Source organism: Gorilla gorilla, chromosome 13 (assembly GCF_029281585.2).
Source record: "Gorilla gorilla gorilla isolate KB3781 chromosome 13, NHGRI_mGorGor1-v2.1_pri, whole genome shotgun sequence".
Taxonomy (NCBI): domain Eukaryota; kingdom Metazoa; phylum Chordata; class Mammalia; order Primates; family Hominidae; genus Gorilla; species Gorilla gorilla.
The window spans coordinates 14,251,898-14,323,986 of record NC_073237.2 but is presented as its reverse complement, the minus strand read 5'-3'; the positions used below and the strand labels follow the sequence as shown (position 1 = coordinate 14,323,986).

At 38.8% G+C, this 72,089-nt stretch overlaps 1 protein-coding gene and 1 pseudogene across 1 annotated transcript; both read left to right on the top strand.

The window, feature by feature from the left end:
- Positions 1-14,768: 14,768 nt before the first annotated feature.
- Positions 14,769-53,956, top strand: LOC129524661 (phosphatidylinositol 3,4,5-trisphosphate 3-phosphatase TPTE2-like). The gene is made up of 13 exons (XM_055350938.1): positions 14,769-14,911; positions 17,289-17,345; positions 18,575-18,628; positions 19,163-19,216; positions 28,671-28,730; positions 35,545-35,595; positions 37,089-37,250; positions 43,724-43,843; positions 45,492-45,591; positions 45,738-45,801; positions 46,532-46,596; positions 53,478-53,536; positions 53,842-53,956. Exons 1-13 carry the CDS (start codon positions 14,769-14,771, stop codon positions 53,954-53,956), a joined length of 1,104 nt encoding a protein of 367 aa, XP_055206913.1.
- Positions 44,161-44,272, top strand: LOC115933432 (uncharacterized; annotated as a pseudogene).
- Positions 53,957-72,089: the final 18,133 nt, after the last annotated feature.

Here is a 72,089-nt window from a genome sequence, read left to right as displayed (position 1 = left end):
CTTTGGGTATATACCCAGTAATGGGATGGCTGGGTCAAATGGTATTTCTAGTTCTAGATCTCTGAGGAATCGCCACACTGACTTCCACCGTGGTTGAACTAGTTTACAGTCCCACCAACAGTGTAAAAGTGTTCCTATTTCTCCACATCCTCTCCAGCACCTGTTGTTTCCTGACTTTTTAATGATTGCCATTCTCAAAGAACAGTATGTTTTTAAGTGTCTGCAGTCTTGGGCCAAGCTCGTTCTATTCCCCACTCTACAAGAATCACAAGAGCGCTAGGATTCTGTTTGGGGTTGCTGTGGACACAGAGTTCTTATTACAGAACTGACTTATTCTCAATAGGAGGTAAAGACCTAGAGGTGAGGTCTCTGAGCAAGGGAGTCCCATCCCATCCTCTGCCCTCTCTGTTGGCTGTTGTCCTCTCATCTTCATCAGGAGAATTAAAATCATGTAAAGTTTTGGCGGGGGGACTAGATGGTGGTCTCTGCGGCCCATAGACAGGAAAGTTTGCTTATACCCAGCGGGGGGGACCACTAATTGACATTCCTTTCCCCTCCCAGGGACCTTACAGAGTCCCCTTACCCTCACGGTACTGGGGGACAACCCGTGGGTGTAAGGCCAAATAGCAATAACCTTGTTACTTGCCAGGAATTGGGTCAAGATTTGATTTAACAAGCTTGGTTTTGGGAACTAAAAAATGAAAAAAGGAAAAGCCATAATCTTGAAAGGCAACAAGAGAGAAAACTGCTAACAGGATCTTGATTAAATTTCTCCCTCTTAGAGAATGTTGGACCGACGACACAAGACCTCAGACTTGTGTTATTCTAGCAGCTGAACACACCCCAGGCTCTTCTGACCGGCAGTGGCTCTGGAAGCAGTCTGGTCTATAGGTAAGCATGTCCAGGGCTTACAGGGAGAAGCTCCCAGAAATCCAGCTCTGCCTTGGGTTGCCCCGGTTCACGTCCAAAGATGTGCTTGGGCCACATCTCTGGAGCACAAGGTGGTAGACTGAGAGCTTTGATATTTCTACTCCTACGGCAGATGAGCTGGTATAACTCCAAAGGTATGGAATTTGCTGTTGTCTGTGACCCAGCAAATAAAAATAGAAAAATAATTCGATAGAAAAATAATAGAAATAGAAAAAATTTAAAAAACAAACCAAGCCTCATTCTATGACATTTTAGGCAGTGTGATAATATGCATATACTGGTCACTTTAATCTTTCCTACAGGGGCAGCTGGTTGCCCTAATGTTGGATGCTCTGTTCAAGGATGGTGAGCTAGTGTTCAGCTCAGGAAGCCACTCCACAGAGATGGCCACCAAAAGGGCTTCAGTGGTCCCATCTCAATTAACACCTGAAACACTGTTAATAATTACAGTAAAGGTCACAAATGGGTTTTTATTAGTGAAATTCATGGCTTACAAAGCAGCATGATGGATGTTACAATTATATGACATTTTAAGATCTGTTAATCAACTAACGTGTTTTGGAGACAGCCCATCCTTGCATAAACAGGATAAAGGTGTATGAGGGTGGCCTGTAGTGTATATTTAGAGACGATACCCAAGGCTTGATCCTCATATGGTCCTATCTCCAGGAAGGTTTAGGAAGATTTTGGCCTCTGAAACATTAGGAATCTGTTGAGAATGAAGCTTTCATGCTTGGAGCACCTAAAGTGCGGAAAGCTTACAGAAGCTTGTGTACTGTGTCTGCTTGCTACTGAATGTTTTGTTAAATGAATATCTGTATGTGTGGCAGATTTGGTCGGAGACCTACTTTTCATTATAACCTGGTAGCATGATTATAAAGGTGTAGCTAACCTTCAGCTAACTCAAACTTCTGTGGTTGCTCCTATCTACCAAAAAGCATTTAAGAATTCTGCATGACCACTTCAGTTTAGGACAGTTTGCAATTCTCACCTTCCTTAGAGGGCAATTTAGCTAGTTACTTATTCATGTCCCATGAGGGAAGTCATTCTGTGCCCCAAAGCAGCTTATCAAAGTATTATTTCAGACTTCATGCAGTACTCTCCCTGAAAGGAATTCAGGTAACATCTATGGATGTCTCATGCCCTTTTTGGAGATTAGTTTCCCAAGGAACTTGCTTAGCAATCCTGGCTTGTCACCTGAATCTGGAGTAATTTGAGTGTCTTCCAGTTCTCTTGCTCAGTAGAGGATGTCTGAAAAATCCAGTAATCATTTAATAAGGCTGCTTATGTCAGAAACTCAAATTCTTACCTTTTTGGTGTTTTGAACATTTTCCCCTGTTATGATTTATTAGTGTATTCTGCATAGACAATCCAATTATTCTTCCTGCTGAAAAGTAGCGGATGCCTATAGATGCCTTTCTTTTTGTAAAAGGTATTGTTTTTCCTGAGACCTGGATGAATTTCCAGGAGCCATTCAAGGACATGAGAACACCCACTTAGAACTTGAAAGGTTCACCTCATGGCCCTCAGACCAGGCTAATGAGATGCGATAATTTGAACTCTGGCACTCCTTTCCTCACAGGCTGAAAGACTAGCACAATATTAGTGTCTATCTGTGCTTAAAGGCTGGAGCTATTGATCAGAGTCCAAAATTAGTTTGTGTAGGGGAACTTTTCTTAAAGACATAAAAAGATACCATTTAATATATTGTTTCCAAAATGTGTTTCTCACACATTTCCACTGTGAGAAAGAGGTTCTGTGGTCAAATAGGTTAAGAAACCTCAGCACACTCTTAGAGAATCCCAGTTGTTATCAGCAGCAAAAAAATGTATGTGATCAGTTTCTTAAACTTATTTAAATGTTTGAAAAGTTAGAAAATTGTGGCAAAGAGCATTAATTCTTGAGTCTTGGGAGTGTATTACCTTGATGAGAATGTTTGTGTATTTGAAACTAAAAATGTGTATCAGTTTATATTGCCACATACTGATTTTTATGGCATAATATATGGTGTAGAGAGCAGGTTGTCTAAAAACCAATATTGGCAAAATGCTGAATATTCAGCATGGTTTTATGAAGTTGACAGATGTGGAGTGTATTTTGCATGTGTCTTAACTTACAGATGAGGAAATGAAGTAGCAGAGAGATTAAATTAGCCAAGCCAGGGGTTTCGGTGCTAGGAAGTCTTGATATTGTAAAACATAGCCATATAACTTTAAGAAAATGAATCCAGACAAAAAGAAAACAAAATCATTGTAAACACATAGTCCACTTTAAGTTCACAAAATGTTTTAAACATAATTAAGGCTATGCTTGACTTATCTACTTGTTTATTTCCTACCAAGGATGACCGGGAACTAGCCATTGATATAGAAACATTCATTATTCTTACGTTTTCTTTCTTTTTTCTGTGTCCTCTCTCTCTCTCACACACACACACACACAGTCTCAGAAGTACTAGTGCTGTATCCTGAAATTGTTTCTTTAGTTCTTGTCAAAATTCCTCCGATTTCATTTTTTGTGTCCTGAAATACTGTTGACATTAACATCCTCATTGCCTTCCAAAATATCTGACTTTATTTTTTGTATGTGCTTTTTACTCTTTGGTAGAGTTATGGATTCACTACCAGATTCTACTGTATGCTCTGACAACTATGACCACAATGGGTGAGTTGACTGATCTAAGTGGTGAAAAACACTGGGAGCATCAATGGCAATAACAGCTTTCTATCAGAGACTTTAAGCATCTTTGGTAACATTGTTTTTGAACCAGAGTGGAAAAAATAAGATCAGGTCAGAAGAGGGATGCTTGGTACTCAAAGATTGTTTGTGACTCTAAGTAATTAGCAAACAAAACCTTAGGAAACTATCAGAATGCCTGTGTATGAGACTCTCTCAAGAGTGATGCAAGAGAGTAGAGAATCCTACTTGGAGAAAGAAGGTGGTAGCGTTGGACAGGCAGCAGAGGAGCCCTCAGCATAAAGAAAGGAGCTAAGAGACCCTGTATCTGTCCCTCACCCTTCAGAGCTGGTGCCCCAAACTCAAAGCCATCATCACATTGGATGGAGCCCCTGCCTCAGGTTTAGTCACTTGATCCTATTTGAGGAGAAGCAAAGATATCTGTGACTCATGAAGAGCATGAAGGTGGTGGAGGAACTTGATAATTAGGAAATCAAAATGGGCAAGAATAATGTGTGACTACAAATGGGACATAAATTTGAAGGAAATTTAAGTTAAATTTGCTGCCACACATGATGATCAGGTTCAGTAATAAAGAATTGTATTTAAATCTTGATTCATTAAACTTTTTTGAGAGTCCTAAACAATTTTTATTACCAACACATAGAGACTTGTTTCTAGAGAAAAATCAAGTACCAGGTGCCAAATAACAGATTTACATGAGAATTTTTAGGGACAACACATTGTAATTTGTAGCGCAATCATAGCCAATTTGAACCAAAAAAAAAAAAGTCGTGTATGCATTTATGTTGTTTCTTACTATTTACCTTTCAATCCTTTGAACTGACTCCAATGAATTGACATCAGAAATCTGTGCTGGAGTCAACAATGAAAGGTGATGTCATAATATATATTGGAGATGGGAGGAATTCAGGTTTGTGAAATTCAGTCTCAGAATTATTCATGGGAAAATAGTTTTCTGGACACTGATTCTAAAATTCTTTCTAAAAAGTTGGGTCTTAAGTAAGCTAAGTCATATTTATCATATCTTTTAGATTCAAGGAATTTTGTTGTTCAAATAAATTGGTCATATCACCGCTCCATGTGGCAAATCTCTAATAGATTTTTGCATTTGATGTTTGAAGTAAAATGCAGCAACCTTACATAGAGCTTTATAATAAGCTTCATGTGTTCAAATATAATTGGTACTTTTATAACCGATGCTGTTTGTTATACTCAGAAAGTTATTTCTTATCGTAAGATTACCAATATTGTCACCAAAATATTCTTTTATATTTTGAATTAATTTTCCACATTTAAATGAAACAAGCACTGCTGCTGTTGTTACTATTCCCTTTTAACGTCTCCCCAAATTAGTGTTTTATTCTGTACACTTTATGAGATGGCAGCTTAACATTACCCTTAATATGGCCCAAGGATTCTACAAAAGGAAATGCTGGTGTGTTTGTCAAAAGTGTTTTCTGGCCGGGCATGGTGGCTCAAGCCTGTAATCCCAGCACTTTGGGAGGCTGAGGCAGGTGGACCACGAGGTCAGGAGTTCAAGACCAGCCTGGCCAATATGGTAGAACCGCGTCTCTACTAAAAATACAAAAATTAGCTGGGCATGGTGGTGCATGCCTGTAGTCCCAGCTACTCAGGAGGCTGAGGCAGAAGGATCACTTGAATCCGGGAAGCAGAGGTTGCAGTGAGCTGAGACAGCACCGCTGAACTGCAGCCTCGATGACAGAGCAAAACTCTGTCTCAAAAAAAACAAAGTGTTTCCTGTGCAGATTATCTATTCACCACTTGCAGATTTGAAGTTTACTAAGCATGTGTGATATCTGAAAGTTCATTTGAAGAATAAGTTTCAATGCCAAAAATGTTTAAAAGTGGGATATAGGAAGATGATGCAAAGATCGAATATCCAAACATTTCCATTTTCACCAGGAGGACTTAATAGAATGTCTAACAGCTACTTTTAGATATTTTTGAAATGTGAGAGGGGTGAGTTAACACAAAGTAGACTGTGAGATTAAAATGTCTGTTCACTCTAAAATCTCAGCATTCACTTTCTTATTGTCAAGTTATTCATCAGACTCTTTTCAGAGACAACCTAAATGCAAGCTCTTAGAATATTACAACATCTTTTATATGAGATGACAGGAAATAATTTCATGGCCTTTTAAAGGATAGATGAGGGATTTGAATACCACTTTCAGATTAAGTAACTCCTCTATTGAATATTACACTGTTTTATGGTTCATATCTCTATTGTGGTTGAGAGGTATTGCCAGATTTATTCTCTGACAAGTAAATATTATTCAGTTTATAATTAATATCCACGTTGGGGGGAGATACTTTAGTCTATGTTAAAACTATCTTCAATGTTCAGTATCCTGTTCCACATAAAACTTTCATGCCCTAGTTTTAGCATTCATTGATTTTTATGTGAATCAGTTGTAACTGTGATCATTACAAAATGGTGATTTCTTTTTTAAAAAAGTAGTTTTTCTGTGTTTAATAAGTATCATTCTATTATAAGGAGAGCTATTCCTACCCCTATTTGTTCACTATTACTATGAACTTATAAATTCTTACATTATTTCAATGAATTACAATCCTTTCTGTCATTATTTATTTTGATCTTTAAATGGTCCCATATTTGGCCAGTGGGACTCCCTAAAAGCTAGCCCCTGTGTCCTTTTGACTTGACATGTTCCCATCACTTTTTGAGCATTTCCCCAGCCCTGGAATCAGCCATTTACCCAAAGAACCTCATGCCCTTTAGAAACCAATCAATATTTTGCATTTGGTATGCTGATTGCCATTGGCTCATTGCTACTTGTAGGCCTTTTTAATATATAGATGAGAGTACAGTTATACATATTGACATATACAGATATATGCACATATGCAACAATTTTAATGTTTAATACACAGTATATACATTTATATGTGTTCTGTAAACTACGTATTATTGTTTTGCCTATATGTTTTTAAATTTACTTAAATGGTATTAAGTTGTATCTCATTTTGTTAGTTTTCTGCTTAGTAACATAAGATTATTCTTCTTGTGCATACCTTTTGTTGTTGCTTTTAACTGGTATGAAAAATTGCACAGCATGCATGCATCCCCTAGTGAGGAACACATATATTGCTTCCTACCATTTGCCTTCACAAAGAGTGCCGCTAAATGATTATCCTTATGCCAGACCCCTATAGACCTGTTTGAGTATTTCTGTAGGAATATGAAACAGGACTTGATGGGCCATGGGATTGCATATTTTGAATTTTACTGAATACTGCCTATTGCTCTCACAATGGTTATACCAGTCTGCATCTCATGAACAGTGCATGATGGTTCCTACACATACACATTCACAACAACACTTGACATTATCAAACTTTCTAATTTATATAATCAATCTAATAGGTCATAACATATTGCATTATGTTTTACTTTGAATTTATGTGATAACTTATGAATTTGAGCATCATTTTATGTTCTTATAGCATTTGGGATTTCTTCTGTAATGGTCCATTCATGAACTTAGCCCGTTTTTCCACTAGTGTTCGTATCTTTGTCTTGTTAATTTACGTGTGCTGTTTTTGAATATTTTATATTTTAGAATAAGTTAATCAAATTTCTTTTAAAATTATGTTTAATTTTCAAAGTGATTATGTTACATTTGTAAACAATATAGCAATGATTCACTCTTTTTAGTAACATTAAAAACATGGTGCTATTGTTTGGAGGTTTGTACCCCCAAACTGCATGTTGAAATTTGATCCCCAATGTCGGAGGTGGGGCCTAATGGAAGGTGTTTGGAAGATGAATAGATTAATTCCCTCCCTTGGAGTGAGGGTGAGTGAGTACTCACTCTATTAGTTCCTGCAAGAGCTGGTGGTTTAAAAAGAGACCAGCGGCTTCCCGCACCTTGATTCCCATCTTGCCATTTGATCTCTGCACGTGTCAGTTCCCCTTCATCTTCCACCATAAATGGGAGCAGCCTCAGAAGCAGATGTTGGCATCAGGCTTCTTGTGCAGCACACAACTGTGAGCCAAATAAACCTCTTTTCTTTATAAATTACCCAGCCTCAGGTATCCCTTATTAAACAGACTCAGATGTATGGAATCCCATTCAAAAGTTTGGACTATCGCTTTATGTATTCAAATCATCCTTCATGTCAGTTTGAGACATTGAAGTTATGTTCTCTAATCCGTCATCTGCCTGTTAGCTTTGGCATTGTTGTTCTTCATTCTCTTCATGACAGAACTTTTTGCCTTATTATTTTACTTTTGAAGTTTGAAATTTTCCCACTTTCAGTCTACAAAGGTAATTTCTAATCCTCATAGTTTTAATTTACACATTTAATGCTTTAATCTACTTAGAGTCTGCCCTTCAATATGGTGTTAGGTAGGGATTTGGTTTCATTTTTCTCCCAATGGTAGGCTGATTTTCCAAATACCATCTATGAAACAATTCATCCTTTTTCCTTGTTTATGTAATCATCGTCAGTGACATATATCTACATAGGTTTATCTCTGAGCTCAATATTTTGCTCCATTGATACTTATGGCATCCCTACACCTTTTTTTATTAGCATGATTAGTTAAGTTATTAATGGAGCCTTTATATGTTGACATAGATTTTGTAGTAAGTATGTCAATATTCTAAAAAATTTTGAAAAATACCTATGTGGGCCCTGTGGTGTTTGGGAGAGGGAAGGGCTTTAAATACTAGGTTGATTTCTTTGTTACTTGAGTATTCTATTTCTATATAAATATATTTTCTTGCACTAATGTTAGTGTTTTATATTCGTCTAGGAATTTTTCCATTCCATCTAAGTTTTCACATTTATTAGCATATAATTGAATAATCTTATTTTAAAAAAATTTAGTTGTGTTCTAGTTATGCTCCCTTCTTGTACATTTTATTTGGATATTCACTCTGTTTGTTCTTGATTATTATTGCCACAGGTCTATTGTAGTAATCTTTTCAAAGAGACACACTTTTGTTTTGTTAATCTTCTCCACGGTTTTTTCTTCTCCAGTTCAGTGACTTATGCTTACCTCCTTATGTTTTGCTTCCTTATTACTCCATAGACTTTGCCTTGTGCTCCTTTTCCAACCTCTCTACTTAAATGTGTACTCTTTGCTTTTAACCATCTTGACTTCTTATTAATGCTTATATATTGGTAAATTTTCTTCTAAATATTGCTTCATTGTATCCTACAAACTTTGTCATGTTATTATCAATCAGTTCTTAGTATTTAAAATATTTCATGATTTCCCTTTTAACATAAGAGGCATTCAGTAATGTGTAATTTAGTTTCAAATGTGGGTTTTTTTAAAAAAGCGAATCATATTACAATATATTCAGAGAACAGCAATATGATATTGATCCTGTGGACTTTATCCTGTGGAAGCTTTCTTTATGGTACAGAGAGCTATGATGTTGGTCTGTCCTTGTGCCCTCATAGGTCTTTTGCTGTTTCTAGAAGGTGTTAGAATTTTCTCTTTGTCTCCATTAGATACTTAAAGCTGATATGTTTCTTCTTTCTTGAATTTTGGGAAATTTATCATCATAAATTTTCACATTTTATTTTGCATTTTTAGTTTTCATTTCTTCTTAGATTTTCATATTCTAGATGTTAGATAGCTGTTTTTATCCTCCATAACGTTCTTCTTTAGTATGTTCTCTTTATTCTTTTCTACTATTTTCTGGGTAAGTTTCTCAATCTAATCTTCTAACTCTAAATTAATTAGCTTTTCACATGTATCCAAACTACTATTTATCCCTCAACAAGTTATATTTTTTTTGACAGTCATACTTTTACAGTTAAGGCTTTCTCTTTTATTTTTTCTTACGACTCCGATTCTCATTTCATGTTTCAACATCTTCCTTTGTGTCCTCTTATCCTTAAGAATATTTGTCATGCTTACTTTAAAATCTTGGTCAGTGTGTTCCAGTAGTTTTGCTACAGTCGGTATGCTGTTGTTCAGCTTGTTGTATTTCTTTTTCAGTAGTTGTATTCCTCAGATATCTAATCATGTTGGTTTGTGAACTCAGATTTTTTGTGGCTGTTGGCTACTCTGGTCATTTGTATTGGGGAAGGACTGAAGGACAATCTCAGTCTGCTGCTGTTCTTGCAACATAATTATTAATAGCACCCACTTTTTCCTTTCAAAAGTGTCCTGGTTTGGGCAGGAATTATATAGTCAGTCTCACTGAAATCTAGGACGTAAGCTGTGTCATTGTCAGTAAGTTTAAAATGAAGAGAAGTGATGTGCCCCAGGGTAGAGAGTCTCAGGAAGCATGAAACACTGACCAGGCAACTCCTCTGGGTTGTGAAAAGGAAAAACTTTAGACAAGGTAAATTTAAGAGTTTAATAGTGCAAGAATGATTCTTGAGTTGGGAAGCTTTTAGAACGAGAACAAGTTCTGAGAACTGCAAGCTGGCAACGTGGCCAGACAGCATTATGGACAGAAAATGGAAGTGAGGTCCAGAAACAGCTTTGTTGTTTACAACTGGTTACAGCTGGATGTTTTGTCTTATTTGAATCAGTCAGCCACCCGCAATTGACTGAAGCTCAGCTGCTGCAATTGACTGAGACACAGCTATCTGTTACAAGTGTATATTCTATTCATAATTATGCTGTTAGTTTACACACTAGGTTAGCTTGCAGTTTGTTGCATAAGGACTCAAGTACAGAGGCAACCACAGGGAAAATTTTGTTTAATTAAACAACTATATCACCTTGAAGCTCCTGAACAAAGCAGCATTGGAGGAGACAATCTCTCTGGTGTGTAACCTGGGCTTTGGAGATGGAGGCAGGTGGAGGAGTGAAGGCCCAAGGATGGCTCTTCAGCCCTTCCCTGTTTTCATCAGCCAGCCTAATGCTCTCCTAATTTTACTGTAACTACTCCTGGGTAGTTGCTGTTGTTGTCTATGGAGACAGGCAGGGATGGTCACTATTGTTTCCAAATGGCTAAATTGCATGTGTTTTGTTTTGTTTTGTGTTTTTAGAACAGCTAGTTTATTAGTTGTAGGGTTATTGTAGCTAATTTGAATAAAAATTAAGCCTACAAATTCACATGGTATTTGATTATGTACAATTTAGTTTAATTCTTTAGCCCTGACCCAAATGAAGTGATATCACTAACCCATGATGGAGTCCTCAGTGAAAGTGAAACGATATCACTAGCCTATAATGGAGCCATCAGTGAAAGGTGTTATGCGTGTGTACGTTCATAAAGATACACACAAATGTTAACTATAGAGTTTCTTGGACACTGTTTCTAAAGTACTGGTAGTTTCAGCTTCTGTATGTAACATCCTTTTCTTTTTTGGGTCTAGTTGGATACAAGATAAGTAGATCACAAGAAGTCTACTTCTTCTTCCTAGCTGAATTGACTAGTAGCTAAAACTTTTAGAAAACTGTTGGATTGCCTGTGTATGAGATTCTACCAGGTTAGGGTATATTAGTTTCTAGGGCTGCTTTAACAAAGTATCACAAACCAAGTGGCTTAAACAAAAATTAATGATCTCATAGTCCTAGGGACTAGAAATCTGAAATTGAGGTTGTCAGTAGGGTTGGCTTTTTATGAAGGCTATAAGGAAGAATCTGTTTGATACCTCTTTGCTAGCTTTTTCTGGTTGCTGGCAATCTTTGGCATTCCTTGGCAGGTAGACTCTTGTCTAGAGTAACTGCAGCTATTTGACCAAAAGTGTAAGTCCAAATTGTGTTTGTATCTGAGTAATATGCTTTTATAATTCCCCAGCCCACAGCCAATTGAGTTGATGGTAGTAACCTATGATAGAGCCACCCATGAAATGTGAATGAGAAACAAAGATTTATATACAAGTAAGTGTATATATACATATATACACATAACATACACGCATGCATACACATACACACACAGAAACATAAAACAATGAAAGAGAAAGAGAAGTTGATATTTGTAAAATTCACTGTCAGGCATATCCTTGGAAATACAGAGTATCTTTGACACTATGTCTAAATCTTCTCACTGTAGGATCTATAGATAACCTTCTATTTTTTTTTTTCAGACCAAATTGGATAAAAGAGGATGAAGTCATGAAAGGGATGCTTCTTCCTCTTAGTATATTTGTCACTCTAAGTTAGTAGTATCCAATCCCTTAGGAACCTCTGAGGTTTTCCATTTATGAGACTCTCCTACTACTAGAGTGGGCCAAAGGGAGAGAGAATCCTATATGGAGCAATGGGGAGGTAACAGGTGACAGGGAGGAGTGAAGCACTCAGCAAAAAGAACAGAGTTCATGAAACCGTAATAGGTTCCTCACCTTCTAGAGTTCTACCACCATGTGAGGCTGGTGCTCCAAACCCAAACCCACAATCATTTTGTAGGGAGTTCCTGACTCAGGCCTACAGCTACATGGTCATATCTTCTGGGCAGGAAAGACAGCCATGATGGGTGAAAGTAAAGAAGTGACAGAAGGACTTAGGAATCAAGAATTTAGATGGGGTAAGAGGCATGTTTCCTTACAGACTGCAGTTACATTAGAAATAAATGCCACTGGCCAGGCATGGTGGCTCATATCTGTAATCCCAGCACTTTGGGAGGCCAAGACAGCTAGATCACTGGAGGCCAGGAATTTGAGACAAGCCTGACCAACATGGCAAAACCCTGTCTCTACTAAAAATACAAAAATTAGCCAGGTGTGGTGGTGCATGCCTGTAATCCCATCTACTCAGGAGGCTGAGGAAGGAGAATTGCTTGAACCTGGGAGGCGGAGGTTGCAGTGAGCCAAGATGGTACAACTGCACTCCAGCCTCAGTGAGAGTGAGACTCCACCTAAAAAAAAGGATACACCTAGTTCGAATTAGTGATATACACATGAATATTTAAATGTCAACCAGATAGTACATCGTAGAGTAACTGTAGCTGTTTGATTCAAAAAGTAAGTTTAGAATTACATGTGTGTCCAACTATCTACTTTTATATTCCTTTAGCCTGCATGCAGAATTGACATCAATGACCTATGATAGAACCACCAATGAAATGTGAATTATAAAATATATATACACAAATATTTAAAGAAATATATATGCAGATATACATACTTCTGTCTATCTAGACACACAGGGAGAGAGAGAAAGGGAGAGAAAGAGAAAAGAGAGAGAGAATCGACAGAGAGAAAGATGAAGATTATATGCTTACACTCAGGATCATCTATGGCCATACAGAATGTCTTTTACACTGTTTATAAACCTCCTCACTATAAGCCCTGCAGGCCCCTTATCCAACTTTTTGATTAAATTGGATAAAAAAGGAACAGGGCAAAAAAGGGAAACTTCTTGTTATTGTCTTGTCACCCTTAGTAGCAGGCACATACTTAGGAAAGTCAGATTTTCTGTGTATGAGACATACTAGAGTGGACCAAGGGAAGAAAATCCTATGCAGAGCAACAAGCGAGTAACAGTGGACAGGGAGCAGTGGAGCCCTTAGGGAAAAAAAAACAGAGCTAATGGCCCTGGCAGGGTTCCTCACACCCAGAGCTCTACCACCATGTGAGGCTAACACTGCAAGCCCACACCCATCATCACATTGTATGGGGCAGTTTCTTGACCCTGTGTGAGAGCAGAGAAGACACCTATAATGGCAAAAACAAGGCACTCATGAAGGGATTTTAGTGTCAGGAAATGAGATGGGGTCAAGGGGATTTGTATATAGAAACTGCAGCTGAATTTGAAATAAAGTAAACCACCAAATTCTTAGTTTGTGCTGTATTCAATTGTAAAGAACTAAACATCGCTTGTGAGTAATTCAAACCAGAAAGTGAAGTCCAGGATGTCATATTGGTGTTGGACGATACATATATATATTTAAATTCTGTAGCACTGCCAAGTCTAAATTCAAATCAGTACCCTGGAGTGGAGCTGTCAGTGAACTGTGAGACAGAAATAATATAGAGGCTGGGCGCGGTGGCTCACGCCTGTAATCCCAGCACTTTGGGAGGCCGAGGTGGGTGGATCACGAGGTCAGGAGATCGAGACCATCCTGGCTAACACAGTGAAACCCCATCTCTACTAAAAATACAAAAAATTAGCTGGGTGTGGTGGCGGGTGCCTGTAGTCCCAGCTACTCAGGAGGCTGAGGCAGGAGAATGGCATGAACCCAGGAGGCGGAGCTTGCAGTGAGCCGAGATCCTGCCACTGCACTCCAGCCTGGGCAACAGAGGGAGACTCCCCCTCAAAAAAAGAAAAAAAAGAAAAAGAAAAAGAAATAAATCAATATAGATATAAGGATGTATGAACAAGGGAGGAAACGATTATATACCATTTATATATACCTATATGCATTCATATTAAATCAAGGCATGCACCCACAGGTACTGCAGAGAAATATAAAGGTTGAGATTAGGGAAGTTCCCATTCAAGGGCATTAATGGAAAAACAAAAAACTTTTGACACATGTGTCTGCGTGATCTCACTATAGGATATGAAGGTGACTTTATGTCTTGAATGAATTTAGATAAAAGATGGCCACATAAAAAGAAGAATGATTTTTCTTACTAGTCTGTTTGATACTCTTGAGTAAAAATAAAAAATAATTTTCAGACTGCCTGTATGTGAGACCTTACTATAATGGCTGAGGACAGCAGAGAATCCTCTTTGGAAACAGGAAAGCACAGCAGGGACGGAGAGTAGTGAAGACCTCAGGAGAAGAGAAAAAAGCTAACAACCCTAGAAATGTTTTCGACCCTGCAGAACTCTTCCACAATACAGGGTGGTACTCAAAACCCCAAATACCATCATATTGGATTGTGTCCTTGACTCAGACCTGCAGTTACTTTACCGTACTTGTGGACCAAGAGAGACAATCAAGTGAAGAAGTAATGGAGGGCTTTCGAGGCAGCACATTTAGTGGAATAAGAGGGCTGACTACCTCCACGCAAAAGTTTAGTTTGAAATAACTGCCACCACAAAGGCTGTCATGCATTGGGACTGAGGTCATAATAAAGAGGTTTATTTAAATCTGAAAGCATTACTATTTTCCCCAGCCTAAGATGTTGGTTGCCATCATATAAATCCTCCTTTTTAATAAAAAAAATGACATTTTAGAACCAAATAGTGCTATACACATGAATAGTCAGAACTTAACTGGTTTATGTGCAGAGTAATGAAAGTTAGTTTTACCAGAAAAGTAAATTTTGAATTGTGTCTCCTGTCTGACTGTATTCTTTTGTCATCCTCTAGTCCACCCACAAATGAATTATCAGGAGTGAACCCAGAGGCACGTATAAATGAAAGGTGAGTTATGCATATGTGTGTCTTTATTTATCGAATTATAACTGAGCATAGAAGTATTCACACACACAGGCACATAAACAAATATATCCATCCATCCATCCATGCATCCATCCATACACACTTCTCTCAAACACATCCACTAACAAATCCATGCATACAGTGGAAACATACAACAAGGAGACAGACGGCCGGACATTTGTGGAGTTTATTCTGGGAAGCCTGCGTGGCCATAGAGAGTGGTTTTTAACAGGATTTCCAATTCTTCTCCTCGTAGCCTTTGTAGGTAACATTGCTTCCTTTTCTAACGGAGTGTTATAAAAAGGAGCAGGTCATAGGAGAGCTGCTGCTTCGTATGTTAGTGTATTTGTCACTGTTAGTTCCTAGTAAGCAGCTTCTTAAAGGACTCAGATTTCCTGAGTTTGAGAGCCCACCAGATTGACAGAAAGGAGGAGAAAATCCTGTTTGCAACATGGAGGAGATAGCAGCTGACAAGGAGCAGTGAAGCCCTGGGCAGAAAAGAACAGAGCTAATGGAACATGGACTTGTCCCTCACACTCCAGAGCTCTGTCAACATATGAGGTTGGTGCTAAAACACAAACACAAGCACACCACCTCATTGGATGCAGCCCTTCCTTAGGCCCACAGCTACTTGCCTGTGTCCCATGGACAGGAAAGACTAGCATGATGGGTGAAAGGAAAGACGTGATGGAGAGATCCAGGAAGTGGGCCATAGATGGGATTAGGAGGAGGAATGCCTACACAGTGGAGTCGAATTTAAAAGAAATTCACCCACAAAAGGCTGTCTGTCGTGCATTGGCCAGCTCCAGTGGTACAGAGTTTTGGTGAACTCTTGAGTCAGTGAGTCTTAGATAGATGTGCTGCAATCATATAAAGTATGATGTGTAGGGTAAATGGCATGGTAGATTCCAAAGAACCAAATACACACATGACTTCTGTAAGGGTAAGGCAATTTACAGGTTGAAAAGTAGTTGGAAGGTCGGGTGCGGTGGCTCAGGCCTGTAGTCCTAGCACTTTGGGAGGCCAGGGCGGGTGGATAACGAGATCAGTAGTTCAAGGCCAGCCTGGCCAACATGGTGAAACCCCATCTCTACTAAAAATACAAAATTAGCCGGGTGTGGTGGCGGGCACCTGTAGTCCCTGCTACTCGGGAGGCTGAGGCAGGAGAATTGCTTGAACCCGGGAGGCAGATGTTGCAGTGAGCCGAGATCATGCCACTGCACTCCAGCTTGGGTGACTGAGTGAGACTCTGTCTCAAAAAAACCAAAAACAACAACAAAAAACAAAAACAAAAAACCAAAACAAAAGCAGTTGGAATTATTTTGAACTGAAAACCTTAAGTCTAGGAAGTTACATGTTGTCTTAGTATGTACATGTTAACTTCTTTGGCATGGCCCTGTGTGTGAATTGAGAGTACCTTCTAGTAGGCTGGCCAATGCACCATGTGATATCAAGGAATACAGTTATACATGTATCTATGCATATACAAACACATACATACATGCATTCATACACACAAGAGAGACTGAGTAGGGCTATTGAGTGTGACAGGCATCCATGGGAACAAGGAGTTCCCTTGAAACTATTTCTAGAGTCCTCTCAGAATGAGCTTTGTATGCAATATTGTTTTCTTTTTGGATGGAGGTAGGAAAATGGGGAGGAACTCATAGAGGGAGACTTTTTATGTTAGTGTTTGTCACATTACCTTTCTGTGAGAATGAGACTTTCCTAGTAGCATGAACCAAGGGAGAAGCGAATCCTGCTTGCAGGGAGAAGGAGATAGGAGTGGACAAAGATCAGAGAAATCCCAGCCAAAACAAAGAACAGAGCTAATAACCCTGGAATTATTTCACCCCCTCCAGAGCTCTACCGTTATGTGAGGCTGACTGCCTTTGCCCATACCCACTCTCACATGGGATGGAGCCCTTGCTTGAGGCCTCCAGCTACTTGGCCGCAACTCTTGGGCAGCAAAGAAAACTAGGATGGGTGGAAAGTGAGGAGGTGATTGGAGGTGATAGAGAATGAGGAACTCAAATGGGATTATAAGAAGGGAGACTCAGGAACTAAATTTGAACTAGAATTAAATGCTCTCCAAAAATGCTGTTACACCTTGAGGTGTAGATACCCTTACTTAATCTGCATGCATCGCTATGGTCACAGCCTAAAATGCTCACTGTTGGCATATGAAACCTCATTTCTAATAAAAAGACAAATGCCATCCCAGGTCAATTTAGTGATATACATACATGCGAATAATAAAAGTGTAACTGGGGAATGACACATAGACTAACTGTAGCTATTTGTTGCAAAACATTAGAATTACGCATTGTGTCTGACTCTGACCATATTTGTCCTTTAGTCCCGATCCGACTGACCTGGTGGGAGTCATCATTGGCTCAGCCCCAATGACAGGTGAGTTATAAAAGATGTACACATGACCAGGTGCAATGGTTCACACCTGTAATCTGAGCACTTTGGGAAGCTGAAGCAGGCAGATACCCTGAGGTCGGGTGTTTGAGACCAGGCTGGCAAACATCGTGAAACCCTGTCTCTACTAAAACTACAAGAACTAGCCAGGTGTGGTGGCAGGTGCCTCTAATCCCAGCTACTCAGGAGGCTGAGGCAGGAGAATAGATTGAACCTGGGGAAGTGGAGTTTGCAGTGAGCTGAGAACATGCCGCTGCATTCCACCCTGGGCAGCAGGAGCGAAACTGTTGCAAAAAAGAAAAAAAGAAAAAAAAAAAGATGTACACACACACACAAAACAGTGACAGAGAAAGAGACCGAGATTAGTGGGATTAACTCTCAGATGTGTTCATGATAATACAGTGTTTCTTTCACACAGGTTCTTTATCATCTCACTGTATCATGTATAGATAACTTCCACATTTTTACATTGTTTAGAAAAAAAGAAACTGACTATAGATAGAGGCTTCCATCTGTTACTGTCTTGTCACCCTCAGTAAGTAGCGGGCAAATGCTTTGGAAAAGCAGATTTTTTGTGTACCAGACATACCAGAGTAGGCCCAGGGAAGAGAGAATCCTGTTTGGAGTGAGGAGGAGGTAGGAGTACTTGGGGAACTGTGAAGCCTTCAGCAGAAAGCAACAGAGGTATGAGCCTTAGAGGTGTTCTCCACCCTCCAGAACCCTGCCACCACAGAGGCTGGTGCTCCAAACCTCAAATCACCATCCTATTGGATTGTGCCCCTGTGTCAGACCTCTAGTTACCTGACCCTTTTTGTGGGACATGAGAAACCACCATGCTGGGTGAACATAAGGAGCTAATGGAGGGCCTTTTAAGCAGGACATTGAATGGAATAAGAGGGCTGACTACCTACAAATTGGAGTTGAGTTTGAAATAACTGCCACCACAAAGCTGTCACACATTGGGACTGAGGTCATAATAAAGAGGTTTACTTAAATCGGGAAGCATTACTATTTTCCCCCGCCTAAGATTTTGGTTGTCGCCATATAAATCCTCATTTCTAATAAAGAGGAAAAGACATTCCAGGTTCCAGTAGTGCTATACACATGAATAGTCAGAAATTAATTGGTTTCTGTCTAGAGTAATGAAAGGTAATTTTTCCAAAATATAAATTCAAAATTATGTCTCCTCTCTGACTGTTTTCTCTTATCATCCACTAGTCCACAGACAAGTGAATTTAAAGGAGCAACCGAGGAGGCACCTGCGAAAGAAAGGTGAGTAATAAATAGTTAAAGTCACCTGTCAGCATAAGTGTGCATAGAACTATACACACACCAGGCACATGAGCAAGTATACCCCATCCATCCATCCATCCATCCATTCATCCATCCATCCACACGTCTCTTCAACACACTTACACAAACTAATCCATGCACATGATGGAAACATAGACCAAAGAGAAAGGAGACTGGTGGACATTTGTGGAATTTACTCTCAGGAGCCTGCATGGCCATAGAGATTTTTTTTTTTTTTTAACAGAGTTTCCAATTCGTCTCATTGTAGCATTTGTTAGTAACTTTGCATCCTTCTTTGGTGGAGTTCTATAAAAAGGAGCAGGTCATAGGAGATTTGCTTCTTCCTGTGGTGTATTTGCCACCCTTAGTTCCTACTAAGCAGTTTTTTTATGGGACTCAGATTTCTGACAGGAATTCATTGGTTTCTGTCTAGAGTAATAAAAGCTAATTTTCCAAAAAAGCAAATTTAGAATTGCATCTCCTATCTGACTGTATTCTTTTATCATCCTCTAGCCCACACACAAGTGAATTTAAAGGAGCAGCCCTGGTGTCACCTATCAGTGAAAGGTGAGTTATAAATACATGAAGACACACGTATGCATAAGAGTGCATAGAGCTATACACACACGAAGCACATACACAAATATATCCATCCATCTTCATCCATACACACTTTTGTCAACACATTTACACAAACAAACCCATGCAAAAAATGGAAACACAAAACACGGAGACAGATGGACATTTGTGGAATTTACTCTCAGGAGCCTGCATGGCCATACAGAGTGTTTTTTAACAGGGTTTCCAATTCTTCTCATTGTAGCATTTGTAGATAACTTTGCACCTTTTTTTGATGGAGTTGTATAAGGAGGTCAGTTCGTAGGAGAGCTGCTTCTTCCTGTTAGTGTCTTTGTCACCCTCAATTTCTGGTAGGCAATTTTTTAAGGGATTCAGGTTTCCTGAGTTTGAGACCCTACCACAGTGTTCCAAGAAAGGAGAGAATCCTATTTGCAACATGGAGGAGATAGCAGCCAATAAGGAGTAGTGAAGCCCTGGGAAAAAAAGAACGGAGCTAATGGAACGTGGACTTGTCCCACACACTCGAGAGCTCTGTCCACATGTGAGGTTGGTGCCTAGACCCAACCCAAACCCACCACCTCATTGGATGCCGCTTTCCTCAAGTGTGCGGGTACTTCACTGTGTCTTATGGGCAGGAGAGACTAGCATGATCAGTGAAAGGAAGGAGGTGGTGGAGGGTTTTCCCAATCATGTGAAAACCTCTCCTGGAAATAAATCATAAAGGTGTAAGTAATATGGAAAACCTGATTCAAGTTAATTATAGTGTAATGCTCAAGAAACCTTGCAAAATGAATGAGATTTTACAGAAGGAATAAAAGGATTGTGTTTAATCAGTGGCTGATTAAGGAAACATCTAGGTGAGAATTCTTAGCTGCTCATTAAGCAATAGCATGTGAGTTTTGTATGTAGTATTGATTTTTAAGCCAATAAATAAATTTTTAAAAGAATTTATTTTATAGGACGTTGGAGGCATGGGCAAATTAAAACGTATTTCTATTATTATTATTATTTTTTGAGATGAAGTCTCGCTGTTTCCCAAGCTGGCATGCAGCGGCGTGATCTCGGCTCACTGTAACCTCCTTCTCCTGGGTTCAAGCGATTTTCCTGCCTCAGCCTCCTGAGTAGCTGGAACTGCAGTCATGTGCTACCATGCCAGACAAATTTTTTGTATTTTTGGTAGGGACAGGTTTTCACTATATTGGCCAGGCTGGTCTTGAACTCCTGCCCTCGTGATCTACCCGCCTCAGCCTCCCAAACTGCTGGGTTTACAGTCATGAGCCATCAGATTGTATGGAGGCCCTGCCTTGGGTCTGTAGTTACTTAACCCTATCTGAGGGGCAGGAAAGACATCCATGATTGGTGAAGAGTTACTGGTGGTATTTGAACGTGAGAAGGCAGAAAATTACAAGGGCGAGCAAGGTGGGTGTTTACAAACTAAAGTTGATTTTATGTAAATTTTGCCAGAAACAGTAACTTGGGGATTAGGTTTAGGAGTAAAGAAATGTATATAAACTTGATTCATTAAGTTTTTTTCACAGGCTGAAAAATTTCATTACAAACATCTAAAACCTCATTTCCAGAGAAAAATTAAATACCATGTTTCAAATAAATAACTGATTAATGTCCATTTTTCAGGGGAACTAGATTATAAATTGGAGAATAATTATTACTAATTTGTATCAGAAAATTAAGTCTAGGATAACATGTGGAGTCTTGCTATGTTCATTTTTAATCCTTTAGCTATTACCTCATTGAATTAAAAAGAGTAATGTGTGGTAGAGTCATCAATGATGGGTGAGATTTCAAAATACGGAGAGAAAGAAGAGAGGCATATATTAAGATTGGTAAAATTCACTCACAAATGAAGTAATAAAGAACTGCACTTAAATTGTGATTCATTAGTTTGTTTTTTAAGGCCCAAGAGCACCTTTACATAATATAAGGTTTTCTTCTAGGAAAAAATGATATACGCATTGACATATACATTTTCAGAGTTCAGCCAGTTTATAAATGTAGAGCAATTGTACATAATTTCAGCCAGAAAAGTATGTCTCTGAAGTCACTTGACCTGCAGTGTACATTTTTAATCGTTAGCACTGGCCCGGATAAAATGACATCAGTAGTCTTTCACTAATTTGATATATATTTGATATAACTCACCTTTCAATGGTGGTGTCATTGAAAACTACTGACATTATTAATTTGGGTCAGTGCTAAAGGATCTATCTACACACACACACACACAACACACATGTATGTGTGTGTGTGTATATATACAGATATATCTTTTAGCTATATATGTAATATATATAGATATATAAATATGTATTTGTGTGTATATAGATATACATATATCTATATACATATGTCTACATATGTATATAGATACACATATCTATATACATGTCTACATATGTGCATATTTAAATGTGTGTATATATATCTATATATACATATCTATATGTAGATATATTCTTTAGCACTGACCCAAATTAATAACATCAGTAGTCATATATATCGTTTAATATATATATGAGCATGTGTGTGTATATATATGTAAACATATATGTATATATCCTTTAGCATATATATGTATATATACACATATATAGTTTATATATACATATATGTGTGTGTATATGCAGGTATATCTTGTTTTATTGTGCTTTATTTTATTGCCCCTCAGATATTACTTTTTTGTAAACTGAAGGTTTGTAGCAACCCTACATTGAGCAAGTCTCCTGGTTTCATTTTTCCAACAGCGTGTTCTCACTTTGTGTCTCTTGTCACATTTTAATAATTCTTGCAATATTCCAAACTTTTTATTATCATATCTGTTATGGTGATCTGTGATCAGTGATCTTTGATGTTACTATTGTAATTGTTTTGGGGCAACACGAACCATGTCCATATTAAGATGACAAGCCTAATCAATGACATGTTTGTTGTGACTGCTCCACTGACTAGCCATTCCCCCATCTTTCTCCTTCTCCTTGGGCCTCCCTATTCCCTGAGACACAACAATATTGAAAGTAGGCCATTTAATAAGCCTATGATGGTCTCTGAGTGTCCTAGTGAAGGGAAGAGTCACATGTCTCTCACTTTAAACCAAAAGCTAGAAATGATTGTGAGGAAGGCTAGACTTCTTGCACCATTTCAGCCAAGTTGTGAATGTAAAACAAAAACAAAAACAAAACAAAACAGAAAAGCCAAAAAACTTCTTGAAGAAAATTAAGACTGCTACTCCAGTGAACATACAAATGTTGAGAAAGAAAAACAGTCTGATTGCTAATATGGAGAATGTTGTAGTGGTCTGGATAAAGGATCAAACCAGCCACAGCATTCCCTTAAGCCAAAGTGTAATCCAGGACAAGGCCCTCACTCTCTTTGATTCAGTGAAGCCTGGGAGAGGTAAGGAAGCTGCAGAAGAAAAGCTTGACGCTAAAAGGTTTGTTCATGAGGTTTAAGGAAAGAAGCCATCTCTATCACATAGAAGTGCAAAGTAAACAGCCAGTGCCGATGCAGAAGCAGCAGCAAGTTATCCAGAAGATCTAGGTGAGATAACTGATGAATGTGGCCAAACTAAACAACACATTTTCAATGTAGACAAGATAGCCTTTTATTGGAAGAAGATGCCATCTAGGACTTTTATATTTAGAGAGGAGAAGTCAATGCATGGTTTCAAATCTTCAAAGCACAGGCCAATTCTCTTGTTAGGGGCTAATGAAGCTGGTGACTTTAAGTTGAAGCCAACAATCATTGACTATTCTGAAAATCCTGGGGCCCTTACGAATTATGCTAAATCAAGCAAGATGGGTGACTAGAGATGTCTGGTGCTCATCTCCCCTACAAGAAAGAACCGAGGCAAGAAATAAACATCTAAGATTTGATTAGAGTATCAAAGGGATAGTCCTGGAGTGCAGCAAAGGAGTGGAGACACATCTGTGGTGACTGAAAGTTGCCATAGTACGGAAGCACTCAGCCTGTGCAGCCCCTTCTGTCCCATCTGGATTGAATTGGCCCAGAGACAGGAGGGACTTCTCATTGCAGGGTGAAGGTAGGCAGAAGATCCCCACCAGCCCCACTGCCATCACAAACACAAAGTCTTTACAACAAGAGAATCTCACAGTCTTTGCAAGCCCTCAGGCCAGTTTGGAGTATTGCCAAGGATTCACACAGCTGCATGTCCTGGACTAGGAGTACAAGGTGAAGACTTCCCACCCCCAGAGACTTAAGCTGCAGCAACACAGCACCATCTTGAGAACAGAGTCATCTCTTGAGTGTGCCCTCCTCTGGGGGCCAGTAGTCACTGTGCCTCTCCAGCACTGGAGCTTTATCTTCAGTACACCAAGCCCACATGGGTGGGTTAAAGCCACAATCCCAGCTGTGTGGAGGTTGGTCCCAGGACTGGCTGTAACTCAAGTAATGCAGAGTAGGGAAATCAACCGCCACCACCACACTTCCAGACAGAGGAATAATCTGCAGTCCCATCCAGGGTAAATTCACTCTTAAGACAGCCAAACCACTACATGCCCTCTCCCAAGTGGGAGAGGCCCCTAAGCCTCTGAGCAGCTGATACACCCGCAGGTCAACAAAGTGACTATGAGCCCATGCTCAGGACCTGAGAAACAGCCTTGCGGGCCCCATCAACCACAGACATGCTGCTGGCGTGCCCAGTAGCCCTCTGCTTTTAATAAGGGCCTGAGAAACAGTCCCACAGGCTGCCCCCAGCAGGCACACCACCAAGTGGGCCTTGCACCTGTGTCTCAGACCTGAGAGACAAGCAACTGTGTATGCCCAAGTCTCAGGGCTGAGAAGCAACCCTGGGAGCTTACTCAGGCCAACTAAGCAGCCACATACCTATGTCCCAGCTTGAGGAACAGCCCTTTAGGCCACCCCCCACAGAAACACTCCCAGGCCAACTAAGCAGCTGTGCAACCTTGGATGAGCCTGAGAAATACTCCTGTATCCATTCCCGGCAGATGCACCTCCAGACCAGCCAATCAGCCATGAATGCCCATGTCCTGGACCTAAGAAAGAGCTCCATGGGCTACTCCCAGAAGACATGCCCTTACGCCAGCTGAGCAGCCTCCTGTCCACATCCTGGCTCATAGAAGCAGTCCCCAGGGCTTCCCCTGGCAGGCGCCACCCAGGCCAGCTGAGCAGCAGTGTGCCCACATCCTGAGCTAGAATAGCTCTATGGACTACCCCCAGCAGACACACATCTAGGACAGCTGAGAAGTCATTTGACTGTATCCCAGGCCTGAGAAACACCCCTCTTGGCCAGCCCTGGCAAAGATACCTTCAGTCCATCTTAGCAGCTATGCACCTATATATTTGGCCCATGAGTTTCCCCCAGCAGACTGCCCCCAGGCCAGATGAGCAGCTGTGTACCCACATACCAGTTATGGGAAACAGCCCTTCAGGCCACTCCTGGAGTGCATGCTTCCAGGCCAGGCAAACAGCTGTGTGCCTGCATCCTGGGCCTGAGACACTGTCCTGCAAAGCACATCTGGAAGTCATGCCCTGGTTGAGCAACTGCATCCCCATGCTCCTGGCTAGAGTGATGGCACCATGGCCAGCGGCATAAAGCCATACTCCAAGTTTTCTGACCCACTGTATGCCTGCACACACCCTTACCCTGAGAAACAGCCCAGTGAGCCCACCCCTGGCAAGGCTGCACCACCATCACTACAAACTTCCTTAACCTAGGCCACTGAGTAACTTGCAAATGTTACTAGTGTGGATCACAGCTGAATAAACTACATGGAGACTACACTTACTGCATCCATGTAGAACCAAGGCCGGTATACCCCAGTGAACTGACATCCAAGACCCATTCATACAAATTAATTCATACAAGTAAACCTACTCCATAAAATTGGAAAAGGTGACTTTTTCACCAGATGCATAGAAATCAATTTAGAAACACAGCAACCATGAAAATGCAAGAAAACATGTCACCTACAAAGGGAAATAATAATTATCCAGTAATAGAACCCGATCATAAACATATGATGTGACAGAAAAAAGAATAATCTTAAGGAAACTCAGTGAGATGTAAGGTAATACAGATGGACAAGTCAATGAAATCAGGTGAAAGAGAAATTCAGTAAAGATACAGATATCATAAAAATAACCAAACAGAAGCCCTAAAAGCTAAACAGTTCAATGGATGAAATGAAAAAATACAATCAATGGCTTTACAGACAAGAACAAGCAGAAGAAATAATTTCTGAACTTGAAGACAAGTCTTTTGAAATAACACAGACAGGCAAAAAAGGATAAAAAAGAATGAAAAAAGCCTACAGGATTTATGGGACACCATTAATTTGATCAAATATTCATATTATGGGCATTCCAGAAGGAAAAGTGTAGAGAAAATATGAGGAAAACATATTTAATAAAATAGCATAAAACTTCCTAACTCTTGAGAGAGAGCTAGACATCTAGTTCCAGGAAGATCAAAGAACCCCAAATACATTCAACCCAGACATTATAGTCAAATTGTGAAAAATCAAAAGACAAAGATTTTTTAAAATAGCAAAAGAAAAGTAACACACTTATAATGGAATCCCCATTAGACTAACAGCTGATTTCCCAGTGGAAACCTTAGGCTAGAAGAGAATGGGATGATACATTCAAAGTTCTGAAAGAAAAAAATCTTTCAGCCAAGAATATTATAGCCAGCACAGCTATCCTTTACAAATGAAGAAGACATAAAATCTGTCATAGATAAACAAAAACCAAGATAATTCATCACCACTAGACCAACATTACAAGAAATGCCCAAGGGAGTCTTACATCTGGAAGTAAAAAGATGATAACCACCATCATGAAAACATGCAAAACTTTAAAAGTCACTGTTAGAGTCAATACATAAAGGAGAAAGAGAAAGGAATGAAACCTTATCACTACAGAAAACTACCCAACTTCAAAAGTAAACAGGAAGAAAGGAATAAAACATATACAAAACAACCAGAAAACAATAAAACGTTGGAAGTAACTCCTCACCTACCAATAATAACTTTGAATGTTAATAGATTAAATACCCCATGAAGGATATAGACTTACTGAGTGGATTAAAAAATAAGACCCAACTATATTTTATCTAAAAGAAACTCACTTTACCGGTATAGAAACACATAGACTGATAATAAAGGGATGGAAAAAGATATCCTATGCAAATGGGAGCCCAAAGTGAGCAGGGATAGCTATACTTGTATCAGACAAAACAGAGTTCAAGTTAAAAACCATAAAAATTGACAAACAAGAGTATTATGTAATAATAAAGGGTTCAATTCAGCAAGAAATATAATTGTAATATGTGTATAATTGTAAATATGTATGCACTCAAACACCAGAGCACCTAGATATATAAAGCGAATATTACTAGATCTAAAGAGGGAGATAGACCCCATTACAATAAGAGTTGGGCACTTCCGTATCCCACTCTCAGCATTGGACAAATCATCTAGACAGAAAATCAACAAAGAAACATCAGACTTAAACTCCACCATAGACCAAATGGACATAAATAACAAACATATACAGAACATCTCACCTAACAGCTCCAGAATACACATTCTTTTCATCAGCACATGAAACATTATCCAAGATAGACTGTATGTTAGGCTACAAAACAAGTCTCAAGAAATTTTTAAAAATTGAAATTCTATCAGGTATCTTATCTTACCACAATGGAATAAAACTAGACATTCATAACAAGAGGAACATTCAAAACTATACAGACATATGGAAATTAAACAACATGCCCTTGAGTTACAGTGAGTGAAGAAAGAAATTAAGAATGAAATTTAAGAATTCCTTGAAACAAATGTAACTAGAAACACAGTATACCAAAACAGGGGACGCAGCAAAAGCAGTTATTAAGAAATATGTTTTTAGCTTCATCCGTGTCCCTACAAAGGACATGAACTCATCATTTTTTCAGCAAACTGTCGCAAGGACAAAACACCAAACATCACATGTTCTCACTCATAGGTGGGAATTGAACAATGAGAACACTCGGACACAGGAAGGGGGACATCACACACTGGGGCCTGTTGTTGGGTAGGGGGAGGGGGGAGGGATAGCATTAGGAGATATACCTAATGTAAATGACGAGTTAATGGGCGCAGCACACCAACATGGCACATGTATACATGTGTAACAAACCTGCACATTGTGCACATGTACCCTAGAACTTAAAGTATAAAAAAAAAAAGTATATTTTTAGCAATAAATGCCTGGATCAAAAAAACTAGAAAACTTTCAAATAAACCACTGAAAAATTCTACCTCAAGAAACTAGAATAGTAAGAACAAACCAAACCCCAAATTATTAAAAGGAAATAAATAATGAAGACCAAACAGAAATAAACAAATTTGAGGCAAAAATTACAAAAGGTTAACAACGAAAAGGTTTAAAAAATATCAACAAACCATTATCTAGACTAATTAAGAAAAAGGGAAGACCCAAATAAGTAAAATCAGAAACAAAAAAAGAGACCGCATAACAGATAATGACAGAAATAAAAATAATTATTAGAGACTATTATGAGCAACTCTACAATAAATTTGAAAACCTAGAGGAGGTGGACAAAATCCTTGACCCATACGACCTACCAAGACTAAACCAAGAAGAAATAGAAAACCTGAACAGACCAAAAACAAGTAATGAGATTAAATCAGTAATAAAAAGGCTTTCAACAAAGTCCAGGACCTGATGGCTTCACCACTTAATCCTCACTTGTGAAAGGAAGAGCCATTTGCTACAGCTAACTTCATTGTTGTCCTATTTTAAGAAATTGTCTCAGCCACTCCGACCATTGGCAACCACCACTCTGATCAGTCAGCAGCCATGAACATGGAGGCAACGCCCTCCACCAGCAAAAGGTGATCATTAGCATTTTTTAACCAATAAAGTAGTTTTTAATTAAGGTATACACATAAGTTTTTTGAACATAATGCCATTGTAAACTTAACAGGCTACAGTGTAGGGTAAACATAACTTTCATATGCACAGGGAACCCAAAACATTTGTGTGAGTTGCTTAATGCAGTTTTTGCTTCATTGCAGTGGTCTGGAATGAAACCCACAATGTCTTTGAGATATGTCTATACACATATTATTTATATATTATATATCCATATACATATTCTTTTATATATCTTTATATACATATATATAGAAAGAGACAGAGAGAGAAAAGAAGATAAAAATATGCAAAATTCAGTGTTGAGAGTATCCATGAGGAAAGAGTTTCTGGTTAATGATTGTAATTTTCTTTCTTAAATATTAGGTCTTCCAGTGAGCTAAGTCATGTTTACTATATCCTTTAGATTCATGGGATTCTTGTTATTCAAATATATTTTTATCACTATTTTGTGTAGCAAATATCTAATGATATATTTTTGCTTTTTTTTTTTTGGTGGCTAAAGTGTGTTAGCACGACTTTCCAAGTTTGAAGTTGAAGATGCTGAAAATGTTGCTTCATATGAGTAAGTCAGTTTGAAGTTTGAAAGGAGGGAGCCATTGATGGATCTCTTACCTTTAGTTAAACAGGGCTTCCGCTGAGGCAAGAAGGAAAAAGGGAAACTATGGAAAGATATCAAAATGTATGGGTGGGAGGGTACACCGTATTTACTCCAGTTGAATTCTTAGACAAGTATTATTTTGAAAAAAAAATTCCATCCATTCAGAAATAAATGTTCTTCTAGCTTGAAAATGTAAAAAGTATTCTTAGAGGAAATTAATTCCATTAAAAGTTTTTTTAAAAAAAAACAGGAATGCAGAATGCTACTTAACTCATCAATAGTGAACGTTTCTCATTTTTACTGGATATGGTGTGATTCCCAATTTTGTACATTTTGCCTATGAGCAAATAGTATTGATAGCAAAAGCAAACATATTTTGCTGACTAAGACCTCTTTATGCTCATTGGGATTTTATTCTTATTTGTTTCTAATCTCACTAGAGTACTTCCTGTTGCACTGACCTGAAGGCATTTTATCATGTACTCACTGTAATGAAACAATACATTCTTAAACTGGCCTGTGTCTGAACTGCAGACATATTCAGGAGATTTTTCTTCTGCTTCTTTCTTGCCCAGTTGTATAACCATTCACCAGCTTGTGTCAATGCTGGAGAGGAAGTACTGCCATAGAGGAAGTTAACTCACCATGGTTGTAAGCTGTTGGTGACTAAACAAAGATTGGAAACAAAGAGGGCAAATAAAAATAGTTCTTCAAATTACCCTGAATTTGCCACTGAATTAAACTGTGTGTCTGCAGATTAGCTATACGTTTTCTGTAATGGAGCTGCCCAGGGCTGAAACAAAATTAGACCAATTAAGCAAGGCAAGCATTTCCTTCTTTCCCCACTCCAAACAAAATAAAGCAGGTTTTCATTTTATTTTATTTTTAAATTACAAAGTCTCATTACATAGATATAGGAGGAATTTGCAGTAGTCCCTGTGAGAAATGCTGGTGTTTCATAACAGGGGAATGATATTGGATTTATAGTAAAAGCTGGAATCAGTGCTTGGCTTTGCCATCATATATTCATTCACCTGATACTCAGCAAGTCACTAACCCTCTTTAACTTTCAGATTATTCAAATGTAAACTGGCTATTATGCAATCCATGTATTGGATATTGTATTTAAAAAATTAGTAATAAAATGAAAATAACATGCAAAAATACTTTGAAAACTCTGTAGTTCTGTAAATAGGTTTTATTCTAAAAGCTAAAAATAACGTAAGAGTTCATTAAGGAAAATCTGAAAATACAATCAACAAATCTACCCACATTTAGTCATTCTTAAACTTTGATGCATGCACTTCTAAGTTCTTTAAGCATACACTTTTTTTGTTTACAGATATGAGACCATACTTATTCTTTTGCAAATAACCTTATTAATGACATCATGGCTATATTTTTTGTTAATATATATTCATGTGCACTTACAACATTATTTGTAACAGTTGTGTGATATTTCATGGTGTAGATGTGCTATAATTCATTTAATAGTGAGATATTGCTGAACAATTCAGTTTTTTACAAGTTTTTAACTTACAAAAATGAATATATTTGAGGCTAAATCTCCGTATATTGTTGGTTATTTGCTTGTCATAAATTCTCAGAAGTGGAAATTCTGTGTCAAAGGGAATGATTGTGACGCTATTGATATTGATATATGCTTTAACATCAAGATGCAAAGTGTACATTTCTCCCCTCCCACACTTAACACTAGCCATCATTGATTTCTCTGATATTAGTAAATATATTTGTTCTAATGCACGTTCTTTGACACACCTTCATTTATCCTTTTCTGTCTTTGGACTGAAAAGTTAAATCTATTGATCCTTTTTCTATTTTATGTAATATAAGCAATTTCTCCCAGGTTGTCTTGCTTTTCACTACATAAAAGCATTTAATCCTCATGTAATCAAATGTATCTGTACTTTTCTTTGTGATTTTGCCTTTAATGTTATTCTCAGAAAGTCCTTCTCACCCCAAGATTTTAAATATATCCACCAAAATTTCTGTTTTGAATTTATTTTCTTCATTTAAATAAAATATCTGCCCTGAATTTACTTTGTCTTAAGGTATAAAGTGTAGAAATTTACTTTTCTCCTAAGTGACTCATAATTTTTTCAGCATGAACATGTCATCCCTCTGTATTGTCCTTACCCTGTTTTAGTGATCTAGAGTGAGCAGGAAGACCAGAGTCACTACAGTGTTTCTCGTGCTTTGCATCATGGCCACCTCCCTACCCCCAGAGTCTGCACAAGAGAAAAATGTGTCCAGTGGGGGAGATAGCACCTGCCTTCAATACAAATCCCATTTCATTAAACACGGTCTTGTTAGTGTCATGTAGCTTCCACCTTCTATTGATAAAAAATGAGTCATGTTCATAGTTAATATTTGTGCTTTTAATTCAACTTTGATATTATTGGAACTTTCAGTGTATTAAGGTTTAGTATCTCATATCTTTTTTTCTCTCTTTTTTTTTTTTTTTTGAGCCGGAGTCTTGCTCTGTCACCAGGCTGGAGTGCAGTGGCTCCACTCAGCTCACTGCAACCTCCGCTTCCCAGGTTCAAGCGATTCTCCTGCTTCAGCCTCCTGAGTAGCTGGGACTACAGGCATGCACCACCACGCCCAGCTAATTTTTTGTATTTTTAGTAGAGATGGAGTTTCACCATGTTGGCCAGGTTGGTCTCGATCTCTTGACCTCATGATCCACCCACTTTGGCCACCCAAAGTGCTGGGATTACAGGCATGAGCCACCGCGCCTGGCCTCTATCTCTTTATTTTTGAATTGCCATTTAAATTTAGTTTTTGTCTTTCGTGTATAGCATGTAATGCCTTTAATTTCAAAGTTATCTGAGAGTATTTCTCAATATGCAATATGAGAGTAATATGTTTGTATTTATGATTTCTGGTACGTTTGGTTTTATTTATCATCTTTTTCTTTATTAAAAATACTTTGATATTTTCTTTGTAAATTTGTCTATGTTTTGCTATTAATTGATTTGTTTTTATCCCTTGCATTTTTTGTTGATATGCAAGTCAGAAGCCCATTTCTAGTCTATCAATGTTTATATTTAAATGTTTAGAAAACATAATTATACCATTTTTCCATCAATATCGAGAATAAAACTGGACTTGTACCTGTGAAAGATAAGAAATGCAACCTGCCTTTACTTCTATCTTCTTCCACACCTTGAATCCTAGTGTAAGAATGCCTAAAAATTCAAATCAATACTATTATTCATGATTTTATATCATTTATCTTTACTTTTAGAATCATTTATTTACATTTTCACCTGCTACATTTTTTTTTATTATTATACTGTAAGTTCTAGGGTACATGTGCACAATGTGCAGGTTTGTTACATATTCACGCATGTGCCATGTTGGTGTGCTGTACCCATTAATTCATCATTTACATTAGGTGTATCTCCTAATGCTATCCCTCCCCCATCCCCCCACCCCATGACAGGCCCTGGTGTGTGATGTTCCCCTTCCTGTGTCCAAGGGTTCTCATTCTTCAATTCCCACCTATGAGTGATAACATGCAGTGTTTGGTTTTCTGACCTTGCGATAGTTTGCTGAGAATGATGGTTTCCAGCTTCATCCATGTCCCTACAAGGGACATGAACTCATCCTTTTTTATGGCTGCTTAATATTCCATGGTGTATATGTGCCACATTTTCTTAATCCAGTCTATCATTGTTGGACATTTGGGTTGGTTCCAAGTCTTTGCTATTGTGAATAGTGTCGCAATAAACATACGTGTGCATGTGTCTTTATAGCAGCATGATTTATAATCCTTTGGGTATATACCCAGTAATGGGATGGCTGGGTCAAATGGTATTTCTAGTTATAGATTCTTGAGGAATCGCCACACTGTCTTCCACAATGGTTGAACTAGTTTACAGTCCCACCAACAGTGTAAAAGTGTTCAGTTTCTCCACATCCTCTCCAGCACCTGTTGTTTCTTGACTTTTTAATAATCACCATTCTAACTGGTGTGAGATGGTATGTCATTGTGGTTTTGATTTGCATTTCTCTGATGGCCAGTGATGATGAGCATTTTTTCATGTGTCTGTTGGCCGCATAAATGTCTTCTTTTGAGAAGTGTCTGTTCATATCCTTTGCCCACTTTTTGATGGGGTTGTTTGATTTTTTTTTTTGTAAATTTGTTTGAGTTCTTTGTAGATTCTGGATATTAGCCCTTTGTCAGATGAGTAGATTCCAAAAATTTTCTCCCATTCCGTAGGTTGCCTGTTCACTCTGATGGTAGTTTCTTTTGCTGTGCAGAAGCTCTTTAGTTTAATTAGATCCTGTTTGTCAATTTTGGCTTTTGTCGCCATTGCTTTTGGTCACCTGCTACATTTTTGTTCTTCATTTTGATTCATTGCTCAGCTGACTCAAGCACTTTGAGTAATTGTTTTTAGGAAAGGTACATGGAGGCTATGCTTCGTGTTGCTTCATGTTGGAGTGTCTGTCTGTTGCTCCCGTGTGTGAACAGTACTTTTCCTGGATATGGATTTACTGAGTCATAGTTATTTCCCTGCAAACTCTGCACATAACTGCTTGAAGCTTCATTTACATAGTACTCTTTTTTTAAGCAAAAAAGTCTCAATTGTGTATTTACTTGGTATAGTTTCAGGGTACACTGAAACAGATTAAGGGGCTAAAGCCACCCAAGCCACTTCTTCATGCCTTCGTAATCTGTCAGACTTGGTTCTGTATGGTGACATTGTCAAGTGAGTTCAGATTTATGACATTTCCTTGATACCCAGAGATCTAGTAGACTGTGTGGGATCAGAGGTTCTTGTAGTAAGGGAATGGCAACTTGAGGAGAGAATTCACCTCTTTTGGCCAATTGATCCTCCATCTACATCAGCCTTAACTCTCCAAGCCTGGGTGGAGGTGGTGGGTCCAGGTGGAGAGGGGAAGATTAGAAGGATTGGGGATTTCCTTTATCTCAGGTTAACCTAACATCATTCATCAAAGACCAATGTTTTTTTTTTTTTTAACTTTTATTTTAGGTTTGGAGGTACACGTGAGATTTGCTACATAGGTAAACTTGTGTCAGGGAGGATTTTTTTTTATTTTTTACATATTATTTCATCATCCAGGTATTAAGCTCAGTACCCAAATAGTTATCTTTTCTGCTCCTCTCTCTCCTCCTGCCCTCCCCACTTAAGTAGACCCCAGTGTCTATTTCCTTCTTTGTGTTCATAAGTCCTTATGATTTAGCTACCACTGATAGGTGAGAACATTCAGTATTTTGTTTTCTGTTTCTGCACTAGTTTTCTAAGGATAAGAGCCTCCAGCTCCATCGATGTTCCCACAAAATACATGATCTCATTCTTTTTTATGGCTGCATAGTATTCCATGGTATATATGTACCACATTTTCTTTATCCAATCTGTCATTGATGGGTACCTAGGTTGATTCCATGTCTTTGCTATTGTAAATAGTGCTGCAGTGAACATTCATATGCATGTATCTTTATAGTAGAATGATTTATATTCCTCTGGGTATCTACTCAGTATTGGGATTGCTCAGTCAAATAGTTCTGCTTTTAGATCTTCAAGGTATTGCCATAGTGCTTTTTACAGTGATTGAACTAATTTACACTCCCACCAACAATGTATATGTGTTCCTTTTTCTCTGCAACCTTGCCCGCATCTGTTATTTTTTGACTTTTTAGTAATAGCCATTCTGACTGGTGTGAAATGGTATTTCATTGTGGTTTTGATTTGCCTTTCTCTAATCTGTGATATTGAGCTTTTCTTCATATGTTTGTTGGCCACATGCATGTCTTCTTTTGAGAAATGTCTGTTCATGTCAAAGGCCAATTGTCAGTGCCCCAGTTCTGCTCAGTATCTGCCCTCTTTGTTCTCCCATCTTAGGCACAGGCTGTGAGCATTGTCTTAGGATTCATGGCTCTTGGGGTGGAATTTGAGTCCTGTGTTGGAGGCTTCAGTATGACAGAAACTTCCTGAAGTCTTCTCCTACTGAAGCTTCCTGTGTTGGAGGCTTCTCCTCCTGAAGAGCCTCCAACACAGGAGGCTTCAGTAGGACAAAAAAAAATTGTTCCTCATGAGCTACCTTGTCTCCAGCCATAAGGTAAAATGAGGCATTATTGGAGGCTCCATCAAACAGGTTCTCCTTCCTTTGATTAATGGAAGGAGCCCAGTCTTTCAGGTGTTTCTCCTTTGAAATATATCTTACTAAAACGTCTTACCTCTGAAGTTCGTTTGCAACCTCATATGCGACTCTTGCTAATGTGTATCTGTTCACTAGGTGTCTAGTTTGAGGAGATGACAAGAGCACCATTTACTCCTTATGCTCATTCCTGAAACACCTTATTTTATTGCAGTGGAAACTGAGATCTGGCCAAAGTTTGATGATTTGCCCAGGCTGGCATTAAAATACAGTTCTCTTCTACCACCCTTTTCTGTCTTCATGCTATACTCCTTGAGATGATGACCACAAGTTTAAGTTTAGTATTGCCATAAAGTTGGGGTTGGAGCTTTGCATGCAATGGAAATGTTACTAAACATCCAAAGTTTACTGTCTTATTTGCATATATTCTGGATAGCATAGTAAACAAGTAAAATACTCATGGAGCAGGAAGAATAAAATTTTAGCTATTAGTAAAAAGCATTTTGTTATACAACTTCTGAATAATTTTCTTTTGAAATTATATTTATAAGGCCCTTTGTTTTTTGGTTAAATTTACAATATATGTTAGAAGAAACCTGATTAATTTTATTTTTACTTCTTTTTGCAGCAGCAAGATTAAGAAAATTGTGCATTCAATTGTATCATCCTTTGCATTTGGGTATGTGAGACATAGAAAACACCATGTATTAAATATATCTGAGACTTGGCTGGGCACGGTGGCTCACGCCTGTAATCCCAGCACTCTGAGAGGCCGAGGCGGGTGGATCACATGAAGTCAGGAGTTCAAGACCAGCCTGGCTAACATGGTGAAACCCCATCTCTACTAAAAATACAAAAGTTAGCCAAGCATAATGGTGGGTGCCTATAATCCCAGCTACTCAGGAGGCTGAGGCAGAAGAATCGCTTGAACCGAGGAGGCATAGGTTGCAATGAGCTGAAATTGCACCATTGCACCACAGCCTTGGTGACACAGCAAGACTCCATGTAAAAAAAAAAAAAAAAAAGAAAAGAAAATATATGAGTCTCATATATATCTATACATACATATATATATATATGAGACTTAATACTTCAATGAGAAACACTGAAATAAAATAACAAAAAAGCATTTCCACTGTCCATCAGTTGCTAAGTAGCCATGTGCCCCATTTAACGTAATCTAATTTATCATGGAATTTTGGTTTAAGCTGGACATTAAGAATTGCAAATAAATGGCTTTTGCATAAGATTAATAGTAATATATTAATATTGTATTTCTTCCATCTGCAAAAGTAACATTAATGAAAATCAAATGTTAAAATTCTATAATTATTAGTAAAGTGTTTTATTAGTACCTTATACATCAGGAATTACTCTTTAATTCTGGAAACAATTTACTTAGACTCTTCTCTACATAAGAGTAAGATTTCATACTATGATATAGATTTATGCAATATAATTGTTTCCTTTTGAATTAATAATATTTGAATTTGAGCTGCAAGTTTTTAAAAAAGTACTTCAAAGATGAATTCACCTTCATAGACTAGGCAAATAGTCTAATCAATTTATGGAGAATGTATTTAGAATATGTAACAGCAAGTGGCAGGAGGTACTTTAGAGTTCAAGACTCATGTGCCCATCACTCTGCTAGAAGCACCCATAAATATGAAATCATGTGCTTGTTGAAAATGTCACTGATGAAAAATCTTGGTCTTTTAAGAGCTTATGTTACTCATGCTTTCATTTGGTTTTTATTAATAAATTCTTTAGAATTATCCAGATTAATGAGGGTTTATTTTTTATGAGAAATTGGTATAAACTTCTTATGAAATTCGCAAATTTTAAGAAGAGTTTGTAAACACACAGGTGATTTTAATTCAGTTTTACTTTTCTCTCTTGAGGTGTTGGCCTGGTGTGTTTACTGTAAAAGGCCACAATAATATCTTGTGAAGTGGTTTGGTGAGAATTTTGTTTATTAAGAACTGCTTCTATTGGGTGAAAACAGTGATTTTTCTGAGATTCTAAGGCATTACAGTTTTTCCTGCCACTGGGCAGCTTAATACTAAATAATAACATTTTGGTACCTGATCAGTGGCTTAAATATAGTATAGCTACAGGGACAAATGCCCCTTTATCTTTGCATTTATTTATTTATTTATTTGTTTATTTTAGACTATTTGGAGTTTTCCTGGTCTTACTGGATGTCACTCTCGTCCTTGCTGACCTAATTTTCACTGACAGCAAACTTTATATTCCTTTGGAGTATCGTTCTATTTCTCTAGCTATTGCCTTATTTTTTCTCATGGATGTTCTTCTTCGAGTACTTGTAGAAGGGTAAGTTTGATTATTTTTATAATGCATTAAGCTACTTTGTAGTTTTATAAGAAGCACTTTCGGAGGCTGAGGTGGGAGGATCCCAAGGTCAGGAGTTCGAGACAATCCTGGCCAACATGGTGAAACCCCATCTCTACTAAAAGTACAAAAATTAGCTGGATGTGGTGGTGGTTGCCTGTAATCCCAGCTGCTTGGGAGGCTGAGGCAGGAGAATCGTTTGAACCTGGGAGGCAGAAGTTGCACTGAGCTGAGATCATGCCATTGCACTCTAGCCTGGGTGACAGGGTGACTCCATCTCAAAAAAAAAAAAAAACATTTTAAAATAATTAACAGGAGCATTCACTACAAACTGACTTAAGAGCCTTTGGGCCTTATGAGAACATTGGTGGTAGTCTGGCAGTACCCCCCCATGTCCTGTGTTTGAGGTGGCCATGGATTGATGTTCCTCTGCCTTTGGACAGGGGTGGAAAGAGTGGGAGGGGCTGCATCTTGTGGTTTGAGTGACAGCTCAGCCATAGCACAATAAAACACTAGGTAGACTTTTACAGTTTTTGATCTAGGCCCTGATTCCCAGACAGCACCTGTGGATCCACCTGGAGGCTAGGAGAACTTGCCATCCTGAAGGCAAGGACACAGGCCTGGCTGTTTTTACCATGTGATGACTGTAGAGCCCCAGGGCCTTCAGTAAACTCCTGCAATACCTAAGGAGTGGTTACAGCAGGTCTTGGGCAAGACCCCGTGCTGTGCTGGCCTCAGGTCTGACCCAATGCTGTCACAGTAGTGGTGGCCACAGATATGCTTATGTCACTCAACCCCAAGCTTTAGGTGCCTCAGAACAGAGAGAGAGACTCTGTTTGTTTGGGAGAAAGTAAGGGAAGAAAACAAGAGTCTCTTTTTGGTAATGCAGAGAATTATCCTGGATCTTGTCCAAGACCATTAAGGCAGTACCACTATGAGTCTGCAAGAACCAGAGTTTAGGAGGCTTGGGGTGCCCCCTAAAGCAGATAGAGATTAGATCACAGTATCCAAGTTCTTTCAAATATCTGGAAAGCCTTCCCAAGAAAGATGGGTACAAACAAGCCCTGACAGTGAAAACTACAATAAATACAGTGAAAACTACAATCAATACCTAACTCTTCAATGCCCAGACACCAAAGAATATCTGCTAGCATCAACACTATCCAGGAAAACATGACCTCACCAAATGAACTAAATAAGACACCAGGGGCCAATCCTGTAGAAACAGAGATATGTGACCTTTCAGACAAAGAAATCAAAATAGCTGTGTTGAGGAAGGAAACTCAAAGAAATTCAAGATAACACAGGGAAGGAATTCATAATTCTATTAGATAAGTTTAACAAAGAGATTGAAATAATTTAAAAGAATCAAGCAGAAATTCTGAAGCCAAAAAATGTAATTGGCATGCCGAAGAATGCATTAGTCTTTTAATAGCAGAATTGATAAACCAGAAGAAAGAATTAATGAGCTTGAAGACAGGCTATTTCAAAATACATAGAGGAGACAAAGGAAAGAATAAAAAACAATGACGCCTGCCTACAGGATCTAGAAAATAGCCTCAAAAGGACAAATATAAGTGGTATTGGCCTTAAAGAGGAGGTGGGGAGTGTAGAAAGTTTATTCAAAGGGATGGTAACAGAACGTCCCAAACCTACAGAAAGATATCAATATCCAAGTACAAGAAAGTTATAAAACACCAAGCAGATGTAACTCAAAGAAGACTACCTCAAGGCATTTAATAATCACAGTCCCAAAGATCAAGGATAAAAAGAGGATCTTAAAAGCAGCAAGAGAAAAGAAACCAATAATATACAATGGCGCTACAATATATCTGGCAGCAGACTCTTTAGTAGAAACGTTTCAGGCCAGGAGAGAGTGGCATGACATATTGAAAGTGCTGAAGGAAAAAAACATTTACCCTAGAACAGTGTATCCAGTGAAAATATCCTTCAAAGTGAAGGGGAAATAAAGACTTTTCCACACAAAAGCTGAGGGATTTTGTCAACACCAGACCTGTCCTAGAAGAAATGCTAAAGGGAGTATTTCAATCAGAAAGATAAGGACATTAGTGAGCAATAAGTAACAACCTGAAGGTATAAAACTCACTGGTAATAGTAGGTATACAGAAAAATGCAGAATGTTATAACACTGTAACTATGATGTATAAACTACTTTTACTCTAAGTAGAGAGACTAAACTATGAGCCAATCAAAAATATTAACTACAACTTTTCAAGACATAGATGGTATAATAAGATATAAATAGAAATAACAAAAAGTTAAAAAATAGGGAGACTAAGTTGTAGAGTTTTTATTAGTTTTCTTTTTACTTGTTTATGAAAACTTATAAGATTAAAATAATGGATTATAAGATAGTATTTACAAGCCTCATGGTAACCTCAAACCAAAAAATATAACAATGGATACACGAAAAATAAAAAACAAGAAACTAAATCATATCACCAGAGAAAATTACCTTCACTAATGAAAGACAGGAAGGAAAGAAGGAAGAGAAGACCCCAAAACAACCAGAAAACAAATAACAAAATGGCAGGAGTAAGTCCTTACTTATCAATAATAACATTGAATGTCAGTGGACTAAACTTTTCAATCAAAAGATAGAGTGGATGAATGGATGAAAGAACAAGACCCATCCAGGTGTGGTGGCTCACGCCTGTAATCCCAGCAGTTTGGGAGGCCAAGGCAGGGAGATCATGAGGTCAAGAGCTACAGACCATCCTGGCAAACATGGTGAAACCCTGTCTCTACTAAAAATACAAAAATTAGCAGGGTGTGGTGGTGCGCACCTGTAGTCCCAGCTACTCAGGAGGCTGAGGCAGGAGAATCACTTGAACCCGGGAGGCAGAGGTTGCAGTGAGCCGAGATGGTGCCACTGCACTCCAGTCTGGTGACAGAGCAAGACTCCAGCTCAAAAATAAATAAAATAAAAAAACCCATTGCTCTGTTGCCTACAGGAAACACTCTTCTCCCATAAAGACACATGTAGGCTGGAAGTGGTGGCTCACTCCCATAATCCCAGCACTTTGGGAGGCAGAGGCGTGTGGTTTACTGGAGGTCAGGAGTTCGAGACCAGCCTGGCTAATATGGTGAAACCCCGTCTCTACTAAAAATACAAAAATTAGCTGGGTGTGGTGCCGGGCACCTGTAATTTCAGCTACTCATGAGGCCGAGGCCAGAGAATCACTTGAACCTGGGAGGCAGAGGTTGCAATGAGCTGAGATCACACCACTGCACTCTAGCCTGGGTGACAGAGTGAGATTCAGTCTCAAAAAGAATAAAAATAAGAACAAAAAACCCAAAAACCAAAACCAAAACCAAAAGCATGCTAATATATCTGATAAATATTGATGCGAAAATCCTCAACAAGATACTAGAAAACTGAATTCAACAATATATGGGAAAGATCATTCATCATGACAAGTGGGATGTGTCTCTGGGATGCAAGGATGGTTCAACATTTGTAAATCAATCAATGCGATACATTATATCCACACAGTAAAGGATAAAAACCATAAGATCATTTCAGTTGATGCTGAAAAAGCATTTGATAAAATTCAACATCCCTTCATGGTAAACACCCTAAAAAAACTGGGTATAGAAGTAACATACCTCAACTTAATAAAAACCGTATAAGACAGACCCACAGTCATTACCGTACTGAATGGGGAAAAAATGAAAAGCTTTTCTCTGCGATCTAGAACACAGTGAGGATGCCCACTTTTACCACCGTTGTTCAACATAGTACCGGAAGTCCTAGCTAGAGCCATTATAGAAGAGAAAGAAAGGGAATAAAAAAAGAAATCCAAATTGGGATGGAAGAAGTAAAATTATCCTTGTGTTTGCAGATGATACATTTTATTTGGAAAATACTAAAGACTCCACCAAAAAAACTATTAGAATTGATAAATTCAGTAAAGTTGCAGGATACAAAATCAATATACAAAAATCAGTAGCATTTCTATATGTCAACAGTGAACCATTTGGAAAGGACATTTAAAAAGTGGTCCTATATACAATAGCCACAAATAAAATTAAATACCTAGAAATTAACCTAACCAAAGAAGTGTAAGATCTTTATAATGAAAATGATAAAACACTGATGAAAGAAATTGAAGAGGACACCAAAAAATGGAAAGAGATTCCATGTTCATGGATTGGAAGAATCAATATTGTTAAAATGTCCATACTATCCAAAGCAATTTACAGATTCAATGCACTCCCTGTCAAAATATGAATGACATTCTTCACAGAAATAGAAGAAACAATCTTAAAATTTATATGGAGCCACAAAAGACCCAGAATAGCCAAAGCTATTCTAAGCAAAAAGAACAAAGCTGGAGGAATCACATTACCTGACTTCAAATTATACTACAGAACTATATAACGAAAACACCATGGCACTGGCATAAAAACAGACACACAGACCACTGGAATAGAATAGAGAACCCAGAAACAAATCCACACACACTTACAGTGAACTCATTTTTCATAAATGTGCCAAGAACATACATTGAACAAAAGACATCTCTTCAACAAATGGTTCTGGGAAAACTGGATATACACATACAGAAGAATGCACCTAGACCCCTACCTCTCACCATATACAAAAATCAAATCAACATGAATTAAAGACTTAAATATAAGACCTCAATGAAACTACTATACTACAAGAGAACATTGGGAAGAATCTCCAGGACATTGGTCTGAGCAAAAATTACTTGGGCTATACCTGACAAGCACAGGCAACCAAAGCAAAAATGGGCAAATGGGATCACATCAAGTTAAAAAACTGCTTCATAGCAGAGGAAACAATTAGCAAAGTGAAGAGACAGCCCACAGAATGGGAGAAAATACTTGCAAACTACCCACCTGAAAAGGGATTAATAACCAGAATATGTAAGGAGCTCAAACAACTCTCTAGGAAAAAATGTAATAATCTAATTTTTTAAATGAGGATAAGATTTGAATAGGCATTTCTCAAAACATACAGATGGTAAACAGGCATATCAAGAGATGCTTGACATGATTGATCATTAGAGAAATTCTCAGTGTAGAAAACTACCATGAGATATCATCTCACCCCAGCTAAAATGGTTTATATCCAAAAGTCAGGCAATAACAAATCCTGACAAAGATGTGAAGATAAGAGAACCCTCATACACTGTTCATGGAAATGTAAATTAGTGGAACCAATTGGAGAACAGTTTGGGGGTTACTCAAAAAACTAAAAATAGAACTACCATATGATCCAGCAATCCCACTGCTGGGTAGATACCCACAAAAAAGGAAATCAGTATATAGAAGAGATATCTGCATTCCCTGTTTGTTGCAGCACTGTTCATAATGGCTAAGATTTGGAAGCAACCTAAGTGCCCATCAACAGATGAATGGGTAAAGAAAATATAGTACATATACACAGGAGAGTATTATTTAGCCATAAAAAACAATAAGATCCTGGCCAAGTGCACTGGCTCATGCCTCTAATCCCAGCACTTTGGGAGGCTGAGGTGGGCAGATCACCTGAAGTCGGGAGATCGAGACCAGCCTGACCAACATGGAGAAACCCCATCTCTACTAAAAATACAAAAATTAGCTGGGTGTGGTGCCGGGCGCCTGTAATCCCAGCTACTCGTGAGGCTGAGGCAGGAGAATCGCTTGAACCCAGGAGGTGGAGGTTGCAGTGAGCCGAAATCACGCCACTGCACTCCAGCCTGGGCAACAAGAGTGAAACTCCATCTCAAAAAAAAAAAAAGAGAGATCCTGTCATTTGGAACAACATGGATGGAACTGGAGATCACTATGTTCGTTAAGTGAAATAAGCCAGGCACAGAAGGATAAACATCACATGTTCTCACTTATTATGTGGCTCTAAAAAAAAAAAAAAAAAAAAATTGAACTCATAGACCTAGAGAGTAGACGGCTGGTCATCAGAGGCTGGGAATGGTAGTAGGGGCTTGGGGGTGGGGAGGTGGGGATGGTTAATGGGTACAAAAAAATAGAATGAGTAACGCCTACTATTTGATAGCACAACAGATTGACCATAGTCAACAATAACTTGATTGTATATTTTTAAATGACTGAAAGAGTGTAATTGGATTGTTTGTAACATGAATGAAAAATGCTTGAGGGGATAGATACCCCATTGTCCACAATGAGTGTGATTATTACGCATTTAGTTATATCTCTTATTATGTTTGAATTGCCATGTTGGTGTTTTAGTCACATATAAGTGTCAAATGATGAATATAATTTTATTGTTTGAAAACTTCCCATGAATGTTATATTTTTCCCTTAGTCTACTCTAGAAAATACATTTTAAATAATTCTTGATAGTAGAATTCTTAATGGGGATGAGTCAATAGTTTGTGGTCTTTAAATATTCCTATCTCTTCTTGCAGGGGGGAATGAACTTATTTTTTTGTTTTATATTACAGGAGACAGCAGTATTTTTCTGACTTATTTAACATTTTAGATACTGCCATCATTGTGATTCTTCTGCTGGTTGATGTCGTTTACATTTTTTTTGACATTAAGTTGCTTAGGAATATTCCCAGGTATGAAACATAAGACTTACCTCTCTTAAAGTTTTTCATTAATTTTAGCATTTTCTGTGCCTTTTATTCTATATAATCTTTTCAACTTCAAATGTTCTCATTCTATACCAAATACATTGCTTTAAAATGAAATGTTTAGGTAAATTCCCACATACTTTGAAACTAAAAGATTGTGATATTTAGGGACCGGTGAAGAGTATACAGGCTAAGTACCATTAATGGAATAAAGAAGATGCAGTACCCCAAAGAAGGACTTTTACTCTTGTACTAACTTTAACTTCTCTACATTTTGAAGTTCTCGTCAAATTCCCATTTGTATCATTTTTTGGCCTTTTGGCTAAGATCAAGTATAATATTATTATCAGTTTAATATCTGCTATATCAAAAAAATTTATATTGAAAACAATTCCCCTCTGTGCTTCAACTACAAATCCCTTACACATAATGTTCTGTCTGGATTTTTCCTACAGCCAAGAGGGAATTTATTTGAGCATACGCAAAATTAGAGTGACTTCAATCATGAGTTTCTAAAAAATAGCAAACAGAACAGAAACTAGGAGATGACACGTGGCAACACAATAGTAGAGTTTTGCAGTATAGTTGTGGTAGAAACAAAGAAAGCTTAGGCAAAGTTAGAAGTGTTAGGGATTGGGAAACTAAAGAGTATATGAAGCCCTGGTGACTCTTTTTTTACTGTGACAATGAGGAAAATGAAAGAGCAAATGTATACTGGGATGTAGATTGTGGCTTCCTAAGCTTGTTCATGGGTCAAATAGCTGGTTTCTTTTTGTACCCTAGCTTCCCTGGACTACAGCTCAGGCCCTAACTAAAAGCATGTTAAGTGATAGGCTTTTGGAGTTATTTGAAAATAACCTCAGCCAACGTGGTCTTCTGACTAGAAACGTCAGCATCACTTGACAGTTTGCTAGAAATATAAGAAGAAAAATACCTTAGGCCCCACCCTGGACCCACTGAATCAGTATCTCTGGGACCCAGCAATCTGCAGCTTAACAAGCTTTTCCAGGTGGCTCTTATTGATGTGTGCCCAAATCAGAGAAGCACCAGTCCAGACCATCAGTTCTCTGCTTTGGTGGTTCTGATGGTAGGGGAGATTCCAGCTAGCACACTTCAGAAGTATCTCAATCTGTTGCCTCCCTGATGTGTAGTAGCAGCTGTAGTGAACATCTGTTAGTCATGGGAATAACAAAGATGAACAAGAATAATCGATTTGTTTTGATGTGGAAAAATTGAAAATGCTAGTCTTAAATCCCAAAATTAAATTTACAGATGCTAAGAGTCTATTGTATCACTATTTCTCTAGACCAGAATTTCTCAGCCTCAGCATTACTGACATTTTGGGCCAGATCATTGTCATAAGAGGGTGGTGAGCAGTTATATTAATTGTAGGGTGTTTAGCAAAATTCCTGGCCTCTATTCACTAGATGTAAGTAACACACAGACACACACACGCACGCACGCCAGTGGTGAAAACCTAAATGCCTCCAGACATTGCCAAATATCCCCCAGGTAGGTAATTGGGGAGAGGAGGGACAATTGCCTCTGGTTAACAACTGCTGCTCTAGACATAGTTTATATTGATAAAATTCTGTTTCTGAAGCAAAAATGGATCTTTTAAATTTATTCTTAGATGGACACATTTACTTCGACTTCTACGACTTATTATTCTGTTAAGAATTTTTCATCTGTTTCATCAAAAAAGACAACTTGAAAAGCTGTTAAGAAGGCGGGTAAGTGGGCAAAACATGCTTATGATTCGCAAAAATATTTTGTGTTTTGGGACCCATTGACAAGGGTTGATATCTATACTATATAATGTTTTTTATTTTTATGTTGATGAGTGTTTCACAAACTAATGATGATTTTAAACTGTCAGGTTTCAGAAAACAAAAGGCGATACACAAGGGATGGATTTGACCTAGACCTCACTTACGTTACAGGTTTGTGACACTTAACCGTTGATTTACTTGTATTACTTCACTTTTTCTTGTAATTGTATTTTTTTGCCTCATCTAAGACACATTCATTCAAAATATTCTTTATTCATGAGGATATATGCTACTGTGATAGTGTGACATATTTGTGGTTTAGCCCTGGCAATGGAAGATCTGCATGTCTTCTCAATTCAGGACTACTCAGTTGCAGCATAGGAACTTGAATGGATTTTCAGCTGACTCCATTTGAGTTTCAATTTATTAACCTCTAGTAGTTATTTCTGAGTCCCAAGGATCCCACAGAGACCTCTTCTTATCCTAGAATCCCAGAGAATGAGGTCAGTGCTTTGTAGATCTCAGGTTTTCTGAGTCAGAGGGCTGCAAAGCACCTTGGGAGTTCCCACCATCACTGGTGCCCAGAAATCTTGGATTTTCTGTGGTATTTAAGATAAGAAATAAATTCGAAGAACAGGGGGAACTTCAGACTGAGGCCATCATAAATACATGGCATACAGTTAGAACTAGTGGAGACTTAAGAACTCCATGGCAGTTTAATGGTCATTGTGTTGTATAATTTGTTATTTGATTATCCTGAGTATTAGCTCTTTTCTGTCAACCTCAATCTTAAAAGGTTTTTTTCTGTGAAAATGGAGTCTGATCTTGTATAAGTTAATTTTTTTGTATGTTATATGAAATCTATAATAATGTTTGTAATAGTGATGATTTTGACTTTTAGAACGTATTATTGCTATGTCATTTCCATCTTCTGGAAGGCAGTCTTTCTATAGAAATCCAATCGAGGTAAGGGTCTTTATCTGACAAATACTCATTTCTTGGTGAATGTAGACTGTGTAGTCATAAGTTTAATACTGACCCAGATATGGCAGTATTCTTTGAAAAATGTACTCTTTCAAGGAAAAAAATCATAAAGGATTGATACCAGTTACAATTGTGCCAGTGGTTACAAACCACCCCAAAACTTACTGGCTTATAACAGCAACTATTTATTTGGCTCATGATACTGTGGTTTGTGAATTTGGTATGGGCTTAACTGTCCAATTTAGGTGCTTGCAGAAAGGATTTCCTGTCTCAACTAAGCTCATTCATGTATCTGTGGGCAGCTACTGGGTCATCTGAGGACTGGCTAGTCTAAAATGACTTGGCTACCCTCGACTGACAGAGCCACTGCATGCTAAATGCACCCCCCAAGGCCCAAGGCCCATCCCATCTGGCACCCACTGCTGCCAACAGCCCCACCCCCTTCACCAGCAGAGCCCCCATTTGCCGCATGCACTTCTAAGGCACTGAGGACTGGCCTGCCTGGTGCCTGCCCTGCTGTTGGCAGTACCCCACAACTAGCAAAGCCACTGCAGCTAGCATGCATATGCCTAAGGCCTGAGAACTAATCTGAATGATGGCTCTCACACCAAGAAAAGCCATACCACTGTCTCCACAAACACTCACCATCAGGCCACTGAGGCACTCACAGACACCACTGAATGCTGATTACAGCCAAAAAAGTCACCTGAAGACTATATTACTGCACCCACCCAGATCCAAAGTCAAAGCACCCTACTCAATGAACACTATAGGAGACAACTATTGGAAAAAGTATTTCTCTGTGAAAACTCCCTAACATTGGAAGAGGCAACTGTTCCCCCAGATGTGCAAAAATCAGTTTAGGGCCACAAGAAACGTGAAAAGCAAGGAAACATTACACCTCCAAAGAAACACCATAATTCCCCATTAACAGACCCTAAATTTAAAGAGTATATCAAATGGCTAAGAAGGAATTCAAAATAATGATCTTAAGGAAACTATGAGATACAGAGAATACAGATAGACAAATCAATGAAATTAGAAAAACAATTTATGATCTTATGAGAAATTCAACAAGGATATATATATATATCATTAAAAACCAGACACAGATTGTGGAGCTGAAGAATTTAAGGAATAAAATAAAAATACAATCAAGAGTCCAGGTGAAGTGGTTCACACCTGTTATCCCAGCACTTTGGGAGGCCAAGGCAGTGGATCACTTGAGGCCAGGAGTTCAAGACAAGCCTGATTAACATGGTGAAATCCTGTCTCTAAAAAATACAAAAATTAGTTGGGTTTGGTGGTGCATGCCTGCCATCCAAGCTACTTGGGAGGCTGAGGCACAAGAATTGCTTGAATCCAGGAGGTGGAGGTTGCAGTGAGCCAAGATTGTGCCACTGCACTCCAGCCTGGGTGGCAGAGTGATACCCTGTCTCAAAAAAAAAAAAAAAAAAAAGAGCTTTAAAAACAGACGTGGGAGAGATATGGCCAAAATCTAGGAAGCTCAAAGGTTCTCAAATAGATTCAACCCAAAAAGGTCTTCTCTGAGGTGCATAGTAGTCAAAAGTCAAAAAGAGGGAATATTCATCAGGTGAGGTGTCTCACACCTGTAATCCCAGCACTTTGGGAGGCTGAGGCTGGTGGGTCACTTGAGGCCAGGAGTTCAAGGTGAGCATGGCCAACATGAAGAAACCGCATTTCTACTAATAATACAAAAAAATTACCTGGGTGTGGTGGTGTGAACCTGTAGTTCCAGTTACTTGGGAGGCTGAATCACGAGAATTGCTTAAACCCAAGAGGTGGAGGTTGCAGTGGGCCAAGATCACACCACTGCACTACTGCCTGGGTGACAGAGCAAGACTGTATCCAAAAAAAAAAAAAAAAAAAAGGAAATGTTAAAAACAGCAAGAAAAAAGCATCAAGTCACATATAAGGGAAACTCCATTTGATTAGCAGTGGATTTCCCAGTGGAAACTTTACAGGTCAGTAGACAATAAGATGGGATGATATATTCAAAGTACTGAAGGAAAAAAAAAAACAACTGTCAACCAAGAATACTATACCTAGTAGAGCTATCCCCTAGAAATGAGGGAGAAATAAAGTATTTCCTATACAAGCAAAAACTGAAGGAATTCATTCCCACTAGACTGAACTTACAAGGACTGCTTAAAGTGGTTCTACGTCTGGAAGCAAGAGGATGATTACCATTGTCAAAACACACAAACGTGTAAAACTCACCTGTAGTGCAGATATACACATGAGAAAGAGAAAAGAATCAAACTTTGTCACTACAGAAAGTGACCAAACCACAAAGATTAAAAAAAAAAAAGGTGAAGAAAAGAACAAAGGATATACAAAACAACCAGAAAAAAATGAAGAAAATGACAGGATAAAACCTAATCTATTAATAGTAACCTTGAATGTAATGTAAACAGATCAAATTCCCAATTAAAAGATACAGAGTTGCCTGCCAAGATTTAAAAAAAAAAAAAAAAAAGACCAAACTGTATGCTGCCTACAAGAAACTAACTTCACCTGTAAAGGATCATACAGACTGGAAGTGAAGGGATAGAAGAAGATATTCCAGGCAAACAGAAAACAAAAGCGAGCAGAGGTAGCCATACTTATCAGATAAAAACAGACTTTAAGTCAAACTGTATGAAGAGACAAAGAAGGTCATTGTATAATAATAAAGAGATCAACTTAGCAATAAGATAGAATAATTGTAAATATGTATGTACCCTACACTAGAGCACTCAGATAAACAAGGCAAATATTTTTAGGTCTAAAGGGAAAGATAGACTCCAATGCAGTAACAGTTGGGGCCTTTAGCACCCCACTCTTAACCACTGGACAGATCATCTAGACAGAAAATCAACAAAGAAATATCAGATTTCAGCTTACAGATAGGAATAAGTTCTGGTGTTCTGTAGTGCTTTAGGGTGACTACAGTTAACAATAATTTATTGTATATTTTTAAATAGAGAGGATGTTGTGTTCCCACACAAAGAATGATAAATATTTGAGGTGATAGATATGCTGATTATCCTGATTTGATCATTACACATTGTATACAAGTATTGAGATATCCGTCTCTACCTTATAAATATGAACAAGTATTATGTGTCAATTAAAAATATTTTTAAAGAATGAAGGAAACAGATTTTTTAAATGAAAGGAAAGAATATTACCTGACTTGGCTGAATGGTCCCATGTGGTCTCTCGTTCTCCAGTAGGCTACTTCAGGCCTGTTCACATGATGGCAGAGGCAAGAGTCTGAGGAGCGGCAACAAAACAATGCAAATCCTCTTTAGGCCCAGGCTCAAAATTATATATTAATTCTATCCCATTTTATTGGACAATGCAAGTTACACTACCAGTCTGGATTCAAGGAGTAGAAAATAAACTCCAACTCTTGATGGAAGGAATTATAAAGAATTGTGGCCGTTTTTGATAGTCTACCATAGGGAAGAAAGATGGGGATGCCATAACCCAAAATGTGTTTTCTTAGGTTGAGATCCTAAATTATAGTCGGGGCATATTGCTTTAGGCTCTGTGGATGACTAAATTAATTTCAAACATATAATGCTGTTTACTGTGAAATGCCAGCTTGAAAGGATCATTGTTTAATTTTATGTAATTTACAATATTTATTATACCTCAATAAAAGTATAACTATCTAGGGCTGGTATCAGTTGCCGAGAGGTGGAAGGAGTACCTCTCTGCAGTGTGTTAGCTCAGTTCTGAACAGGACAGGGCTGCAAGTTCAGCTACTTCCCAGAAAATGTCCTGGATACCTGGCCTGAGTCATCATCCCATGACTAGAGAACGTGGACGGATTGTTTTATCAAGAAACTAGTGATAAACCAAGGGCTATAGGAATTAAGAACTAGGGCTAAAAAAGAAATGTTTAGAGTGATGCAAGATGGCCAATTAGAAGCAGCTGCAGTCTGCAGTGCTCACGAAGAATGAAAAGGGGCGAGGGAATTCAGCACCTTCAACTGAGATAACCAGGTTCTCACATTGGGACTGACTGGATGAACAGGTTGACCAATGGAGAATGAAGACAAGCAGGCAGGGAGTGCGATGGCCCAGCTGGGGGCGGCATGGAGCCAAAGGAACCCCCACTCCCAGCCAAGGGAAGCTGTGAGTGAGTGTGCAGTCCTGCCCGGGAAACCGTGTTTCTCTCATGGATCTTTGCAAGCCGTGGATCAAGAGATCCCCTTGTGAGCCCATGCCACCAGGGCTGTGGGTCTGATACACAGACCTGGATGGAGTCTGGGCACATCAGCTGCTCAGGCACACACAGAAACCCAGGAGTTTTACACACTCTAGCCCCGGGGATCTTCAGCACAGTGGGAAATCTGTCCATACGTATCTCTGGGAAGGGGGCTGAATCCAGGGAGCCAGACAGCATCATTCTGCAGGCCCCATTTCCTTGACACCTCACAAGTTAAGTCCCACTGGCTTGGAATCCTAGCCTGCCAACAGCAGCAGGTTGGAATCCACCTCAGATGGGTCTGAGTTCCCGGGGAGGTGGGGAGAGGCAGCCAGCATCACTGTGGTTCATAGACTCAGCCACTCCAGCCTGCCAGCTATGGAGAATACAGACAGTCTGGACAAGGAAGAGTTCCCCATGACACAGCACAGCTGGCTTGCCAGATCATGACCAGACTACCTCTTTAAGCAGGACCACAATCCATTCCTCTTCACTGGGCAGGAATCCCTGTAGGGGCTTTAACCACTCCAGCAACGGTTCTATGGACAGAGCTTTGATCTCTCCCTGAAATGGAGCTCCTGGTGGGAGGGGCAGCTGCCACCTCTGCAGTTTGGTCAACTCAGCCACTCCAACCTGCTGGCTTTGGAGAATACAGGTGGTCCGGAGGAGGAAGGATCCCTCACAGTGCAGCACACCTGCTCTACCCCAAAGCAGCCAGACTGTTTTTTTGGATGGGTCCCTGATCCCATGCCTCCTGACTGGGTGAGAATGCCCAACAGGGGTCTCCAGCCACCTCTTGCAGGTATGTGCGGGCTGGCTACAGGTCAGTATCCCCCTGGGATGGAGCTTCCAAAGGAAGGAGCTGGCTGCCATCTTTGCTGTTTCTCAGGCTTCACTGGTAATATCTCCTTCAGAGTCTATGAGGAACCTAAATTTACAAGAAAAACACAACCCCATTAAAAAGTGGGCAGAGGATCTGAACAGACACTTCCCAAAAGAGACATGCATGCAGTCAACAAAAATATGAAAAAAAACTCAACATCACTGATCATTAAAGAAATGCAAACAAAACCACAATGAGATACCATCTCATGCCAGTCAGAATGGCTACTATTAAAAAGCCAAAAAATAACAGATGCTGGGAAGGTTGCAGAGAAAAAGAAATGCTGTTGGTGGGTGTGTAAATTAGTTCAAGCCATGTGGAAGACAGTGTGGCAATTCCTCAAAGACCTAGAGGCAGAAATACCATCAGACCCAGCAATCCCATTATGGGGTATATACCCAAAGGAATATAAATCATTGTCTTATAAAAATACATGCATGCACACATATGTTCATTGCAGCAGTATTCACAAGAGCAAAGACATGGAATCAACCTAAATGCCAGTCGATGATAGATTAGATAAAGAAAATATGGTACATAGAGCGGGACATCTGGCTTCTGAGCGGGAACCTTTGTAGTGCCAGTGATGAAAGAGAGAATTAAATATGGGTGATGCTGAGAAAGGCAAGAAAATTTTTGTTCAGAAGTGTGCCCAGTGCCACACCGTGGAAAAGGGAAGCAAGCACAAGACTGAGCCTAATCTCCATGGTCTCTTCAGGTGGAAGACAGGTCAGGCCATTGGATTATCTTAACATAGAGATTGATAAGAACAAAGCCATCACCTGGGGGGAGGATACACCTGAAGTATATAAAACTATTTATCCTTGCCTCCCCCACTATGCAGATTCAGAGTGTTCATCTTTTTGACTTATTATTTCCTCTTAACAGAGATAGCCAGTTTAATAAATGGATGACTTTGATACCTTCATTTTATTTTTCTCAATATTAAGCCAGTAAACATTGCTCTGAGGGTACCATACTAATCAGTTTTAAAATTTTGTGTCATTTTTGTTGTTGCACAGAGATATATACGTATGTGTGTGTATGTTTCAGAAAGATGTATTTACTGAAAGTTGGATTCATATAGTGGTATTGATTGTATTTTAAATTATAACTACTATTTGTTTTTCATTTTAAAGGTTATACATATATACATATATATATATACACACACACTTATAGGTACACATATATCTTCATTTAAAAAAATAAAGAGAACAAATGAGCCAAAAAAGTCTCCATATTGTTACCAGTTGTTTAAAATTTGATATGTTTATCTTTTTCTATCACACATACACACAATCATACTATATACTTTTTGCATTTATTTGTTTACATGGTGCTTAGATAGACTGTAATATGCAGATCACTCTCTAAAGATGTATCTATTCAGAATTAAATTTAAATAAGAACGAATATGAATTAGATTTAAACAAGAACCATATTAACTGTGAATTAATGATTTAGAACAAATTACTTAAAGTTAGTTAACCAGCTAATTTACTTATCTGATAGCTTTAAACAGTGTGTATTTACAATAGAGACTCATCTGAGTAGGCAAACATACTTGTGGACTATTTGAAAAATCACAGTGGATTAGAACTTGAAATTTGCATACCCTCTTATTCCCTGAATCTCCCCTAGAAGATGCTAGTGAGAGACAAACTAATAAATGTAATAACCATTTTAGGTTCCCCCTAGGAAATAGCTTATGTTGGTGCCATGTAAATATGTAAGATATGTGTTTGTCTTTTTTAGGAAGTTGTGCGGTTTCTAGATAAGAAACACCGAAACCACTATCGAGTCTACAATCTGCAGTATGTACATTACTCTATATTTTGCTACTGTAGATAGAAAACAGATTACTGTACGTAAGAAGATGATTTTGTTTTTTAGATTGCATTTAATCATAAGTATTTGGTAGTGGCAAGGAATGAATTTAAAAATCCCCATCTTGGACTGGCCCCATTTAGTAGAAGGAGTTAGCCCAGCAGCACAAAGTACCATATGAAGGATGTGGCTTTGGCAGGACCAATGAGGCTGCAGTGGAAGCAAACCATTTTAGGGAAGATCTGTTCTAGCGATATTAGGTTTAGGAAAATCTTTCTGTTTTTCTTGCCAGATTGCATTATGAGGACATAGACAATTTAACAAATGAGTCTTCTGACCCATCAGCAGTGGCATGTGATGAGAGCAAGGGTCTAGATGGGAAAAAAGCAAAACACTGTAGAAAATAGGTTGTAACCCAGTTTAATACCCTGTCTCTCTTGATTTTTTCCTCTACCTGTATACTCAATAGACATTTTCAGGGGGCAAACATTCTGGTCAGCTACATTTGCCTCGTGTGGTTTCTAACTACCCTGAAATAATATAATGAATAGTCTGCTAGAAAGTTAAAAATTATACCTATTAAACAAAAATAAGTTGAGTTTAGGTTATATGAGATGGATAAACCACTACCATCCTTACATTTTTGAAACGCTTGCGTTTATTTTAGAGTGGCAGGAGCAACTTGGAAAGCTCTTTTTGAAGATAGATAAGGAATTCTAATAAGATATGTTAACTTACTCATAACTTCCTCATTTATCATGTTATTCCCTATAGAGATATGACATACATGTTATTTATTTTAGGTGAAAGAGCTTATGATCCTAAGCACTTCCATAATAGGGTCGTTAGAATCATGATTGATGATCATAATGTCCCCACTCTACAGTAAGTTTTATGCTAAATTGACTATCAGAAGAGGGCTAAATATATTGGGCTTGATTTTTTGAAAATATTTTAACTAAAAATCTTAAACTTGAAATCAGTCAGATGGTGGTTTTCACCAAGGAAGTAAATGAGTGGATGGCTCAAGATCTTGAAAACATCGTAGCGATTCACTGTAAAGGAGGCACAGGTAATAGCATTTTCCTTTTTATTTCTCCATTTCTAAAGATATGTAAATATACATAAAGTACAAGAACAAGATACGTATTGCTATTAATATGTATTAATAATTGTTAGCATTTTTAAATATTAGCTCCAAGACTGAAAGAAGGGAAGTAGAAAGGAAAGAGGAGAGGAGGAAGGGTAGGAGATAGGGAGAGGATAAGGAAGGGAAGAAAGTAGGAAAAAAGAACTAAGGAAGGTTGAGCATATTTTCCCTTGTTTTACTAGTATTTGGATTTCTTTATTTTTGGTTTGCCAGTTTATATCTCTCAAAATACAAACAGTCTTTAATTTTAGAATATCAGAGTACTTTTATTTAAGGCTGATCTTTTTTATTTTTAAATTAACAAATAAAGAACCAATATATTTATGGTGTACAACATGATGTTTTGATATACGTAAACATTGTGAAATGGCTAAATCAAGCTAATTAACATATGCATTACTCCACATATTTTTGTGTGAGAACATTTAAAATCTACTGTCTCAGCAATTTTCAAGTATACATGATTATTAACTGTGGTCACTATGTTGTACAATAAATTTCCTGAACTTATTCTTCCTGTCTAACTGAAATTTTGCATCCTTTAATCAACATCTCAGGCTGGGCACAGTGGCTCACACCTGTAATCCCAGCACTTTGGGAGGTTGAGGCAGGTGGATCACATGGTGAAGCCCCATCTCTACTAAAAATTACAAAACATTAGCCAGGTGTGGTGGCATGCACCTGTAATCCCAGCTACTCGGGAGGCTGAGGCAGAAGAATCGCTTGAACCTGGGAGGCAGAGGTTGCAGTGAGCTGAGATCGCACCATTGCACTCCAGCCCGAGCAACAAGAACAAAACTCCATCTAAAAAAATAACAATAATCATAAAGTAAAAACCAACATCTTCACAATCCCCCAAGTTTTGTCTCCCCAGCCCCTGGTAACCACCATTCTACTCTCTGCTTCTATGAATTTGACTTTTTTAGATTCCACAAATAAGTGAGACATGCAGTATTTGTCTTTCTACGCCTGGCTTATTTCACTTAGCATAATGTTCTCCAGGTTCGTCCGTATTATCTCGAGTGACAGGATCTCCCCTAAGGCTGAATAGTGTGCCTTTAATTATATGTACCATATATTATTTATCCATTTATCCACTGATGACATTTAGATCGACTCCATAGCTTGGGTATTATGAATAATGCTGCAGTGAACATGGGAGTGCAGATTTCATTTCCTTTGGATATATACCCAGAAGTGGAATCTCCAAATCATATGGTAGTTCTATTTTTGGTTTTTTGAGGAATCTCAGTGCTGTTTTCCACAATAACTACTAATTTACATTCACACCAACAGCGTACAAGGGGGTTCCCTTTTCTCTTCATCCTCACCAACTCTTCTTTTGTCTTTTTGTTAATGACCATCCTAACAGGTGTGAGGATATCTCTTTGTGGTTTTAATTTGCTTTTCCCTGATGATTAATGATGTTTAGCATTTTCTCATTATACCTCTTGGCCATTTGTGTGTCTTCTGTTGAGAAATATCTTTTCAGGTTCTTTGCCCATTTTCTAGAGAAGTAACTTATTCTCTTGCTATTGTGTTGTCTGAATTCCTTTTTTAAAAAATCTGTTAACCTATTATCGAATGTATGCTTTGTAGATATTTCTCCCATTCTGTAGGTTGTCTCTTTACTCTATAAATATTTCCTTTGCTGTGCAAAAGCGTTTTAGTTTGATACAGTATCATTTGTCTACTTTTTCTTTCGTTGCCTATGCTTTTCAGTCATATCCAAAAACATCTTGGCCCAGACCAATGTCAAGAAGATTTTCACCTATCTTTTCTTCTAGTAGTTTTCCAATTTCATGTTTCACAGTTAAGCATTTACTTTGAGATGATTTTTGTATATTGGGTGAGATAGGTTGCAATTTCATTTTTCTGCAAGTGGATATTCAGTTTCCCCAGTATTGTTCATTGAAGAGACTGTCCTTTCCCCATCTTGGATTCTTGGCACCTTTGTTGAATATCAGCTGAGTATAAATGCATGGATTTTTTCTCGGCTTTGTATTCTGTTCCATTGGTCTATATGTCTGTTTTTGTTCCAGTAATATTTAAGGTTGTTCTTAAACTTTGTGAGAACATTTTAGATTAAGGGAGCCAACAGAGATGCTATATCAAAAATTATACTGGAATTTTTATAGTGTAATGATACGAAGAAGTTGACATTGGTGGGGTGAAAATGGGGAAAAAAAGCCATTTGTAAATCCAACCAATTTAAGTTTAGTTAGATTTTCTCTCATTCAGGTTTAGGCTTTAAATAATCATCTAAGCATATTTCACAAATTTTGACAAACATAAATAATTACATTTTTAGTGGGCTGTAAATCAATTTTTATATCAAATTCCAGGAAAACATAGCACCATCAACTGACTTATATAATTCAGTAAAATCAAGTTTTAGTCTTATTGACTAGTTTCAAGCCCATCAGTTAAAATACAGGTTCTGTGTTTAGCTGTATATTAGTTAATATACAGGTTCTGGGTTTAGCTCTACAGGTTGGAATATTGTATATAAACTGGCAATTTACAGTACCATAGTTAAGAATATAGAGGTTGAATCATTTGAAATTGCCAGTTTTTAACCATCTTTTGCTTTAAAAATGGCCATTTCACATTGTCCAACCTAAAATGTTATTATTAAAGAAGTCAGCATCAGTTTTCTATTAACTAATGCTAATTCCTTGCTTGAGGAAAACAATCATTTCAAATTTGACTTTTTTTCTTTTTTGCTGAGAGGGGGTTTACATTATTCTGTGTTCACATAATATTTTGTTGATTTTGTTAGAGGTTGTTTAGAGGGCTAATATTCAGCTGGTATGTACGAGAGCAGCCTCTTTTTTATGTGTTCATTCATATTAGTCTTGCTATCTTCTGGTTGGTTGCTGCCTGCAGGTTACCAGTAGCATCATGATAGTAAAAATATTTTATATTGATTTATAGGAGTTCTTTAAAGAATCTGAATGCCAATTTTTCTTAGTATTATAATTATATTCTCCCCACATGTTGCCTTTTAAATTTGATTGTGATTTATTTTGTTGTACAAAAGTTTGTAAATTTTTGTTTTGTTTTGAGACATGATCTCACTGTGTCACTCAGGCTGGAGTGCAGTGGCACGATCTCGGCTCATTGCAGCCTGAACCTCCCGGGGTTCAAGCGATCCTCCCATCTCAGCCGCTCTGAGTAAGTGGGACTACAGGTGAGCGTCACCATGCCTGGCTAATTTTTGTATTTTTTATAGAGACAGGGTCTCACTGTGTTGTCCAAACTGGTCTCGAACTCCTAGACTCAAGTGATCCACCCACCTCAGCTTCCCAAAGTGCCGGGATTACAGGCATGAGCCATCATGCCTGGAGAGAAGTTTGTAATTTTGAATATAGTAAAATTTGTTTTTCTATGTGTGTGTATATATTTCACGCTTTTCTGTCATGTTTATGAAATTCACCCCCCTATACTGATGTAGTAAAGATATTCCACATTTCTTCAAAAATATTCAAGTTCCATTTTCAATATTTGGGTCTTTAATCTAATTGGAAGTTGGGGGAAGTGTTTTTTTCATATAGATAGCCAATTGTCCTAACACCATCAATTGCGTGCTGTTTTGTTCTCCATTAATTTGTAATCCCTCTCAGTAATATACCAAGTTTCTATAAATATTCAAAACTGCTCCTAAGTTCTCTCTACCACACTTTTGTAATTATTGTAGCTTTATAATGTGGTTTGATAAAGGCATAATTGTCTTGCTCTTCTTGGAACTTTATTGTTACATTCAATTTTAAAATCATTTTGTGAAGCGCCATAATAAAACATTTTTAGGATTTTTATTGGAACTACATTGAATTTATAGATTAACTTGAGAGAAGTGACAACTTTGCGATATTGAGTTGTACATGTGAGTCATCTTGTTCATTCTTTAATAATATTTTATACTTTTTTAATCATGTCTTTGCACATCTTTTCAAATATTCATTCTTGCACAAATTGTGACTGAAAATGGAATCTCTTTCTTTCTATTACATTTGGGTTGTTTCCAATTTTTATTGTGATAAATTATGTTTTTTGTTTTTTTGTTTTGAGATTAAGTCTCACTCTGTCACCCAGGCTGGAGTGCAGTGACATGATCTCAGTTCATTGCAACCTCCGCCTCCTGGGTTCAAGCAATTCTCATGCCTGAGCCTCCAGAGTAGCTGGGATTACAGGCGTCCACCACCACACCCAGCTAATTTTGTATTTTTAGTAGAGATGGGGTTTTGCCATGTTGTCCAGGCTGGTCTCAAATTCCTGACCTCAAGTGATGTGCCTGCCTCTGCCTCCCAAATTGCTGGGATTACAGGCATGAGCCACCGTGCCTAGCCCAATAATACTGCTTTTAAAAATACACGTTTCTTGTTGCACATGTGGCCACATTTTTGTTGAATGTATACCTCAGACTAAAATTGTTCTGTCTTAGGGTAATGAATCTTGAACTTTATTTGATAATGTCACCTGTTTTCTAAAACAGTTGTACCAATTTTTACTCCACTGGTATTGTAGACTTCAAGCATTCCATATCTTCCCCAATACTTGCAATTCTGAGTATTTTTATCTTTAGCCTTTGGGTGTTTGTGTGATGGCATCTTGTGGTGGTGATCATTTGCATTTCTGTAATTAATAAGATTGAGGAAGTTTTTTTTAAGATTAAGTATCTGGATATCCTTTTTTGTAAAGTAACTTTTTAATTTTCTTAACCACTTTTCTCCTGGATTATTCATCTTTTTTCTCCTGATTGTAGTTCTTTGTGTATTCTGATTTCAGTTCTGTTATTGGTCATAAATGTATTTCAAGAAAGCTTTTCTGCTCTGTGATTTGCCTTTTCTGTCTCTCAGGAGTAGCTTTTGGTTAACAGAAGTTCTTAGTTGTATTACCATCATAGGTATCATGCTTTCCCTTTATAAAGTTTGTGTTTTTGTGTCCTGATTAAGAAAATTTTCCTTGAGTTTAAAGGACATTTTACTACTGTATTTTCTTCGGGAAGGTTCATTCCTTTTAAAATTGATCTATGTGTGTGGTGTGAGGAAGGCGTCAGGTTTCATCTTTTTTCATGTATGGCTATCCAGTTATTCCAGCACACTGGTTCAGAAGATTTTCATTTGTTTACTACCCTGAGGAACATGAATCTGTTTCTGACCTTTCTCTTCTGTTCATTGATTTTTCATCTGTGTGCCAATAGCACAACTATCTTACTGTAGCTTTCTAATATATCCTCATCATCTTCTTCTTATTCTTCACAATTGTTTGGGTATTTTAGGTCATCTATATTTCCATATAAATTTGGGAATCAACTAGTCAAGTTACACACACTGGGTAGAAATTTGTTTGGAATTGCATTGAATTTATAGACTGGGGAGAATTGAATCTTTACAATATTGACTCATCCAACCCATGAACAGAGGTATTCTCTCATTTAATTAGGTCCTCTTCAATTTCTCTTTACAATGCTTTCTCATTTTCTGTATAGAAAGCTTGCATATTTTTGGTGAGATTTATTCTTAGATTTTTTTTGTGGTTATTTAAATGATATCCCTTTAAAATGTTTATTTTCTAAATGTTTTTTGTTGTTTTAAATGCACTTCATTTTATTTATTAATCTTGCAGTTAGCAACTTTCCTAAACTCACTTTTTTTTTTTTTTTTTTGAAGCAGTCTCATTCTGTCACCCAGGCTGGAATGCAGTGGCATGATCATGGCTCACTACAGCCTCAACCTCCCTGGGCTCAGGTGATCCTCCTATATCAGCCTCTTGAGTAGCTAGCACTGCAGGCAGGTGCCACCATGCCCAGCTAATTTTTTCATTTTTTTGTAGAGATGGGGTTTCGCTATGTTGCCCAGGTTGGTCTCAAACTTCTGTGCTCAAGTGATCTGCCAGCCTCAGCCTCCCAAAGTGCTAGGACTGCAGGCCTGAGCCACCATGCCCAGCCTAAACTCACTTATTAGTTCTACTAATTTATCTATAGATTCTTTTGGATTTTATGGTACATGATTACATCATATGAAAATAATAAATTATACTTTTTCCATTTCAGTCATTCATCTCCCCTATCACTGGCTAGAACATTCAGTACAGTGTAGAATTAGAAGTGGCAATAGCAGCCATCAACATACAGTTCCATTATCAAAGGAAAAGCTTTCAACATCTCTCCAAATGCTTTGCGAGTGTGTGTGTGTGTGTGTGTGTGTGTGTGTGTGTGTGTGTATTAGTGACCATTTATCGATTAAGAAATTCCTTGGCTGGGCGCCTTGGCTTACACCTGTAATCCCAGCACTTTGGGAGGCCCAGTGGGGGCAGATCACTTGAGGCCAGGAGTTTAAGACCAGCCTAGGCAACATGGTGAAACCCTGTCTCTACTAAAAAATACAAAAATTTGCCAGGTGTGGTGGCACATGCCTGTAATGCCAGCTACTCCGGCTGAGGCACGAGAATCACTTGAAACCAGGAGGCAGAGGTTCCAGTGAGCCAAGATCGCACCACTGCTCTCCAGCCTGGATGACAGAGTAAGACTCTGTCTCAAAAAATGAAACAAAAAAAAAAAAAAAGAAAGAAGGAAAAAAGAAATTCGTTTAGCTTGCTAAGAGTTTTTTTAAATCATGAATGGATGTTGAATTCTTAAAGATTTTTCTGAATCTTTGAGATGATAATTTTTCTACTTTATCCTATAAATAAATGTGGTTAATTACATTGATTAAATGGTAAACCGACATGTTTCTGGAATAAATGTAATTTAGTTGTGCTGTATTATTTTGTTAAATACTTATTAAATTATTTTATTATTAAATTGCTGGATTCTGTCCGTTAATATTTTGTTTAGGATTTTCAAATTCATGTCGTCTGAGCGATTGGTTATAATTTTCCTTTCTCATAGTTTTTTCAAATCTTGGCTTCGTAAAGTGAGTTAAATTTCATTTTCTCTGTTTTTATTCTCTGGGTAAATTTATGTATGCTGATTTTTTTCCTTCTTAAGTGTAAAGTGAAATTCACCAGTGAACGCACATTGGCCTAGAGTTTTCTCTGGAGAGGTCTTTAAATTATGGCTCAATTCCCTATATAGAATGTTTTTATAATTTTATTTCTTTTGCCCATTTTGGTAGATTATAGTTTTCCCAGCATTTGTCCATTTAATCTAACTTTGCAAATTGTCTTGACATCAAATTGTTCACAATATCATTTTACCATTTTAGCGTCTGCAGAGATGTTCCCTTTTTTATTCCTGACTTTGCTTTCTTGGTGCCTTCTCCCCTTTTTTCTTCTGAGTAGTCGCACCAGGGATTTATCAATTTTACTAGCCTTTTAAACGAACCAAGTTTTTGGCCTATTTGTGGTCTCTATTTTTTACTTATTTTTTATTTCATCAATTACTATTATATTTAGTACTTTCTTCTGTACTCCTTGGATTAATTTGTTCTTTTCCTGACTTCTTGACATGGATAATTCTTAGAGTGTCAACCACTATCTTTTCTATTTACCATTTAAGGCTACAAGTTTTCCTCTAAGAATTGCTTTAGTTTCGTCCCATAAATTTTTATTTTCAGTGTTTTTATTTTACTTAGTTCAAACTATGTTCCAACTTTGTGCTTGTTTTTTTTTTGACCCATGAGTTATGTAGAAGTATACTTCCTTATTTCCAAACATATGAGAATTTTGTATTTATCTTTAAATTTTTGATTTCTGATTATATTGTGTGGTGGACACAGAACATACTATGTATTTTTTTTTTTTTTTAGTTCTTTGAAATTTGTTTAGACTTGCTTAATGGCCCAGAATTTGGTCGATATTGTCAAATGTTTTCTGTACATTTGAAAAGAACATGTATTATGCATTGTTGAGAACAGTGTTCTATGTACATCTATTTTATTTAACTCTTCTGTTTTCCTACTGACATTCTGTTTCCATTCGATTGAATTTTAATAATATAATTCTTTCCTTCTCACCGTCTGTCATTACCTTGGAAGTCATATACTCTTTTTCTATGTTTTTAGTAATTACTGTAAAGATTTCAACCTGCATCCTTGATTTACCTATTAATTTTTATGTTGAGCCTGCATCTAGAAATCTTCCTGAATTCTCTCATTAGATTACGGAGTTATTCTAAAGATTTACTTACTACACTGACTTTCTACACTGGTTAGGCTCTGTAGTATACTGTTAAATGGAAGCAGTGAAGAGAGGGCATTTTTGTTTAATTCCAGGCTTTAAAGAAAATGCTGTCAATATTATGTCATTAATGTGATGTTCCTGGTAGGTATTTTGGTAGATTCTCTTTGCTGAGTTAAGGAAGTTTCCTAGTTGTTAATTTTTAAAGTCACAGGTGCAGGCTGAATTTTAGTGAATGCTTTTTTCCTGCATTAATTGAGATAATTGTAAGGTGTGTCTTCTTTAATTAATGAATATGATAAATTGCATTAATATAGATTTCTGATGTAGGATGATTCTTGTATTTGTTATTATTTGTTTTTTAATGGGCAAAAGACTTTGTTTTTCTTTTTGAGCTTAGATTTTTGGTATAAATTAACTTTTAGATTTGGAAGTGCATATACAGGTTTATTGGTAATATTGTGTGATGCTGAGGTTTGGGGTATGATTGATTGCATCACCCAGGTACTGAGCACAGGACCCAATAGTTAGTTTTTCAACCTGTGCCCTTTTCTGCTGTGCCCCTTCTAGAACTCCCCAGGGTCCATTATTGCCACCTTGATGTCCATGAGCACCCATTGTTTAGCTTTCACTTATGAGTGAGAACATATGGTATTTGGTTTTTTGTTCCTGCATTAATTTGCTCAGGATAATGACTTCCAGCTGCGTCCATGATGCTGCAAAGGAAATGATTTCTTTTCTTTTTTTTTTTTTTTTTTGAGAGGGAGTTTCACTCTTGTTGCCCATGCTGGAGTGCAATGGTGCAGTCTTGGCTCACTGCAACATCCACCTCCCAGGTTCAAGCGATTCTCCTGGCTCAGCCTCCCAAGTAGCTGGGATTACAAGCGCCTGCCACCACACCCAGCTAATTTTTGTATTTTTAGTAGAGATAGGGTTTCACCAAGTTGGCCAGGCTGCTCTCGAACTCCTGACCTCAGGTGATCCACCCACCTCAGCCTCCCAAAATGCTGGGATTATAGGCATGAGCCACCGCGCCCAGCCTATTTTTTGTTTGTTTGTTTTTGAGATGGAGTCTTGCTCTGTCACCCAGGCTGGAATGCAGTGGTGTAATCTCGGTCACTGCAACCTCCGCCTCCTGGGTTCAAGCGATTCTCCTGCCTCAGCCTTCTGAGTCACTGGGATTACAGGTGTGCACCACCATGCCCGGCTAATTTTTGTATTTTTAGTAAAGACGGAGTTTCACTGTGTTGGCCAGGCTGGTCTTGAACTGCTGACCTCAAGTGATCTGCCTGCCTTGGCCTCCCAAAGAGCTGGGATTACAGATGTGAGCCACAGGGACATGACATGAGAGATTGTGGGATACTGGTGATGACAGAGGTGAGTGTGGTGAAGCCCTAGGGGATGGTGAATGGTAGCTCCGGATCCCTGGTGAGGAGCTTCCTCTTAAGTCTGAGTTTCTGAGAGGGGAGAGGGAGAAGCTGGGTGAGGCTAGCATGGATCTTGGGGAGTCCGGGCTGGGGGACCGTTCATAAGAAGAGCCAGACAAGACCCTAGTGTTCTTAGGTGCAGACATGATTAGGAAACCTGCAGCTCCCAGAGACCCCTACTAATTTCCAAACCCGCAGAATGAAGGAGTGTGTGTGTGTGTGTGTGTGTGTGTGTGTGTGTGTGTGTGTGCGTGCGTGTGTGTGTGTTTGTGTGTGTGGGGTGTGAGGTATGTGCTCCTTAAGAAAATGGAAATAAACCAACCAATGAGACAGACAGACAGACAGACAGAGATTCACTTGCCCAAGTGTTCTGTCCTGTCCTCTGAATCCGCTTCCAAGTCACCAGACGCTGTGAGCTCCAAGTCCACGCAGAGTCCGCCAAATGCTCCGGCCGCTGCTCCGCTCTGCGAAGATCTGAGTACAGGCCAGCCAGGGTGGGTTTAAATAGCCTCGGGCACAACCTCGCAGCGGAAAGGGCGGAGCTTCACTCCTCCTTTCCATCAGTCACCCCCAACTTTCCCAGGCTACACCTCGTAGGAAACTGTTCTCCTGATTTGATTTCATGCGCCACCTTTGGGACAATCTGAGAGCTTACAAGTTTTCTTGACCAAAGGTATGATGAATTAAATGCACGGAAACACTGAAAACCAACTAGGGGTTCTGTGGTTCCCACGTTGTGGTTTTGACACCAGCAGCATCCTTGTCACCCTCAAACCCCGGAGATCCACAGATCTGTGTGGTAACAAGCCCTCCCCCTGACCCTGATGCATGGCAGTTGAAGAATTACCCGTGTAAGCGAAAAGACTTTGAAGAAGAGGTGGAGATAGGCGTTGTAGAAACATCCTTTTGCTCTGGAACCCCGTAGAGGCTTGGGAGCCAGTTGGGTGGAGCATTCGTTGGATGAGGGTGCTCGGGTTAGGAATATCAAGGTGTGGCTCCAGATAATTCCATCATCTAGTTAAGTTTCCAGTTATGCTAATCTGTTTTAAAATTCCGTTTGTGTAAATTCTTTTACTCAGACTGAGAATGGCAAAGCCTCAACCCCAATTTCCAGGGAGGGTTGAGAGCCTCAGGTGGGGTTGATGACCAATAGCCTATGGTTTAACCCATCATGCCTATAGAATGAGGTCTCCATAAAAACCTAAAAGGACTGGGTTTAGAGAGCTTCTGGATAACACTTCCTGGAAGGCAGTGCGCCCCTCCCCACATGCCGGGCCCAAAAGTTTTTTCTGAAGTTTTTGCAATATCCGCTAAAATACAGAAAATGGGAAATGTCAGTGTTTCCCTGCGTGCTGTGAGCTCTTCCAGCAAATGAATGCAACTAAAACTGGGAGTGGTGGAAACCTGATTTACAGCCAGTTGCTGAGAAGCACAGGTAAAACAACGTAGGGCTTCCCATTGTTATTAGTGTGGGAGGCCAGTCTTGCGGGACTCGGCCCTTTGGAATCTAATGCTATGTCCCGGTAGATAGCGTCACCGTTGAACTCGAAGCCACACGTATGTTGAGAACAATTTTTCTGGTCATCCGCTGCATGTCTTCTTTACAATACGTAATCAAATTCTTTATCCTGACCTTAAGGTACCTGGGTCGAGAACCATGATTTGAATCAAAAATTGGTCTGTCACTTTCTGAGTTTGAAACTTTGTTTTGCCGTTAGCGTTTTGCTATTGCTTTCTCGTTTTCTTTGCTTTCGTTTTGTTTCTAAGTTCTGAGATATATGGGCAGGGTGTGCAGATTTGTTACTAAGGTAAACAAACGTGTGCCATGGTGGTTTGCTGCACCTGGCAACCCATCACCTAGGTATTAAGGCCAGCATGCAGTAGCTGTTTTTCTTAACGCTCTGCCTCCCAAAAGGCCCCAGTGTGTGTTGTTCCCCTTCCTGTGTCCATGTGATCCCATTTTTCGGCTCCCATTATAAGTGAGAATGTGGCGTTTGGTTTTCTGTTCCTGGATTGGTTTGCTGAGGATAATGACTTCACATCACCAGTGTCTCTGTTTTTTATTATAAAGAGTAGTATTTTATTGAATAAGATTTACTTCCAGAAAAATAAGCTTTAATCTACCGTGAATGCCAGACTCTACAGCAGAAAGCAATTTTCTCAGTTTTCCACACACAAAGGTTCCTACTAAGTGAAAAAAGCCACAGAATTTCATACACAAATGTACTACTCTGTCTCAAAATATCTCACATAAGCATGCGCTGTACTAATACCATTAGATCAGCTCTTTAGTCAGGTTAAAGTATCCCTCTAATAACTGATTTTTATAATGTTATCCACATCCACGCCCAATCAGTCTGCCATTCTTAATGGTGTACAGCATTATTGAAGACAATGGAATTGATGGAGCCCATATCCACTGACAAACAGTGACTTATGTTGGTTTGATTTATGATTTTTCAACGTTATGATGGGTTTATTGGAATATTAGATGCGTTTCTGAGATACACTGGGTTTATGTGTATGCGACCCTATACTCCAGAAACAGGTGTATAAAGAAAAACAGGTGTACCTAATTAAAATATACTTAGTGACCTGGGATAAACCAATAGATTCTTACAACTGATGGAGAACCATGAAAGAGGGATAGCGGTAAATAATCACAATAACACAATTTTCCAGCACCTGTTGAGGATTCCCCAAAAGGACGCAGGACGTAGGATGCACCTAAGGCATATGAAAGAGAGAGGGCAGAGGGAATAAGAGAGAAATAGGAGGAAGGAAAGGAAGGAAGGAAGGAAGGAAGGAAGGAAGGAAGGAAAGACGGAAGGAAAGACGGAAGGAAGGAGAAAACACCCGGTGTTACTGAAACCACAAAATGTGGTTTCCCCCTGTGGGTAAGACTGCAATGTGGATGAATCTTGAAAATATTGTGCTAAAAGTGTTATGTCAGTCATAAAAGCTCACGTATTGTGCAATTCCGTTTATAGGAAATGTCCACAATGTGGAAATCTATGCATATGGGGTTGATCGCTCTATGCAGTTGTTACCTAGGGCTGAGGGTCAGGGAGAGGGTTTGAGACAGAATGAGGAGTGACTAATGTCCACAGGGTTTTTCTCTGGTCGGGGGTGATAAAACCTTCCAAAATGGATTGCGAATTAAAATTGAATGTGTACAAGCACAAATATACTAAAATCCACTCAATTCATGACTTTTAATGGGGCAATTTTATGTGGCACACTCTTCTGGAGACCACGGCAGACATAGTGAGAGAGAAAAAGGTGAGTAAATCTCTGAAACGGAGGCAGAAACAGAGAGAATGAGAAGCCCTGTGAATGGAAGGGAGAGAGAAAAGGGAAAATGGTCCTATTTACAAATGACAGCTGTGAAACTGGGGTTCACATCAGCAGTGTCACTGCCAGGAAGGAGGGTCATGCGAGCCATGTCACCGGTAGCGTGGCCCGCAGGGACGCCGACATGCTGGAGTGTCGTGCCAGCATGGGCTCTGGCAGCCACGTGGGGCAGCAGGAGGGTCCCGCTGCACAGCTGTGGGGTGAGGATAGACTGTGCGGTGATATCGGCCATTACAGGGGCCTCTTCTTCTGGCAACAGTGTGACAGTAGCAAGTGGATGGAAAGGCCTGTGTGTGAGGACGGAATGCAGGAGGGGCTCTTCTGCGGCTGGGTGTGGGTCCCTCCCCAGAAATGTGGAGACATGGCCAGGTAGCTGCATCATGTTGGCTAGCAGATTGGCCAGGGCTTCGAACTGAAGGACAATAACGGGGAGTAGCTGTCAGGCCCTGGGAGTGTCTGAGTGTAAGTGGAGATGGGTTTGGGGTCCCTGAGGGAAGCGTGGGAGCCATCCCTGTATAGATACAGGTCATTGGGAGGTAGCCTGGTGAGGCCTGTGAGTGTCCAGGGTTCCCCTGGGTGCCTGGGGCTGACTGTGGCAGAAATCTGGGGAAGGCTGGAGAGAATCTGGGAGACACAGGAGAGTCCCTGAAGGCAGGGGGTGAAGAGGTGAAAGAAATGGGGGAGGGTTGCAGCAAGGTCCGTGAGTTTGTAGGTGATACCTGGGTGTGGGAAGCTGACCCCAGGTGTAATGTGGAGATGGTTGAAAAGTAGCTGAGAGAGACAGAAGAGTCCCTGAGGGCTGGGGGTGAGAACATGAGAGAGACTGGGGAGTAAGTCAGTGAAATTCGTGAGTTCGGTGGTGTGTCGTGGGTGCCTGGAACTGAGTCCAGCTGGAAAGCTGGAATCTAGAGAAGTTTTGAGAGTAGCTGAAAGAGACACAAGAGTCCCTGTGGGCTGAGGGCAAAGACCTGAGAGAGACCAGGGAGGACCTCCGTGAAGTCTGTGAGTCTGTAGGTGATTCCAGAGTGTGGGAGGCTGACTCCCTCTGAAATCTGGGCGTGGTGGTAGAGTAGCTGGGACAGACATGAGAGTCCCAGGGGGCTGGGGATGAAGACATGAGAGAGACTGGGGAGTAACGCAGTGAAACTGCTGAGTTTGTATGTAATTCCTGGGTGCCTGGAACGGACTCCTGCTGAACTGTGGGCGTGGTTGGAGAGTAGCTGGGACACACACTAGAGTCCCTGAGGGCTGGAGGTGAAGACATGAGACAGACCGGGGAGTAACTCAGTGAAACTGGTGAGTTTGGTGGTGACTCCGGGGTGCCTGGAACTGACTCCAGCTGAAATGTGGGGGTGGTTGGAGAGTAGCTGGGACAGACAGGAGAGTCCCTGAGGGCTGCTGAAGACATGAGAGAGACTGGAGAGTAATTGAGTGAAATTGGTGAGTTTGGTGTTGATTCCGGGGTGCAAGGAACTGCTTCCAGCTGAAATCTGGGCGTTGTTGGAGAGTAGCTGGGACAGACAGGAGAGTCCCTGAGGGCTGGTGAAGACATGAGAGAGACTGGAGAGTAATTGAGTGAAATTGGTGAGTTTGGTGGTGATTTCTGGGTGCCTGCAACGGACTCCCGCTGAAATGTGGGCGTGGTTGGAGAGTAGCTGGGACAGACAGGAGAATCCCTGAGGGTTGGAAGTGAAGACATGAGACAGACCGGGGAGTAACTCAGTGAAACTGGTGAGTTTGGTGGTGACTCCGGGGTGCCAGGAACTGACTCCAGCTGAAATGTGGGGGTGGTTGGAGAGTAGCTGGTAGAGACTGGAGGGTCCGTAAGGGCTGGGGGTGAAGACGTGAGAGAGACTGGCGAGGATCTCACTGAGGTCTGTGAGTTTGTAGGTGTTTCTTGGGTGTGGGATACCGATGCCCGCTGAAATCTTGGCGTAGTTGGAGAGTAGCTGGGACAGACAGAAGAGTCATTGGTGGCTGGGGTGAGCTGCTGGATGATGGCAGTAAGAACATATGGTATATTATTGATGAATGGGGTGACTGTGAGGAATCTCCCGAGGAGGACACGGGAGAACACAATGACATGAGTGATTGTCCTTCTTGGTTAGGAAAGGGAAATGTAAAGTTGCGGAATTCTGTCGATGACGGATGTGAGAGTGGTGAAGCCCTGCGGGATGATGTAGAGTACTTCCACATCCCTTGTGAGGAGCTTCCCCTTGGGTCTGAGATCCTGGGAGGGGAGAGGTAGATGCTGGGTGAGGCAGGCATGGATCTTGAGGAGTCAGGGCTGGGGGACCGCTCATATGCTCCCGAAACCTGTGAGTCTCTGGGGGACTCCTGGGTGCATGTTGCTGATTCCCGCAGGAAACTGGGGATGGCTTGAGAGTAACTGGGAGCCACAGGAGAGTCCCTGAGGCCTGGGGGTGAAGAGATGAAAGACACAGGGGAGGAGCACCGTGAGGCTCGTGAGTTTGTAGGTGACTCCTGGGTGTGGGGGGCTGACTCCAGCTGAAATCTGGGGTTGTTTGGAGAGTAGCTGGGAGACCCAGGAGACTTCCCGAGAGCTGGGGGTGAGCTGCTGGGTGATGGCAGTAGGAACATGTGGTATATTACTGATGAACGTGGTGACTCTGAAGAATCCTCAGAGGAGGACACGGGAGAGCCCAATGGCTTCATTGATTGCCCATCACGGAGAGGACAGGGAAATGGGAGATTGTGGGATACGGGCGATGACAGAGGTGAGTGTGGTGGAGCCCTAGGGGATGGTGAATGGTAGCTCCGGATCCCTGGTGAGGAGCTTGCACTTAAGTCTGAGTTTCTGAGAGGGAAGATGGGAGAAGCTGGGTGAGGCTAGCATGGATCTTACGGAGTCCGGGCTGGGGGACCGTTCATAAGAAGAGCCAGACAAGACCTTATGTTCTTAGGTGCAGACATGATTAGGAAACCTGCAGCTCCCAGAGACCCCTACTAAGTTCCTAACCAGCAGAATGAAGGAGTGAGTGTGTGTGTGTGTGTACACCAAATATATCTTATATAGTGTACAGAAAATAGCAAAATACAAAATAATATATATTTTATACTGCATAGAAGATATCAAAGTAGACCAAATATATATTATATACTGTACATAAAATATCAAAGTATACATAATATATATTATATTACTGTACATAAAATATCAAAGTACAACAAATCTATAATATATAGTGTACATAAAGTATCAAAGTACACCAAATATATATTATGCACTGTACATAAAATATCAAAGTACAGCAAACATATATACTGTACATAAAATATCAAAGTACACCATATATAATATATATTGTACATAAAATATCAAAGTATAGCAAATATATACTGTACATAAAATTTCAAAGTACAACAAATATATATTATACACTGTATGTAAAATGTCAAAGTACACCAAATATATATTATATACTGTACATAAAATATCAAAGTACACCAAAAGTATATTATATATTGTACATAAAATATCAAAGTACACCAAATATATACTATATACTGTACATGAAATATCAAAGTACACCAAATTTATAGGCTGTATATAAAATATCAAACTACAGCAAATATGTATCTTATACTATACATAAAATATCAAAATACACCAGATATGTATTGTATATTGTACATAAAATATCAAAGTATGCCAAATTTGTATCATATGCTGTACATAAAATATTAAAATACACCAAAAATATATACTGTACATAAAATATTAAATTACACCAAATATGTATCATATACTATATATAAAATAACAAAGTACACCAAATATGTATCATATACTGTACATAAATTATAAAAGTACACCAAATATGTATCATACACTGAACATAAAATATCAAAATACACCAAATATGTATCATATACTGTACATAAAATATCAAAGTACACCAAATATGTGTCATACAGTGTATATAACATATCAAAGTACACCAAACATGTACCATATACTGTACATAAATTATCAAAGTACACCAAATATGTATCATATACTTTACAAAAAATATCAAATTACACCAAATACATATTATATACTATACATAAAATATCAAAGCACACCAAATATATATGATATACTGTACATAAAATATCAAAGTACACCAAATATATATTATATGATGTACATAAAATATCTAAGTACACAAAATATGTACTGTACATAAAATATCAAAGTACACAAAATATGTATCACACACTGTACATAAAATATCAAATTACACCAGATATTAATCATATACTGTACATAAAATATCAAAGTAAACCAGATATGTATTCTATAATGTATATAAAATATCAAAATTCACCCCATATATATAATATATGGTAAATAAAATATCGAAGTATACCAAATATGTATTATATACTGTACATAAAATAACAAAGTAAACCGAACATATATTCTACAGTGTACATAAAATCTCAAAGTACTCCAAACATGAATTATATACTGTACATAAA

Coding starts and splice junctions, on each gene's coding strand:
- LOC129524661 (XM_055350938.1), top strand. CDS start 14,769: ATGTGCAGAGTAATGAAAGTTAGTTTTACCAGAAAAGTAAATTTTGAA. Junction 37,251..43,723: donor CTTCGAGTACTTGTAGAAGG/GTAAGTTTGATT, acceptor TTTATATTACAG/GAGACAGCAGTATTTTTCTG. Junction 43,844..45,491: donor TTGCTTAGGAATATTCCCAG/GTATGAAACATA, acceptor ATTTATTCTTAG/ATGGACACATTTACTTCGAC.